Genomic DNA, 72,089 nt, shown 5'->3' with positions numbered 1-72,089 from the left:
TTGAGAGAGTCCACGTTAGGTTAGGTAATCTAATTAACCTAATAATATATTAACCTGAAATTTCTTAATTTTAGGTCGCGACATGATGCGGGCGAAACACCCTTCTGAATTTTATGTTTTCCCACACGTGAAACGGCGACCAACAATAGCGGATACGCCCGTAGCATCTTCGGCCGACGGGGACGGAGGACATGTGATGGCGATGCTGCCAAACCTAAACCCTAGGTTGCTTTTTCTATTGAAGGACGCAATTGAATAAAAGCAAACGCGACCAGTCCACCGAACTTCAAGAGAGTTAGGTGCCTCCACGACTGTAGACGTGGCATGTCCAAGAAAGAACTGGGGCAATAACAGTCTAGAGAAAGATATGGTTAGGGTTAGATGATAGGTCTTAAGTTGACGTTTGAGAAACTTGCATGAAGGCTTTTTCACAGAATGTCATCGACAAACTTGGAGAATAGTGACGGCCTCTTATTTTTCTAAGTGTTTAGGACAAATTTGAGCACGAAAGCACCGTTTACCATTCTAAGTGAAACTATAATATAACCCTAAAATACATATCGAACTGCGCTTATTTACAATTTTTTTTAGGACATTTTGTCTACCAAATTGGATCTAACTTCGCGTCGCCTCAAAACAGTCTACAGCAGTTGTATCACCCCGTACGTATGAATTTCATTTTCTTTTTATAGCATGCATAGCCAATGCTCGATCAGCGGACGATTTCGCATGGGTATCATGTAATGCACACGGTCCGAGTTGCCATTTTATATTTGCAGTGCACATAAGTTTGAACCGTCTATAAGGGTTATTGAAATGTAGAAGCAAGTCAACTTCAAGATCCAAAGTCTAATCCAAAAGATGGAATTCAATCCAATTTCCCCTTTTTTTTTTATAATAATTCATTGTTCGAGTATGGAGCTTCCTCTAGAAATTTAAGCTCTGCAGATGAACATTAACCGCATGAGTAACTGACTTACTTTAAGGTACAATTTATTTTACCAAAAATGAATGATTCGGGAAAATATCTTTCTACAAATTTTCACTCATATCATTATAAAAACGAATGAACAAAAAATATTCTCATCGTCCATGAAAATATTTACATATATATTGTTATCGATAGTAAAAATATTCTTCATTGCTAATTATGTTGAATGCCACAAGCAATCATTTTTGAGTAAATATTTTTTAAATTATTAATTTTTCGTGAAACGAATGTAACATAAACTAGACTGGGACATGATGTACCACCGCCAAGTTTTAACTATTGCTGTTACGGCGCCCGCAAAGTTACTAACTTCAATATTCAAGACTAGTAGAGAATATAATATACGAAAATCCTCAAAGTGGCCACATCATCCCATTACTATTCCCCGCCCAATCACTTTAATTTATATAGAATTTGCACTAGCAATGATCTCATTGGACCTTTTTAACTGTTCGGTCAAACGTGTTATATTTAAAACTAAATTCTGTCGATTATTCGTTTATTCGCGGAAAGAGGAGAGAGACTCATCGGCCATGAGGGTTTCACCGGTGAGGGCACCAAACGGCAACGGCGAGGGGTTAGTAGGTGGGGCCTTAAGGAATGAAGAAGATGGGTCAATGTAGATAGGTCATTTTTTGGGAATGCTTCATACGGTCAAGTTCGTGCCTGTTCTATGATGCATGGATCTATCATATAAGATGTCATATAGAACATTTAACGCCTAAATTAAACAGGATTGTAATGAAGGGTAATATTGAAACAATGGTACGACTTGGTCCATTTTTGTGGATCAAACAATAAATTGGAGTAAAGGTAGCTAATGGTATGGTTCCCGTCTAGAATCTTCTATAATATCAACAATGTAAAACAACAACAACAACAACAAAAATAACAACAAAAATTCACTTTCAGGACGAAATCTACTATAGTATTAACCACAATAAAAACACGCTTCTTTCCTACTCTAGTCGCCATGGCTAAGTGTCTAATTCATTTTGATTTCTAGTGTATTAAATAGATTTATTTTAGTATATTTTTAGATAGTGCGATTACGTTTTCCAAAACCCGTCTCTTCTCTTCTCATTTATGGTCACTACATAACGAGCCATAATTTAACTTATCGTGGCCTTGAAACTTGTCACCACCTTTTGACTTTTGAGGCTCATTAAAAGGCCTACTGACCCCATTCTAGGCTCGTTCTTCATATCTCAAAGTCCGTTTTCACGATTAGGTGTTATGGGCCTCGCCTTCTTTTGCGCATAATCTATGCTCACGTCAATAAATTTTTTTTTTTTTTAGGCAATGCTTATGCCTGTTGACCAACGTCAAGATTAGCCACTAAAATTCACCAATGTAATAACTTGTTCCCGACTTCAATCACATTGCAATGAACTTTTTATCGTACGTAGATCAATTAACCCGCCATTTCTTGTCTTGGTCCGGCACTTCCTAAGTAGCAGTGAGTATGGGTCCCAAATAAAATCGAGAATCGGACCAAACTAGCCGTGGAATCAGTTCGGTTCCAAGTTCCAACGAGAATTATTTTGATTTCCAATTCCAAATTTGCTAAACATGTAATATGCGGTTCGGTTCCCTATTCTTGGGTAAGAACCGAACCGGAATGGGAATCCGAGAACTGGATTAAGAACCGGAGTTATAGTATGTGTTTTGAATTTTTTATTGCTTGTTTTATTTTACATGTCCATCTTCTATGGATTGCTGTTAATGGTGGATGGGGAATTTTGTTGTTAATCTAACTTTCATTTTGGAAAAAGTATCGAAAAAGTTCTAAACTTATTGTATTGGTACCAATTCGGTCATAAACCTTCAATTGAATTAATTTAGGCTTAAACATTTTGCATTTATGTTAATTCACTCCATCCGGCCAGTTATAACCGAAAATCTCAAACGTGGATGCCGCTATTTTCCGTGGCATGGCCAATTGACATGGATAATTTTTTTTTTTTATAAAAAAAATTGAATTTATTATTATTATTTCTTTCTTTCTTTTTCTTTTCCTTTTCATTTTGACTAGCGAGGATCACAACCCTTGCCCATGGCCGGCAAGGCTGCATAAGCCCTTGCTCGCAATGAAGGCATCGCCCGGGGCCATCGTGGCTGCGAAGGCCCTTACCCAAGGCCTTCGCACGCTCACTCGAGGTACTCACAGCCTTGCTTGCTCTGGCTGAGATGGCCCTTGCTGAAATATACCGAGAGCCACGACCCTTGCCAACCAAAATGAAGGGAAAAAAATGAAAGAGAAAAAAAAAATATAAAAATAAAAAAGTTATTAAAAAATGTCCACATCCATGTTGACTATTCTTCATAGAATGGTTGGTGTCCATGTCAAAGATTTTCGATCAAAATTTACCGGATGGACTTAATTGGCATAAATGCAAAATATTCATGACTAAATCAATCCAATTAAAAGGTTTATGGCTAAATTGGCACTAGTACAATATGTTTATGATTCTTTTGGCACTTTAACCCTTGCATTTTAGTTGACTAAGAATGAAACAAAAAGAAAGTAATCATTTCTGAAATCACCTCTTCGGCCGTACAATTCTTAGCCAAGCAGCGGAGCGAGGCCCCAGAGTAGATCTACACTAAAAAAAAAAAAACAACGAACACCAAACATGATGAGACCGGTATAGATGAAATCAGAACCTCCTCTGGAATCGCTAACCCTATGTCTAAGTTCTAAGTGAGTGTCAAATTCCCTTTTATGAATGGGGTGATTACACTTTCCACTTTCAATGATGTTGGAGTCTCTCATTCAACGGCTTCAACTTCCATATTGTCCAAGTGGATCCTGAGTTTGACAAAAGTTCTTCAATTAAGCCTCAAAAGTGTTTTGCCAATTGCCAAGCAGCCTAACTTTGTCACGAGAACATGGGTTACGTCTGCTCAATTACTTTTCCTCGAGATGGATGTCTTCCAGTTCCCTTCTCAGTCCACGCATTTAACTCGAACTCGTTCTCGAGAATATTGTCACTGGGCAAAATTAAAAGGGAAAAAAATCGGCTATTTGAGGGGACATCAGTGAGTTACTCGGTCACTGGATGGAGAGAAAGATGAAAGCCACAGTCACATTAGCTGTCGAGGTTTTGGGAACATCCAGAGCATAAGTTAAAACTTTAGGGAAAAAGTCGACAAGAGGGAAAATAGAGGAAGAGTTCGAGTTTCTACACTTCTTGTTAAAGGTGATCAATAGGACTCATTTAGTTGCTGTGTGAAATGTTGGGATTCGGCCAGGTCGTCACTGGCATAACCCCGAATACTCTGTTGGGATTTGTAACTCCATCGTAGATTGCCTCCAACTTGCTCAATAAATTCAGAAAAAAAGCCTAGATGCGCCTTAAGGTCGAGTCACACCACTCAATGTGGAATCGACATTGCTCAATAATTTCGCGGGTCCCACTGTTGTTTGCTTGCCCTCCAAGTGCAAATGACTGTGACTTGTCTAGAGGTGGCCATTTGAAACCGTGAGCCCGGAACCGGCTCGGAACAGGTCCATTGACCGGGCCCATGGTTCCATAATTTTAGGAACCGGTTCCGGGCAGGTTTCAACCCGTTATTTATAATAATTAAAAAAAAAAGATATGGTGGGGGGCTCTTTGCCCCCCCCAAACAGGCCACAACGGCTCTTTGGACCGTTTGGCCCAAAGAGCCGTTGCTTACAAAAAAATGAATTATTTTTAATTCTTGCCTATAAATACCTATCCTTTTCCTTTCATTTTTCTCACAAATCCTCTCAACAATTCTCTCAAATCCTCTCAATTGCTCAAATTCTCTCAATTCGCTTAATTCTCTCAATCCCGCCTCAATTTTCTCAATCGGATTTCCGATCAATTCTCTCAAAAATGGCAAGTGGAAGCAGAAATGCTGACAAAGGCAAAATAACTATGAGAGGTTTCGAGTATCTCATTCCTGAATATGATCCTCGTGAGTATGCATGTTGGGAAGACAACGACGATAATATTAACATTGTCCCGATTCCGAACGTCGAGCACATCCCAACACAAGAAAGCCTTCATCCTCCTACTGGTATCGAAGAAACGTCAACGGCAAATGATCCAGAACGGAAGGGCCGAGAAAGTACATTCGATTTGTGGCTACACTTCGACAAGGTACGTGATGAAGGCGAAGGTAAGTATGACATAAAATGTAAATATTGTTCGAAAACATATAAATTTACGAAATGAGACGGCTACGGAACATTTCGTCGGCATCTGATGAAAAAACATCCAACGCAAGCGGGGATCGACAATACGCAACAACAAATTTTCAAGAACGCCAATTCTAGTCCTCATCCTTTATTCCGTTTCGATGATGCACTGTATAAACAAACATTAGCTGAATATGTTGCCCTTGATCATGCTCCGTTTACTATTAGTGAAAATTTTAATTTGAAATATTTGATAAATACTGCGTTGGTTCCGCAAGCATAAACTATTCCAAATAATACTCTTAAACGCGAAGTTTTCCATCTTTATAAAAAAGGAAAAAAATCTTTAGCAAATTTTTTTGCGGAATTCAATGGACGTGTGCATATTGGTAGCGATATTTAGAGTGATCCTTGGCAAATTCATTCTTATATGGGTGTCACGTGTCATTAGATAGGTGACGATTGGACCATTCAAAAAAAACTTATTGTATTTCGAGTTTTTGATGAAAGACATTCCGCTCATAATATTTATAGAATAATTAGGCAATTTTTAGAAGAATATAATTTGATAAATAAAGTATTTTCAATTGGTTTTGATAATGCCGCTGCAAATATCACTTCTATTCCCGAATTAGAAAATATTTGCAAACCCTCTTTTGACGGACAATTTTTTCACATTAGATATGCTTGTCATGTTTTAAATTTATGTATACAAGATGGTTTATGAACTCTTGACACTTCTCTCGCCCCAATAAAGGGTGCAATTAAATTTTTATGGAATCGTCCCCATTTTATGAAATCATGGAAAAAATTTTGTAAACAACATGAGAAAAGGGCAAGAAGATTTCCAAAAGATATTCCGACTCATTGGAATTCTACCTACGAGTTGTTTTGGCAAAATTTTGATTACAAAGATTTATTATATATGTTTATTTCACAAAATATTCCCGAAATTGCTTTACTTCCGCGACATTGGGACGTTTACAAAATTTTTTTAGATTTTTTGAAAATTTTTAATGATGCTACTAAAACTTTATCAAGTATTTATTATCCTACTACGCAATTATTTTTAATAGAGTGTGTTAATATTGGTAGTGTTTTTAGTGAATATGAAAATGATACTGAATTAGCTCGAACTATTTTAGTAATGCGAGAAAAATGGTTGCATTATTATTTCCAAATTCCTCTTGTCTATTTAGTTGGTATTTTTTTTTATCCACGTATTAAATTAAATGGTTTACTAGATTATTTGAATGTGTATTATCATGATTGTTTACATTTGGAAGATTCAATAGATATTTCAAATATACAAGGAGATGTTAAAGAATCTATAGTAGTATTATATGGAGAATTTTGTAGTAGATATGGTTTAAGTGATTCCGGATCTTTACAATCCACCGTCTCACGTAGCGAAGATGGTAGTTCACTTAGCAGAGGGTATAATATGCTTAAGAGTAGGCAAAAAAGAAAAAAAAATAACAATGGGCAACAGGTAGTATTTCTAAATTAGAAAAATATTTAATCACTCAATTTGAGTTTCATGATACAAAACATAGTACAGATTTCGAAATCCTAAAGTGGTGGAAGAGTCACCAAATCGATTACCCGGTTCTCGCCCTCATCGCTCGTCAGATATTAGTAACCCCTTCTTCAACGGTTGCGATTGAACAAGCATTTAGCGCTAGAGGATTAGTTTTGGACTCTCGCCGTTCAAGATTAAACTCGGAGTCCGTGGAAGCTCAAGCTCGTGTCGACGATTGGACGAGGGCGAAATTTCGACACCAAGAGCTGGATCGAGAACAAGAATTTTTTAGCAAGGATTGCGGAGTTACCACCGCCACGGGTACCACAACAGGTAGCGACGATTGACGATGATGTAAGTTGGGGTTATCAAAGGTAAAAGAATTACATGGGCTTTGATTCGTCTATCCCCAAGAAGATATGTAGGCGTTTAATGATAATTCATTAAATTCAAGCCCATTCCTCCTTTCTCTTTTTTTTCCCCACATTTTATTACAACGTACAATTTGATTATATTTTATAATTTATAATTTATTATGTTTATTTTATTATTTATTATTTTAAAATTAAAATTAAAAACAGAACCGAAAGGAATCGGCTCGGGAACCGGCCCGGAACCGCCGGTTCCGGTTCACGACCAGCCCGGGTTCCACCTTTTCGTGGAACCGGAACCGGCCATCTCGAAACTTGTCCATGTTTTGACATTGTACAAGGACATAAAATTTCCATTCACGGGACATCTACGGATAGCAATCAACAAGTGAAGCTTGAGTCATACCTTGCACTAGTTAGTAGCTTTTCCAAGAAAGAAAAAGGCATCTAGTAGAGCAACGAACAAGCAGACACCAAGCAATGAGTACGAATTATTCCACCAAAGAGCCGTACCTAATATAATGCTCGGCTTCAAACTATCAAGTATTGGCAACTCACTTCCCCGTGAAAATAACAAAATTATCGTAACCCATCTCTAACCCACACGGTCAAGATAAGAGTGATCAACTTCGGGATGAAATAAGTTTTTGTATTTGGAACTCAAAACCCACCTTGTTATAATCGGTTCCTAATTTTTGAAATCTGAAACTTACTATGTTTGTCCTGAAATCTATTTTGATACCTACCCTATTTTTATGGTCTAATTATTGGGTTTACCCGAGAACCTATTTTCTTTTTGTTCCTTTTTTTGGATTTTTTTTTTTTTTTTTGAGAAGTAATGAAACGATTCAAACTTCTCTTCGGCACAAAATGAACGTAGAGCATGTTTTATGAAAAAAGGCAGTGTTCGTGTGTGCATTGGTGCCGAGACAAAAGAAAGAAGATTCTCAGATAATTTGAGACAAGCAAATGTCATGTGAGATCGAAAGGGGCATCTTTGGCGAACATACGGTTGTAATCTGTGTGCAAGATTACACTTTTCCGAGTGGCGTGGATATACAAGCATTACCTTTTTACCATCCTCCTGTTCAGATCCAGATCCAAGATGGTCGGTTTCGATAAAGGCCCAGGCGAGGCTGACGGGTGAGGCCGACGAGCAAGGCCGGCGAGGTCCATCGAGACCAAGCCTCGCCGAACTGGCCTCCTCGGATCTACGAGCTTCGAGCCTCGCTGGATCCGGAAATTGGGGAAAAGGTCTTCCAGAACAACAAGGATAAATGAAAGTTTAAAGCTCAAGCATGTATATATAAATACTGGTCACTAAAAATTACAAGCGCTAATCCATAACACAATGCATGAGATTAAACCAGGGGCATGAGCTACATTCGCTTGTAAAAACACATTGAAGATCATAGTCTATAAAGTACGTGAAAAAGAGCACTTCATCTAAGTCCTCATGGACACGTTCGTAAAACCCATCAAGAGAGACAAGGCAGCTTCTTCAGTTCTCAGTGGGAGGCTCGTGGGGGTGGGGTGGCTTCTTGGGGAAAGGATGGCCAGGATGGGGCTCCGGTCTCCTCATCGCGTCGGGCAGGGATGGTGGCCTGCGCACCTTCGGCGGCTTGGGCTTGGGGACAAACGGACGGAAGGGGAGGTGGGGGATAGACCATAAGAGGAGGCGGCCGCTGCCGTGGTGGTGCCTGTGGGGCGGCTTGTGCCCCTTCGGGTGCCTTTCCTCCTTGAACGGGTGGTGGCGGTGGTCAAGCTCCTCCGCAATGGCCGTGGTGAGGAGCACCAGGCCTAGGAATAACGCTAGCAAGGACTTGGGAGACATGGTTTTCTTTTTCTTCGCCTAGTTTTTGGGCAGTGAACAGTGAAGTGAAGTCAAGTGAAGTCAAGTGGCGTTGTTTATGTAGTGGTGAGAACTGAAGAAATGCGCGCATATATAGGCAAGTGATTTAATTGTTACACGCAACTGCAAAAGGGTGAGGTTCCCAACTTTCCAAATGCACCTTCCAACTAGTCAACTGCCTGCTTCCGCCAAACTCCAACCCGGTGGCGGGTCAGGAAAGGCGACGTGAATCGACTGGAGAGACAGCACGAGTTCAATTCACAAAGCCCGTCGAGCGCAGCCCACCCAACATCCGGACTGCCGACTCAAGCGATAGCCCCACGTCTTATCCTAGTTCATGGGATTAGTCCCATTGCGTGGTCTCGATCGGCTTCTTTGCAGGATAAGATCCGTGCGCTGGCGGCGTGGATCGATGTACATTTTTCCGAAAGGAACAGAAGTTGCACATGGAACGCTATGTTCTTGCGTTATGGCAGTATACCGAGGATGCTGCAATTGTTAAGATTAAAAGAATCTAGATCAATTTAATAAAAGGGGAGAGAGCTAACAGAAGAGGACAACGTTGAAAGGGACCAAAAAGCCTTCAAATCAAAGCAGGGAGGTCGGCTTTTTGTGAAGAAACTTTACAATAATTGACAAATATTTTAAGACAGAGGACACCGCATTTGACATTCTCCCTCTCGCTTGGTATGACCACTTGAAGGTGAAGGTATAGGATAAGGTTTTTTGCAAATCTCGAAATAAACGTCGTACCAGCAGCTCTCCTTTGACTCCTATATTGGGTTTCGAGGGAGGACCGAATTTACGCGTCGAAAGCTCGTGGATTTGCCAAATCTAGGAGTGGGGTGCCTTCTCAGGAACTTGCTTGGAGACTGCAACGAAATGCTAGCTCAATTACAAGAGGCTCAAATACTCTTATGCTACTCGTGATACAAATCGATGCACGGACTGGATTGCAAAGGCCCATGGGCTCGCGTCACTTTTCCCTGATTGGCTTTCTAAGCCCTCCCAACGCCTTTGGGATCTTTTATGTTTTGTTGCTAGTTCCGCATCCTTTTCAAGAACCTTTGACTAATGAAAGTTTCAATTATTTTGACAGAAAGAAAAAAAAAACCCTTATCCTTGAGCAACAGGTATGTATGGAAAGATGTGTATGCTTAAAGATAACTATATGGCTGCGTTTGGTCGTCGGGATTTCTGGTCATGATAGGATTGGATAGGATATGATAAGAAATTTAGGGATTTGGCCATATCCTATCCATCATTTGGTGAACTACGGATTTAAAGTCGGATATTCTCATATCCTATCCTATCCTACATTTGGTAGAAACTGTATATCAATATAAAGGATTTGTATGCCCTACGTGATGCTCATGAAATATTCCGATCTTATTTCTATAAAAATAATGTTCTCATACACAAAAAAAAAAAAAACTTGAAAATATACACATTTTATTAGATTTTCAAACCTCTTTGCAAAAAAAAATAAATAAAATGAAAATAGAAACAAATGAGACAAGAAAGTTAGCTTTTATATGATGGATAAGAGAAATTCTATCCAACCTTATCCTACCCTCTCCCCTAGGATTTTTTTATTCGGGTTATATCCCTCCTATATCCGACATTATACTATTCGGGACACCTACCAAACACGGGATAGGATAAAATATATCCTATCCCGAGTTTTATACGGACGATCAAACACAGCCTATGTGTTAGAATATCCGTGTATTATCAATCAAAAGTGTGGTTTTGGTAAATTCCCCATTTTGATGATAGATGTAATTGCAAATTTGTGTCTAGTACGCTCACAATAAGAAAGAAACAGTTTTTTTTATGATTGATTGATGTTGATTGTTTACCACAAAATGGATTCACGCATCATATTAAAGGTTTGTATCAACTTCAAGTCAACCAACGAAACGGATGATTTATTATTATTATTATTATTATTATTATTATTATTATTATTATTATCCATCCCTGTATGGATAGAAGATGTGTATGCTTAAAGCGAACTAACTCGTGTGAATCGATTTTCACATATCATCAATCTTTACATGTCATCGATCTAAAGTGTTGTTTCGATAAGTTTTTCCACTTTGATGATAGACCTAATAAGAGTTCGTGTCAAGCTCACCGATACCATGTGATTGATAGTGTTAGCGTAATAGAAATTCTTCACCGATGATAAAATTTCTAAAATTTTTATACTAGAATCTCGGAAATTCTTAAGACTTGCGCACTTAATCCAGATCGACGGATCGACGTTCTCATGTTATGAGCGAACTTTATTAATTCATCATATGGATTGCATCTACTAAGAGTATAATGAACAACTTTAGCTTGCCTTATCCGACAAAGTGCAACTTCAGCTTATCTCTTTAATTTGCCAAAGGCCGACGATGGTTGACCTCACCTTCATCGGGCGAGGCTTAACCTGGTCGGCCCTCACCTATGGCTGGTCACCATGGTTTGCCGACTAGCCATGGAAGAAGGGAAAAAAAAAATAAAAAAGGAAAATGTTTATAAAAATTCTAAAAATATTAAAGAAAAATCCACGCCGGTAGTGCCGGTTGTGCCATGTAGGAAGGATGGTGTCCAAATCAATGATCATCGGCTGAAATTCATCGGAAGGACTACAATGGGGAATCGATAAAAAAGGTTGAATAATCAATTAGTAAAATTGAAAGATTTCGAATTAAATTGGCATATGCACAATATATTTAGGATTTTTTTTTGGTAATTACGAGAAAATCCCACTTCTTGTGAAAGACTAGCCGTTTGTCAAGAGGCGCGAGACACCCATGACCTAATTTTTCACATTCTTTTTTCATGTACTAATAGATTGTGCCATCATATCATGACAAGTGCATCTTAACGGTCCAAATTATTAAAGTAGAAAGTCACTCACAACTCATAAGCTTTACGACTTCTTAAGCACATAATTGAATAAACAAGAAACCGCGGACTCGATCTAGGTTTTACTTATTGATTAGGGCCAGCACATGCACACCGGAGAGGAGAAATTCGCAATGCTATTCCCCCTTTTGCTCTTCGATTTGGGCCATGACCTTTTTCATGTGTGGAAAGTTACAAGGCGTCTTGAGGATCTATCCTTGACTACCCTATGAATGAATTTCCACTATCTTCGATCTACATTGGGATCTTGGAAAAATTTTCCACTTCAGTGATAGATCTAATAAAATTTGTGTTGAGTAAATTGACATAACGAGATCGATAGTGTTTATGTAGTAGAAATTCTTTACCGGTAATAGTATTAGCCAATGTCACAGAGTTGACTTACACTTAACAAATTGTAATTGAGATTGATAGTGTTTGCATAACTGAATCTCGGCAATTTTAAACCTATGACTTACACACTTGATTGACATCATTGTTCTTAATGTTAGGAGCGAAAATGACATGACATAGAGAGAACAAACCACTTCAATAAATCATCGTACGCATTGCAACTCCTTGGAGTATGATAAACACCTTCAGCTTGTCTTATCCGAAGTCGGCAAGGTGCAACTTTATTCATTTCCGTTAATGAAAAAAGCATATGAAAACTAACGTTCACATTGGCAAGATTCCAAGGGGAGTGTTCTCGCTATAGCACTTTCTAGGGCCTCAATTTTAGGGATTGTGTCTTGACTATAAAGCACATTCACTAATGTGAATTGCTATATTATGGTGTCACTGCCGAAATCATTGTGGATCGAGAGCTCAAATTCGGCGAGGTACCCGACAAAGAAGGCGTTAACAGATAATGCACAAGATCGCGGGTAACTGGGCGAATTGGAATTGGGTTGGTGAGTCTAAGGATATTAAAGACTTCTTTTGAATTCACGGTATCGTTCCATGTGGCGAATGGGACTCACATCAAGCATCTACCAATATTGCATGTATTAGATTCGCATGAGCTTGATGTACTATAATCCTTATATTATATAGATCTCGTATGTGAACCGGTACATCCATTAGAACACATGTTGCGCTTATATGCTACCACGTGATTTAACATAACTGGGTTCACGAAATCACTCAAGAAATTACACAAAGTATATAACTTGACTAGACTATACGTACAAGTTGATTGTAGCCACTACAGATCCATGCATGTGCGGCAATTGGGGCTAGATTGAGCTACTGGTAGTGCCAATTACCTTGGTGGGTCACATAGGTTTTTGTATAAATAGGATGGAAGACCATACTGCCGACGATATAGCATCAATCTTAATCTACGCGGATGAACGTATTGGTTTCATTAAATATGTGGAGTTTATTTACTTTATGAGAGACGATACAATAGATCAATCATGATCATCCATAAAATTAAAAAAAAAAACAATCGGTATAGGAAGCGGCAGAGTTTCGGGGCTTGAAGATTTATCAAGTTGGGGTAGGGGGTTGAAGGCGAAGGATGGTGATGTGTGTTGAAGGAGAGACGGGATTTGTTGGCGATGGAGGCTTTGGGTTTTTGTGAAGGAAGGTAGTTTCGTCTTTTCATTCCAAGGGTTCTTGTAAAGACATGAAAATGGCTTTTGAGAGAAAAAAAAAACCACAATTAATAATATTTTTTTTTGGCAATATAATAAATGCTATTCCAAATGTGAAAGATAGACCATCTTTGTTAGAACTTCCGAAATAAATTATAGCACATTTTAACTCTATAGGTGCATAGGAAAAGCTCGACCCAATTTAGATTATGTTATATGAATCCATGTTTTGGCTAGGATTAATGCTAAACGAAGGAATCAGTCGACCATTTGCAATTTGGTCAATCTTTCCAAAAGCAATTAGGCCAAATTGTCAAACTTCAACTGAAGCAAATCTATAAAAAGTAAAATCGGATCAATCCATTGGGACATACACGTAATGTAGCTTTTAGGAATATTGTTGAAAAAATCCAAATTTATTGCATTTTTGCCAATTCAGTTCATCCAGTCAATTTTGATTGGAAATCGCTAACGTAGACTTCGATCATCCTACGTGACACGGCTGATGCTGTAACATCCCGAACCTCTGATCCTCCTGCTCCGATACTGACAAAGCAGAGCTGCCATATCTACTATCTGGAAAAGAAAAGGGGGTAACAACGCAAGGGTGACCTAAAAAGCTCAGCAAGGTACATTCAACTGTCTCTAAAGCTCGGTGATCTTCTATCATTATTGGCTGGACCTAACGCATGCTATAGCAAACGAAGCTAATCAGCTTTCTAGTAGGTAGTCGAGCATACTGTAAATGACCTGGAAAAGAGTAACCAGGAGCACATGTAACCTATATGTACTCACGAGTCATAGCAATGCAATAGAAACTCATGGACAGCGAAATGTCTCATTCTCGGTTACCATTCCTGTCCTCTTTTTATTTGTGAATGCGTTCAACCACTCGTCGTTTCGACACTGAGGCATCGCGGTCATAGATCACAGTTTCCCTGCACAAAGCTCAGGGTTTTTCATTGCATCAATCAAACAAGTGAGCAATGATTTAAAGCATTCATAATATCAGGCCATATAATACGAAGTGCTAATGATGCATTGCTAATGAACAATATGAGTAGTTCACACACGAATCAGGATCTCATTGCCATGCTTATGTATTTATCTAGCAATCACCCACTACTCAATTGCAACAATTTCAAAATCTGAGTAGCAAGTAATTCCACCACTAATATTACAAATGCTCAAGCACACTCTACTTGTAATTTGCGCTAAAGTGGATATTATAGTTAATAGGTTCTGTTCTGTTCCTCCACCTTGTCGACCATATAGCACATTCGATCCACATCACAGACTCCCACCGTTTATCCTTATGGCATTTCATTTGCTTCCTTTTCTTTTCCTTCCATTTTCACCTAAACAAATCTTCCCTCGGCACCTTTCCTGGACAGGACAGTCTCCCTCGGCACATTCACCAAACAGACAGCCCCCCTCCCCCCATCAATAGCTCATTACCCCTACACGACTAAAGATTCCACTCTCAACTCAGTCATCCAATTCCATTAGACTCCCATTTCCCTCTAACCAGCGAATTACTAGGCCATGAAGCTGAAAATAGGCCTTTCATTTCCAAGCCTATCATGAATCTATGTTACAACTCTTAACGAAATCTCTTCAAATTAGGGCACTTGAGTTAATGTAGAATTTCAAATGTTTATAATTATTTCTCAAAGAAGTGTGAGCAAGATCATTCTATCTCATTTTGCAGGGTTCTTGACTTGTAAGCATGATGCAGCTGATGAAGATCTCCTTTCATTTCTAAGCCTAATGACTTACACGAGTCCCATTTGATCAACCCTTGACCAAACTTGAATTATAGTCCTTTCAAATGACCTCATTGATTGGTCTGGTCATGCTGATTGCGATAATACCCGAACCATTGTAGAGCGTAAAGATAACAGTTTCAAGTGTTTACCGTACCCGCATCAATGGTCGGATTTCAAAAGCCTTTTCATGAGAGTGAGTGAAAGTCCTTTCTGACTGAAGTTATTCATTCAATTTGTTCAGATTTATCAAAAGGATCAGACAGGTTTCTTTATTGATAAAATTCCCAGTGGGGCTTTATAATGCAAGCCAAAAGTTCAAAAATTTGTGGACATATCATGTTGCATTTACATTGATTTTGTTCACAAGTACGCCTCAAATGATTAAACAGTTACGATGCAGGCAATTTGTCTCGTTCCTTAACTATTCAAATGAGTTTCCTAAACTCTTTCAAAATTGGCAGCTTTACTCACTCTAGTTGTCATTTTGACCTCTCGTGTTTGCTATGATTCGATTCAGGCAACACGTCCTTTTTGTACTTATCAATTCGGTTTGGTGGTACATCCCTTATAATTGTGCTATACAAACTTTGATGGTATTGATTCATGATGACATATGCACCCACGATCTTTACCTTCGCCAAATCGCAATGACATATGCACTTGCAATTTTGATCCCTTGTCAAATCATAACAATGTAGCTTTTGTGATTTTGACCCCTTTATCAAATCGTGATGACATAAGCACTCATGATTTTAATCCCCAACCGGATCACAATAACGTAGCTCTTATATTGTTGGGTCTCTTTTTGTCAGATCATAACGACGTAGCTTTTATGGTTTTGATCATTTTATCTAATCACAATGATGTAGCTCTCGTGGTCTTGATATACCTTTTTTGAATCACAATGACTTAGCTCTTGTGATCTCGAAGCAACATTTCAACATTACACATATCATGCACTCTCTCACATCAGAATGAAATTTCTAGTAACGGATAAAGGCATCCCGATACCTTAAGGTTCTCGCATCCACAAGAAGCATGGAGATTAAGGGAATCATCAGCTTATGAAATATTAGGCAAAGTAGGTATTCTCATATGCGATCCATGCGCAACTTTCTCTAAAATGGAAAAAAGAGAAGTTTTGGCGCATGTTATTTACAGTCTTGCATATCATATATCACTCCTTCTTGCATTAGAAAATGAGATTAAAACTCTCACCAAAAATCACATTTCATCACCTGCATTAGTAAAATTTAGGTTTCACTTTTGTCTTTTGAGCAAAATCTTTGCGAGCCTCCACTCAAAGAGGGGCAGCTGTTGACACATAAATTTTGATTTTCCTTTTTAGTTATTTCTGCATAAAAAATTAGAGCCAATTTTAGTTCTAAACAAAAAAAAAATCAATTTTTTTTATGCATTGCATTTGTACTCATTTGCACCGATGGCAGGAAAATTAAGCTTGAAATGACAGGTGGACTAGAACATATCACAAAGAATTCGGCCGGGAGGAGGGTTCCGAAATTGCATGGCGTTGGGGCTTCTTTTAAGTTCAAATCAGCCCACTAGGTTTCTTACTAATCAGCTACTTAAAAGGGAGGCCCATTAGGATTAAAAAAAGATAAGCCCATCTGGCAGCCGAATTTCTATTATTTTTGGACTAAATTTGTGCAAAATTGGACCCTCAGGAATGTTATCACGAGGCATATTTTATTCTGAGGCTTTTATTTGGTGATAATTTAAAACTTTGAGGCCCGACTTGCAAAGCTCCAATCTATAAATACATGGCATTGTCTAGGGTTGAGGGAGAGGAATCATCCACAATTGCTCAAAAATTTTCTGCGGACATACTCTTGAGAGAATACGTGAGAAGCAAGAGAAAAGGGAGAGGGACCGAGAGGCTCTCGGTCATTGTCGGCCGTGACTTTGCTCTGCATCTCGGCGACGTCCTTCCTACCCACCTGCGCCAGCAACTCAGCTGGCCTTTTCTCTTTGCTCCGTCAAGCCCCATCGACGGCATAGCTATTCAATGCTCGTAACGACCCCGTCCGTACCATCGAAACTTCTGCTGTTCAGTGCGGATTTAGCTACTGTTCGGGGGTCTACTTCGGCCACTGTTTCGTACACCGATGTTGCTGGTCGGGGCTCGTTCTTTGTTCGGTTTTACTACTGGAATACTCCTTCCAGCGCGTGAGTCTATAGTCGAACCAATCCACGAAGGTTACCGTATCAAACAGATCAATGTTCAAGGCTTGAATATTCGAGTTTCGTGCCAAGTTCGATTAGCAAAGACGATATTTGGTTCAAGGTAAAGCTTTCTATCATTGAAAGTTCACTAGCCTAGTTGGTTGATTCGTATATTTCAATGAATGTTTTTGCATGTCTGAATGGCATCGGGTATTTGTTATCATGGACCGTTTATCTTTGTGTGCCTGATTGTTTATAAGGGGCCACCCATTAAACTTGAGATTCTCGCATGGATATTTCGGGGCGTCCCTTCATTGTCCTTCATTGTTGTTGCGATATTCGGGATCTGAATGTGTATTGGTTGGAATGCTGATCTTGAATCGAGACGCTAGTCATCATGGATGTTCGTCTTGGTCAACTTTTGTTTTGGCTCGCACAATCTAAAAATCGATTGGATAATCATGAGCCCGAACGAACGAGGAAAAAGAAACATATCTCTTGATTAGCGAATATCTTAAAATTGTCAAAACTGGTGAGGGAATGTCTAATCTGAGTTATCGGAACCTGAAGTTAGTTTTGTGGGAAATTATCGGTTTTGAGTGGAATTGTCATAACATTGGACATTTTTGTGATTCAAGCAATTTGGAATATTAAATCATATCCTGGAAATTCTAAGCTCACTGCTAAATTCTGGATTATATCTTTGGGGGAATATTGAGTATATCTCCAGCTCGTGGATGTGCTTTGGGGGATATTTGATATGTCTCGTAATCCCAGTTTAATCTTATCCTGGAGATATTGTGTGTATCATTTGAAATATTCAAAATATATCGTGCTCAAGTCTGGAATTTTTCAGAAAAAATATGAGCATATCGGGTAAGTGTCTATTTCGGATAGATATCTTGAACATAACTCTAACAATTTGGAAATTATCTTAATATCTCTAAATATCCTAAAAGATAATTTTTCCAATTTTAAAAGATATGGATATCCTTTGTGGATAGGAGCATATCTCCTTTAAAATTCTGGTAATCCCTTAGGGATTTTTCGAAGTTCATGTGACCTTGATCGATTGATTTTCGCTTTTATGTTTAGCATGTTTATTTATTGCATATTGTTTACCATTTACTCTATGTTATCATTGTTATAAAATTTGAATATTAGCAAACAATATTGCCAACAACACATGCTCCCCAATTGCACCTTGATTATCGGAAAACATACATTAAAAGTAACATATGACTTCGATCTCGAAGTACGATTGTGCCAAGACGTGCGAATTAGACATCAAATCCTCAATCTCGAGGAGCGAGTTGCTAATTCCTAAATAGAATTTCAAGGTTTGCCTTATGTATATAGGGACGACAATAATTCTATAGTATATTCACTTGCTATCCCTAATCTTGGAGAATGTTGTGAATTAAAATTGGAATTTCAGATTTAAAAGTGTTTTATAGGCAATATTGTTTACTTTTGTTCAAATTTCATCATTTTTATGGCTTAAATATATTCCCAAAAAAATGCAAAAAAAAAAAGATGTCACAATTTCTTAAGTTAAAGAATGTTTTCTCATACTTTTGCATGTAAAATAAACCCTAGTAAAGTTTAGGACTTTGAGAAATCAATTTCTTGAATAAAATTAGGTGTTATTTCATTTTAGGATAGCCTTTTACCTCAATTTTTCATAAATCCGAAAATGCACAAAAAAATACAAAAAAAAATGCCATTTGGATTACATATTATATAGTTTGGTTTGCATTATCACATTTTTCATGTCATGCATACTTGCCATGTCATTTTCCATGTCATGCATATTCACCACATCATTATACCATGTCATGCATTTTGCCACGTCATCTTGTCACATTATCCATAAATATTTCATATTATGTTGTAATTGCCATGTCATTTTTTTATGTCATTGCATTTCACATGTCATCTAGTTAATTTGCATTAGCATTGCATTTACTAAGAGAAAACCCTAAAAAATTCAATTCAAATCATCAAGTTAAGGATTTTTCATGAAAATTGAATACCGAAAGGGCATTAATTGAAAATTTAATATAACAAAATCCCTGAATCCATTTAATCTCTAGTTCACACGAAATAAAGTATTTTCTCCCGAATACTTTATTAAGGTTTCTAAGCTACCTATCACAAAAAGATTAGTGGCAACTCCAATATGTTAATAATTAAACCTAAGTTGCGATTCGGTAGGGTTTGAGAGAGTCCACGTTAGGTTAGTAATCTAATTAACCTAATAATCTATTAATCTGAAATGTTTTAATTTTAGGTCGCAACACCAGACCAAGGTGGCGAACTACCCTTCTGAATTTCTTGTTTTCCCACACGTGAAAAGGCAACCAACGGTAGCGGATACGCCCGTAGCATCTTCGGCCGATGGGGACGGAGGAGATGTGATGGCGATGCTGCAAAACCTAAACCCTATGTTGCTTTTTCTATTGAAGGACGCAATCGAATAAAAGCAAACTCGACTAGTCCACTGAACTTCAAGAGAGTTGAGAGCCTCCACGACCGTAGACGTGGCATGTCCAAGAAAGAACTGGGGCAATAACAGTCTAGAGAAAGATATGGTTAGGGTTAGATAATAGGATGAGAAAATATTGCGTGCGTGAGATACTCCACGTGGATTAATAGAAAATCATTCATAAATTGACATGTGGCACATCGGGGGCCCACCGCTCAGCATTTTCAAAAGACACGGAAGGGGATCTCTCCGTTATCTCTCCATCCAATTTCCCTGTTATCTCTCCGTCCATCATCTCTCTCACTCCAAATTTCACGACTCTGTTTCTCCCTCCAAGTTCTCGACTCCCTCTCTCTCTCCAAGTTGGCTCCCTCGGCCGGATCTTCGCTTGACGACCTCGCTCGGTCCCTCGACCAAAACCACGAGGGCTTCCTCTGCCGTCCCTTGGAGCTCCCCTCTACCACCACCTCGCATCTCTCCGAGTTCCGTTTCCCTTCCTCGATTGTGCCCGCGATTCCGAAGCGAAAGCTTCGCTTATGCCTCCGCCTTCCGTTAGGGGTTTTCATCCTCTGCGTCGGATGAGTTTAGGCTAGGGAACGTCGTTGCCTCGTGTTAGGTTTTTCGTCCTCCGACCCGACCACCTTCAAGTTAGGGTTTTACCCCTCTTTCACCGAGCTGAGATTGTTTGGTGGAAGTTAGTTTTTTTTTTTCCAATTTGTTTTCTTGTCTAAGCTTCGGGTTTTGAATGTGTTCTTTGCTGATCGTCTTTTTTTTTTTTTTTCCAAGAGTGTTTCTTTGTGCCTTCCCCTGGCCAACCCGATCATCTCTGTATTTTCTCTCATCATCCGCAACCTTTGGATGTTCTCGGCCTCCGATTACTCTTTGCCATTGCTTCGTTTCGATTGTTTTCGGGACGAAATGTAGATAATCAGTGAGCTAATGTACTCTGTTTTCTCAATATGCTCTCGTTTCCGGTTGTCATTGTCTGCTCGAGTTTCGATTTCGTCTATAATGTTGAATCGTTGATTGTTTTGTTCCGGTTGTCATTATCTGCTCGTGCTAGTTCTTTCATCCTTTGGTGTGACCACCTTCAGGTTAGGATTTTTCCTTTTCCCTCTTTCACTAAGCTGAGATTGTTGAACTGTGTTTGTTTAATCCAACTTCAAGCACAACTCTAGCCCCCACCCAAAAAAAAAAAAAAAAAACTGGTGATCCAGGACAGAATTAAATTTGACCCATTGTTCTCTAGTTTATCCTTGAGATAGGTGACAATTTTGGTAATTGTTATGGTCTATAATAAACTAGCAAAATGATTGTGAAGTATTCTCATAAATTGGTTAAATATCATTTTTCTTGAGAATTCTTGTTTAATTAGGTATTAGTGTTTGTGTTCCTTGGTTTTCTTTTAGGTTCTTGACGAGTAGCTATTTTCTTATCTTAGTACATGTTGGTGAGCATTACTTTTTTTTAACCGAGCTGCCTCTTTCACTAATTTCTCACGTTGGAAAGAAACTTTCCAGCAACGATAGAGATTTTTTTTTTTGTCTTTTTGTCCTGTACATTCTACTTGTGATTTCTCATGATTGTGTTCTAAAAGTGTTTGTCTTGTGTTTGATTTGGAGGGAACTACAGAATTATCTCTTTCAAAGTCATCTTTGCACGTGTAAAGTTATTAGATGGCTGAATCGGAGGTAATTTTCACTCATTCTATTGGAAACATAATTTGGTTTCTTAGATAATGGATGAAATATTCTTTTTCTTGTAAAAACGCCGTGTTAATTACTTTTTGTCCATTTGGTTGTAGGATGAAACTTCTCATCTTGCACATGTAATGCGTGATTTTGAAAAAGGTTTTGAGTTTGCACTAGGGATGCTTTTTTCAAATGAACTTGACGCATATCATAAGTATGTAGCATATGCAATTGACAAAGGGTTTGAAGTGAGGAAAGGTAACACGGTTAAAAATAGAAAAAGGAGAAATAACCCGACGGACTTTTGTGTGTAATTGTGAGGGGCATTCAGTCGGCTCATCCGATCAAGAAAAGAAGTATGAGAGGTGTGAAGTCAGATCTGGGTGTCGTGCTCATATCAAATTTAAGGTTGATAGTGGTGTTTTTGAGGTGATAGAATATGTTTTCGAACATAATCATGCATTTGTACCGGAAGATCAAAAGCATTTAATTAGATGCGGAAGAATAATATCTGATCCTTGCAAGGGTGTGATAGTTGATATGATTAAAGCGGGCATTGGAGGAACTAAGACATATAAGTACTTATCAAACAACGCAGGAGGAAGCAAAAACTTGGGGTTCATCCTTCGTGATTCTCAGAATTATGCGTAGAGAAATAAAGTCAATGATATAAGTGGGGGAGATTGTCAAAGTCTTTTGAATCATTTTCATTGCATGCAAATGCAAAACCCAATGTTCTTTTATGCTATACGGGTAGATCAAGAAGGTAGACTGACAAGCTTATTTTGGAGAGATAGTTTGTCCAAATTTGATTATGACTGTTTCGGTGATGTGTTGGTGTTTGATACTACATATCGTACCAACAAATATAACTTGATATGTGCACCTTTTGTTGGAGTTAATCACCATTGGAAGAATACTCTGTTTGGCTGTGCTTTTTTGTTGGATGAGACTGCTGAATCATTTATTTGGTTATTTGAGGTGTTTTTGAAGTCTATGGAAAATAAGGCTCCGAAAACCATATTCACAGATCAAGATCAAGCCATGGCAAAAGCCATTAGAACGGTATTCCCGAATACACGACATCGTTTATGCACATGGCACATTGGGAAAAATGCCAATCAAAACATTCCACAACTTTACCATCAGCCTGATTTTAAGGATAAGTATTTCTTATCACTTATGTATAGATGTAGATCGGAGGATGAATTTGAATTTACTTGGAGGGAAATGGAAAAAGAGTATGATACTGGGAATAACAGTTGGCTTCGGAGATTATATGAGCTTAGACATAAGTGGAGTTCAGCTTTTGGTCGTGATATTTTTACATGCGGTATTCGCTCAAGTCAAAGGAGTGAGAGCACCAATAATGTCTTCCAACGTATGTCGACGAAGACATTGACTCTTGTAGAATTTGTCCGCCACTATGAAGAACAGCTGAAACATATGAGAGAAATTGAAAGTCAAGATGATTATAGTTCTCATGGAAAGCCCAAATTGCAGGTTAATCATGGGATCTTGACACATGTTGCTTCATTGTATACCCGTACCATTTTTAAAAGGTTCAATGAAGAATTTTTGCAATGTCTGTCAGTACAGATTTTAAGTACTACATTCGATGGATTGGTTTATGTATATACTCTCAAGTGCGTGGGGAATCAACGTGAAAATGTTGTCGGATTTAATGCTGCAGATTCTTCAGTTTCTTGTGAATGCAGATTATTTGAGTCAAAAGGGTGGTTGTGTCGCCATGCCTTGCACATATTGATTGCGAACTCATCTGGCGTGGGTATTCCGTCTTCCTATATTTTGAAAAGGTGGACTAAGGGTGTTAAACAAGGGAATGTGAATGATGAATCTCATCAAATGTCACCGGGTCCATCTAAATTCAATCGTTTTTCCACGTTAATGCATGAAGCTTTTGAAGTAATGAGTTTGGGCTCTGAAGATGTAAATACCATGGGAATAACAAGGAAGAACTGGCAAAGAATGAAGGCTGAAATTTTATCTTACAAGTCAAGTGTGATTCTGAATGATGATGCTACCGATGATTGCGATAATGCGACCTCTTTGTGTGAGATTTCAGTATTGGACCCTCTTCGAAGGAAAGGAAAGGGAACAAGTTATGGAAGGCTTAAAAGCTCAAGTGAGAAAAGAAAAAAGAAAACTAAGAAAGGAACACCTCCAACGCCAATAGAAAGTCGAGGTGAGTGACATATTTTTCTGGTTAATATGATTAGTTAATCATTTTGCTTATACTACATGATGCCATTTAACATATTTATTATTTTGTAATGAAGAGTTGGTCGTCTATGCAACACATGATGAGACTCATTTTCAAGATTATTCGAGTAATTCAGATCGGATACGAAACGCCTTTTGTCCTAGCAACATCGGTGGTCCTACAGTAAATCTAAATTTTCATAATCAAGTGCATCTGTCTTAGTCCTCCATTTTTATTAACATTTTACTGATTTGGTTAAATTTTTATGTAGGTGCAACCACCATGCGTTATACCGTCGGGAATTATGAATGGGTTTTGCCCATTCCCTAGTATGGTATTATTTGTTTGGTGTATTAACTTATGTCTTATTTACATTGCTTCTATTAAACTAAGGAGATCTTAATTTAGTTACATTCTGCTAATGGGGTCCTTGTTTTGTGTAGATGCAATCACCTTACATCATGCCGCCGAGGATTATGAATGGATTTTTCCCATTCACTAATCATGTGCTTATTATGAAAATCATTTTACATCCGAGTGTTGTTTCATCTTCTTGTTATTATTGTAATATATATTGTTGATGGTTTCTCTTGCATAGATGTTGGAGTATCACAATAGATCTCATGGAACCATCTTGAGTCAGGTAGGTGCCTTTTGTTGATGAGGGACAATAGATCTCATGAAACCATCTCATGGAACCATCTTTGTACAGGGGTCATCGAACTCTTTTGAACATCCTGGGATGAATGAACCGAACGATTCCGAAGGTACATTGATTTCGTGGCGGTTTTATTGCCATGGAAGGGTCCCGCATATGATTCTTTAGCGGTTGTTTATAATTTTTACAATCCCATGGGCTTACACTACGTGCATTGCATTGATCACGGGTTTTCAATCAAATCAGCTCCCGGGAGATGGAGAAGAATGAGTTGGTTTTGGATGATTCACTATGATTAGAAGAAAGCTCCTAATCAGTTTAGAATACCATTTTATTACTGATGACATTTGCCTTTAATGTAGGCGAGGAGATCAGTTTAGATCTTCTAATGGTTGCTTTATTTTATTCATGTAGTTGACCACTTTTGTAGCAGGAAATCAATAAGCTGCTAGCTCACCATATTTTGGTTTGGCGGAATTGGTCGAAGTAGTAATTCAGGATAATTTCGGGTTTTTTATTTTACATGTTCTCTTGTTATTTCAATTGACGACCGTGAGCCGTGTCCGATGCCCCATGATCCATTGGCAGATTCTTGTTTTTTAATTTACCTCTTTTGCTGTTTCTTTTTCGGGAAAAATACTGAGGAAATAGCGAAATTTTATATGGCGAATTTCATCATACTTCAAGAAATGTCATCTGCTCAATATATTCTGCAATAGTACACAGCTGTATTGGGCGCTCTAAAGCTCCAGAACTCCGATCATTACTTGCAATGTGACAACCCGGATGTTTCTATGTTATGTTTCTATTTTACTTTTTTATTTTACGTATAAAAAGCCTCACATTCTTTATGAAAAGTGACGTAGAATTAGAAACGCCTTTTTTTTTTATATAAAAAAAACGAAAGAGAGATAACAAAAGGAATGGCAAAAAAAAATTTCGAAAAAACCTAACATTTGATGTTTCTATTTAACTTTTTTATTTTATGAATGAAAAGCCTCACATTCTTTATGAAAAGTGACATAGAATTAGAAACGCGTTTTTTTATATATAAAAAAATGAAAGAGAGATAACAAAAGGAACGGCAAAAAAAAAATTCGGAAAAACCCAACATTTGATGTTTCATTTGATGTTTCTATTTAACTTTTTTATTTTATGAATGAAGAGCCTCACATTCTTTATGAAGAATTAGAAACGCATTTTTTTTTGTATATAAAAAAAACGAAATAGAGATAACAAAAGGAACGGCAAAAAAAAAATTTCGGAAAAACCCAACATTTGATGTGTCTATTTTACTTTTTTATTTTATGAATGAAGAGCCTCACATTCTTTATGAAAAGTGACGTAGAATTAGAAACATGTGTTTTTTTTTTTTTTTTTGTATATAGAAAAACGAAAGGGCCATAACAAAAGAAACGGCCAAAAAAAAAAAAATTCGGAAAACACAACATTTGATGTTTCTATTTTACTTTTTTATTTTATGTATAAAAAGCCTCACATTCTTTATGAAAAGTGACGTAGAATTAGAAACGCCTTTTTTTATATAAAAAAAACGAAAGAGAGATAACAAAAGGAATGGCAAAAAAAAATTTCGAAAAAACCTAACATTTGATGTTTCATTTGATGTTTCTATTTAACTTTTTTATTTTATGAATGAAGAGCCTCACATTCTTTATGAAAAGTGACGTAGAATTAGAAACGCGTGTTTTTTTTTTTTTTGTATATAGAAAAACGAAAGGGCCATAACAAAAGAAACGGCAAAAAAAAATTTCGGAAAACCCAACATTTGATGTTTCTATTTTACTTTTTTATTTTATGTATAAAAAGCCTCACATTCTTTATGAAAAGTGACGTAGAATTAGAAACGCCTTTTTTTATATAAAAAAAACGAAAGAGAGATAACAAAAGGAATGGCAAAAAAAAATTTCGAAAAAACCTAACATTTGATGTTTCATTTGATATTTCTATTTAACTTTTTTATTTTATGAATGAAGAGCCTCACATTCTTTATGAAAAGTGACGTAGAATTAGAAACGTGTGTTTTTTTTTTTTTTTGCATATAGAAAAACGAAAGGGCCATAACAAAAGAAACGGCAAAAAAAAAATTCGGAAAACCCAACATTTGATGTTTCTATTTTACCTTTTTATTTTATGTATAAAAAGCCTCACATTCTTTATGAAAAGTGACGTAGAATTAGAAACGCCTTTTGTTTATATAAAAAAAACGAAAGAGAGATAACAAAAGGAATGGCAAAAAAAAAAATTTCGAAAAAACCTAACATTTGATGTTTCATTTGATGTTTCTATTTAACTTTTTTATTTTATGAATAAATAGCCTCACATTCTTTATGAAAAGTGATGTAGAATTAGAAATGCTTTTTTTTTTTTTTGTATATAAAAAAAACGAAAGAGAGATAACAAAAGGAACGGCAAAAAAAAATTTCGAAAAAACCCAACATTTGATGTTTGTATTTAAATTTTTTATTTTATGAATGAAGAGCCTCGCATTCTTTATGAAAAGTGACCCAGAATTAGAGACGCGTTTTTTTTTGTATATAAAAAAACGAAAGAGAGATAACAAAAGGAACGGCAAAAAAAAAAATTCAAAAAAACTCAACATTTGATGTTTCTATTTAACTTTTTTATTTTATGAAAAGTAACGTAGAATTAGAAATCTATTTTTTTTTTTTTTTTTATATAGAAAAACGAAACGGCCATAACAAAAGAAACGGCAAAAAAAAATTTCGCAAAAGGTGGACAATCATTTCCTTTGTGTTTCGACTTAATTTTTTTAGTATTTATTTTGTAAACGAAGGGTTACCAATGTCCATTCCGATCTAATTCGTTATGTATCTGACTATGTCTCGTAGAACCCAACAACCCAACAAATTTGCCTTCCATATCTCTCATCTAGACTAGCAAAGGTTGCAGGATATATCACCGAAGTAGCTATCCGAGCAATCATAATAGGAGGAATAGCTGCATCCCAATATCAACCAAAAAGATCTTGTCCATCGCACACCAAATTTTGAATTTTCATCACTCAAACTACCAAAATTACAAGTTCCAATTATCTACTTTTTCAATACTAGTTCTACTAAAATCAATAAAACACAAACTAACAATATGCACATATCATGCCTAAATCTCTGCACCTTCTCATCAATCTTCTCAAGTTTGTCTTTCATATGCTGAAGCAAATACTCAATGTTTCTCAAGTCGTCTTCGATAGGTGGAGCCTTCGTGATAGGATAACGCACATCGCTTGTAGGCAAACACCAAGAAAAGAAGTCACACCTTCTATCCACACAATTATAGTAGAGCTTGTCTTTGTTCTTTATTGATTCCAATATTTTCATAGCAGCACGCTTACCACACTTACACTTTTTATTTTGGAAAGTCAATTCACTCGAAGTTGTCTCATTCACACTGGATGAAGACATCATACCTACAAGACAACACGCTTTTTTTCATTTTCGAGAATCAGTTTGACAATATGATAGTACAAGTACAACTAGTGCAAATAAGATGACATGGAGTAAGCAAAGATAATCATATCCCCGAAGTTCGAAGAATCGGTTGTGGAGCATTTTTATTTGATACATTAAAATTTGCTCTTTGCCATTACTAAAACTTTGTAGTATTGGTAGTTTTCCATCTGACTGCAATATATCCCAAGTTTCTACTTTCATGTTGTATCTTTAATATATCCATATGCATGTTTTCAAAGCAACCAAAGACAAACTTCAAAACTATTGGGAACCATAAAATCGACGCAACCTCTCCGGCATCATCAACGATAAACGGGACACGATTAAAAGAAGCACATACGCATGAAATTGACACCATCATTAAAAATCCACCGCCTCAGGTGCAAAATCTTATCCAAACAGAGAAACCTAGATAGAGAGAGACCAATACGGACTCGGTGAGGCGGCTTTTGGGTACAGCCTATGGTTTTTGGGGGCGTTCCTAATTTGGGTTTTTTTCCCTAATCTTTCTCCTTGTCCGTCTAATTTTAACAGAGGAAATTTGACAGAACTCCAAAACCTACTTAGAAACCTACAAGCAACTACACGTAAGAACCAGCATGGGATCAAAAAGAAGCAGAACCCGGAGATACCGGCACCGTAACGCTCCTAAAAGGGAATTATCACTAACGACCACAAAGAGGAACAAACAAACAGTCGGGAACATGACCATCGGAGCTACAAAACCTCGAGGACAGCTACGGCCACAAACCAGCTCCCACGAGTCGGCTCCGATGTCGACATGGGAAGAACAACAAATCCCGCGGACGCAAAGATAGCTCGAAATTGGCACCATAGGTTGCGGATGATGAGAGAAAATACAGAGATGATCGGGTTGGCCGGGGGAAGGCACAAAGAAACACTCTTGGAAAAAAAAAAAAAAGACGATCAGCGGGGAACACATTCAAAACCCGAAGCTCAGACAAGAAAACAAATTGGAAAAAAAAAAACTAACTTCCACCAAACAATCTCAGCTCAGAGAAAGAGGGGAAAAAACCCTAACCCGAAGGTGGTCGGGTCGGAGGACGAAAAACCTAACACGAGGTAGCGGCGTTCCCTAGCCCGAACTCATCCAATGCAGAGGATGAAAACCCCTAACGGAAGGCGGAGGCATAAGCGAAGCTTTCGCCTCGGAATCACGGGCACAATCGAGGAAGGGAAACAGAACTCGGAGAGATGCGAGGTGGTGGTAGAGGGGAGCTCCGGGGGACGGCGAAGGAAGCCCTCGTGGTTTTGGTCGAGGGACCGAGCGAGGTCGCCGAGCGAAGATCCGGCCGAGGGAGCCAACTTGGAGAGAGAGAGAGAGGGAGTCGAGAACTTGGAGGGAGAAATAGAGTCGAGAAATTTGGAGTGAGAGAGATGACGGACGGAGAGATAACAGGGAAATTGGATGGAGAGATAACGGAGAGATCCCCTTCCGTGTCTTTTGAAAATGCTGAGCGGTGGGCCCCGATGTGCCACATGTCGGTTTATGAATGGTTTTCTATTAATCCACGTGGAGTATCTCACGCACGCAATATTTTCTCGGGATTCGGTTGACGTTTGAGAAACTTGCATGAAGGGTTTTTTACGTAATGTCATCGACAAACTTGGAGAATAGTGACGGCCTCTTATTTTTCTAAGTGTTTAGGACAAATTTGAGCACGAAAGCACCGTTTACCATTCTAAGTGAAACTGTAATATAACCCTAAAATGCATACCGAGCTACGCTTGTTTACATTTTGTTTTAGGATATTTTGTCTACCAAATTGGATCTAACTTCGCATCACCTCAAAACAGTCTAAAGTAGTTGTACCACCCGGTACGTATGAATTTCATTTTCTTTTTATAGCATGCATAGCCAATGCTCGATCAGCGGACGATTTCGCATGGGTATCATGTAATGCACACGGTCCGTGTTGCCATTTTATGTTTGCAGTGCACATAAGTTTGAACCGTCTATAAGGGTTATTGAAATGTAGAAGCAAGTCAACTTCAAGATCCAAAGTCTAATCCAAAAGATGGAATTCAATCCAATTTCCTTTTTTTTTTTTTATAATAATTCATTGTTCGAGTATGGAGCTTCCTCTAGAAATTTAAGCTCTGCAGATGAACATTAACTGCATGAGTAACTGACTTACTTTAAGGTACAATTTATTTTACCAAAAATGAATGATTCGGGAAAATATCTTTCTACAAATTTTCACTCATATCATTATAAAAATGAATGAACAAAAAATATTCTCATCGTCCATGAAAATATTTACATATATATTGTCATCGATAGTAAAAATATTCTTCATTGCTAATTATGTCGAATGCCACAAGCAATCATTTTTGAGTAAATATTTTTTAAATTATTAATTTTTCATGAAACGAACGCAACATAAACTAGACTGGGACATGATGTACCACCGCCAAGCTTTAACTATTGCTGTTACGGCGCCCGTAAAGTTACTAACTTCAATATTCAAGACTAGTAAAGAATATAATATACGAAAATCCTCAAAGTGGCCACATCATCCCATTACTATTCCCCGCCCAATCACTTTAATTTATATAGAATTTCCACTAGCAATGTTCTCATTGGACCTTTTTAACTGTTCGGTCAAACGTGTTATATTTAAAACTAAATTCTGTCAATTATTTGCTTATTCGCGGAAAGAGGAGAGAGACTCATCGGCCACGAGGGTTTCACCGGTGAGGGCACCAAACGGCAACGGCACCAAACGGCAACGGCGAGGGGTTAGTAGGTGGGGCCTTAAGGAATGAAGAAGATGGGTCAATGTAGATAGGTCATTTTTTGGGAATGCTTCATACGGTCAAGTTCGTGCCTGTTCTATGATGCATGGAACTATCATATAAGATGTCATATAGAACATTTAACGCCTAAATTAAATAGGATTGTAATGAAGGGTAATATTGAAACAATGGTACCACTTGGTCCATTTTTGTGGATCAAACAATAAATTGGAGTAAAGGTAGCTAATGGTATGGTTCCCGTCTAGAATCTTCTATAATATCAACAATGTAAAACAACAACAACAACAATAATAACAACAAAAATTCACTTTCAGGACGAAATCTACTATAGTATTAACCACAATAAAAACACGCTTCTTTCCTACTCTAGTCGCCATGGCTAAGTGTCTAATTCATTTTGATTTCTAGTGTATTAAATAGATTTATTTTAGTATATTTTTAGATAGTGCGATTACGTTTTCCAAAACCCGTCTCTTCTCTTCCCTTCTCATTTATGGTCACTACATAACGAGCCATAATTTAACTTATCGTGGCCTTGAAACTTGTCACCACCTTTTGACTTCTGAGGCTCATTAAAAGGCCTACTGACCCCATTCTAGGCTCGTTCTTCATATCTCAAAGTCCGTTTTCACGATTAGGTGTTATGGGCCTCGCCTTCTTTTGCACATAATCTATGCTCACGTCAATAATTTTTTTTTTTTTTTTGGAGGCAATGCTTATGCCTGTTGACCAACGTAAAGATTAGCCACTAAAATTCACCAATGTAATAACTTGTTCCCGACTTCAATCACATTGCAATAAACTTTTTATCGTACGTAGATCAATTAACCCGCCATTTCTTGTCTTGGTCTGGCATTTCCTAAGTAGCAGTGAGTATGGGTCCCAAATAAAATCGAGAATCGGACCAAACTAGCCATGGAATCGGTTCGGTTCCAAGTTCCAACGAGAATTATTTTGATTTCCAATTCCAAATTTGCTAAACATGTAATATGCGGTTCGGTTCCCTATTCTTGGGTAAGAACCGAACTGGAATGGGAATCTGAGAACTAGATCAAGAACCGGAGTTATAGTATGTGTTTTGAATTTTTATTGCTTGTTTTATTTTACATGTCCATCTTCTATGGATTGCTGTTAATGGTGGATGGGGAATTTTGTTGTTAATCTAACTTTCATTTTGGAAAAAGTATCGAAAAAGTTCTAAACTTATTGTATTGGTACCAATTCGGTCATAAACCTTCAATTGAATTAATTTAGGTTTAAACATTTTGCATTTATGTTAATTCACTCCATCCGGCCAATTATAACCGAAAATCTCAAACGTGGATGCCGCTATTTTCCGTGGCATGGCCAATTGACATGGATAATTTTTTTTTTTATAAAAAAAATTGAATTTATTATTATTATTTCTTTCTTTCTTTTTCTTTTCCCTTTCATTTTGACTAGCGAGGATCACAACCCTTGCCCATGGCCGGCAAGGCTGCATAAGCCCTTGCTCGCAATGAAGGCATCACCCGGGGCCATCGTGGCTGCGAAGGCCCTTGCCCAAGGCCTTCGTACGTTCACTCGAGGTACTCACAGCCTTGCTTGCTCGGGCTGAGATGGCCCTTGCCAAAATATACCAAGAGCCACGACCCTCGCCAACCAAAATGAAGGGAAAAAAATGAAAGAGAAAAAAAATATATAAAAATAAAAAAGTTATTAAAAAATGTCCACATCCATGTTGACTATTCTTCATAGAATGGTTGGTGTCCATGTCAATGATTTTCGATCAAAAATTACCGGATGGACTTAATTGGCATAAATGCAAAATATTCATGACTAAATCAATCCAATCAAAAGGTTTATGGCTAAATTGGCACTAGTACAATAGGTTTATGATTTTTTTGGCACTTTAACCCTTGCATTTTAGTTGACTAAAAATGAAACAAAAAGAAAGTAATCATTTCTGAAATCACCTCTTCGGCCGTACAATTCTTAGCCAAGCAGCAGAGCGAGGCCCCAGAGTAGATCTACACTAAAAAAAAAAAAGACAACGAACACCAGACATGATGAGACCAGTCTAGATGAAATCGGAACCTCCTCTGGAATCGCTAACCCTATGTCTAAGTTCTAAGTGAGTGTCAAATTCGCTTTTATTAATGGGGTGATTACACTTTCCACTTTCAATGATGTTGGAGTCTCTCATTCAACGGCTTCAACTTCCATATTGTCCAAGTGGATCCCGAGTTTGACAAAAGTTCTTCAATTAAGCCTCAAAAGTGTTTTGCCAATTGCCAAGCAGCCTAACTTTGTCACGAGAACATGGGTTACGTCTGCTCAATTACTTTTCCTCGAGATGGATGTCTTCCAGTTCCCTTCTCAGTCCACGAATTTAACTCGAACTCGTTCTCGAGAATATTGTCACGGGCAAAATTAAAAGGTAAAAAAATCGGCTATTTGAGGGGACAGCAGTGAGTTACTCGGTCACTGGATGGAGAGAAAGATGAAAGCCATAGTCACATTAGCTGTCGAGGTTTTGGGAACATCCAGAGCATAAGTTAAAACTTTAGGGAAAAAGTCGACAAGAGGGAAAATAGAGGAAGAGTTCGAGTTTCTACACTTCTTGTTAAAGGTTATCAATAGGGCTCATTTAGTTGCTGTGTGAAATGTTGGGATTCGGCCAGGTCGTCACTGGCATAACCCCGAATACTCTGTTGGGATTTGTAACTCCATCGTAGATTGCCTCCAACTTGCTCAATAAATTCAGAAAAAAGCCTAGATGCGACTTAAGGTCGAGTCACACCACTCAATGTGGAATCGACATTGCTCAATAATTTCGCGGGTCCCACCGTTGCTTGCTTGCCCCCCAAGTGCAAATGACTGCGACTTGTCCATGTTTTGCCATTGTACGAGGACATAAAATTTCCATTCACGGGACATCTACGGATAGCAATCAATAAGTGAAGCTTCAGTCATACCTCGTACTAGTTAGTAGCTTTTCGAAGAAAGAAAAAGGCATCTAGTAGAGCGACGAACAAGCAGGCACCAAGCAATTAGTACGAATTATTCCACCAAAGAGCCGTACCTAATATAATGTTCGGATTTAAACTATCAAGTATTGGCAGCTCACTTCCCCGTGAAAAAGCAATATTGTAATATAAACAAAATTATCGTAACCCATCTCTAACCCACATGGTCAAGATAAGAGTGATCAGCTTGGGGATGAATAAGTTTTATATTTGAAACTCAGAACATATCTTGTTATAATCGGTTCCTAATTTTTGAAATCTGAAACTTACTATGTTTGCCCTGAAATCTATTTCGATACCTACCCTATTTTTATGGTTTAATTATCGGGTTTATCTAAGAACCTATTTTCCTTTTGTTTCTTTTTTTGGAATTTTTTTTTTTTGAGAAGTAATGAAACGATTCAAACTTCTCTTCGGCACAAAATGAACGTAGAGCACGTTTTATGAAAAGGAGGCAGTGTTCGTGTGTGCATTGGTGCCGAGACAAAAGAAAGAAGATTCTCAGATAATTTGAGACAAGCAAATGTCTTGTGAGATCGGAAGGGGCATGTTTGGCGAACATACGGTTGTAATCTGCGTGCAAGATTACACTTTTCCGAGTGGCGTGGATATACAAGTATTACCTTTTTACCATCCTCCTGTTCGGATCCGGATCCAAGATGGTCGGTTTCAATAAAGGCCCGGGCGAGGCCGACGAGCAAGGCTGGCGAGGTCAATCGAGACCAAGCCTCGCCGAACCGGCCTCCTCGGATCTGCGAGCTTCGAGCCTCGCTGGATCCGGAAATTGGGGAAAAGGTCTTCCAGAACAACATAATGGCAAGTATAAATGAAAGTTTAAAGCTCAAGTGTGTGTGTGTATATATATATATATATATATATATATATATATATATATATATATATACTGGTCACTAAAAATTACAAGCGCTAACCCATAACAAAATGCATGAGATTAAACCAGGGCAGGAGCTACATTCGCTTGTAAAAACACATTGAAGATCATAGTCTATATAAAGTACGTGGAAAAGAGCACTTTATTTAAGTCCTCATTGACACGTTCATAAAACCCATCAAGAGAGACAAGGCAGCTTCTTCAGTTCTCAGTGGGAGGCTCGTGGGGGTGGGGTGGCTTCTTGGGGAAAGGATGGCCAGGATGGGGCTCCGGTCTCCTCACCGGGTTGGGCAGGGACGGTGGTCTGGGCACCTTCGGCGGCTTGGGCAACGGCTTGGGGACAAACGGACGGAAGGGGAACTTGGGGATATACCATAAGAGGAGGCGGCCGCCGCCGGGGTGGTGCTTGCGGGGCGGCTTGTGCCCCTTCGGGTGCCTTTCCTCCTTGAACGGGTGGTGGCGGTGGTCGAGCTCCTCCGCAATGGCCGTGGTGAGGAGCACCAGGCCTAGGAATAACGCTAGCAAGCACTTGGGAGACATGGTTTTCTTTTTCTTCGCCTAGTTTTTGGGCAGTGAACAGTGAAGTGAAGTGGCGTTGTTTATGTAGTGGCGAGGGCTAGGGTTTCGAGGGAGGACCAAATTTACGTGTCGAAAGCGCGTGGACTTGCTCTCACCCCTAAAAGCTGACCAAATCTGGGAGTGGGGTGCCGTCTCAGGAACTTGCTTGGAGACTGCAATGAAATGCTAGCTCAATTACAAGAGGCTCAAATACTCTTATGCTCCTCGTGATACAAATTGATGCGCAGACAGGATCGCAAAGGCCCATGGGCTCGGGTCTCTTTTCCCTGATTGGCTTTCTAAGCCCCCCAACTCCTTTTGGATCTTTTATGTTTTTATCCTAGTTCCGCGTCCTTTTCAAGAACCTTTGACTAATGAAAGTTTCAATTATTTTGAAAAAAAGAAAAAAAAATCCTTATCCTTGAGCAACAGGTATGTATGGAAAGATGTGTATGCTTAAAGATAACTATATGTGTTAGAATCTCCATGTGTTATCAATCAAAAGTGTGGTTTTGGTAAATTTCCCCATTTTGATGATAGATGTAATTACAAATTTGTGTCTAGTACGCTCACAATAAGAAAGAAACAGCTTTTTTTTTTTTTGATTGATCGATGTTGATTGTTTACCACAAAACGTGTTAAAATATGTCTCGAATTTTGAGCCCGAAACAAAATTATAAATATTTCGAATCGAATATTTGTGGACAATATCCGTAGAAATTTTTTTGTGTATATGAAATCTGCGTGCAAGATTGTGAATATCTGCAGTGGAAATATATATTTTCTGTTTGGTATATCTCAAATCTTGATCAATAACAAAACTTATCTGTTGGAGTAAACAAAAGAGAATCTACGTTGGAGAGTTGGGCAATTTTGAAAAGTCCAACTTGGACTTGGTCAAAGAAAGAAAAGGTGATAAGAACAATCTTGGTCCGTTGATTCCTACACGTAGAAGTCAACTTTAAGGACTCTGTAGTGGAATTTATATTGATACATATATGCATAATATAAATCAAAGGACAAAGACTAGTACGTGGCCTTGAAGCACCGATTCGTGAGAGTGCTTGGTATGCCGAAGTTGATGCAGAGTTCTTGAAGCACCGTTTATCGAGTACTTTTTCATGGGGTTTATTCCGTGGAATTACATCAAGAATTCAAGTGTCGAAGCCGATTAAATCTTGATGTTAGATTTATGTTAATTCCTTTGCGAGATTGAGAGATTACTTCGTTAGGAATTGGGGGCTAAACATTGTGTGCATTTTTTTTATTGTAATTGGGGCTGGGAAATACTGAGAGTGTTTGAGTTATTCGAGTGTGGTTCTGTAATTTCCATGTATCGCTCGTTCTATAGTGGAATTCGTTACTACTCTTCCCGTGGACATAGGTCTCTATGACCGAACCACGTATATCCGGTGTCCGATTTATTTTTCTTGTTCTATCCATTTTATCGTTCGATCGCTTGTTCGGCGTAGCAATTGGTATTAGAGCCAGGTTTATCAAGTTGAAGCGAATCGATGGCGACAGAAGAAATGAAAGTGAAAATCGACAGATTTAAGAGGAAAGACTTTGGTTTTTGGAATATGCAGATTGAAGACTATCTATATCGGATGAAGCAGTATTTACCCCGGCCCGGGGAGAAACCACAGACGATGAAGCAAGCCGATTGGAAATTGTTAGATAGATGAGCACTGGGTGTTATTCGACCGACGTTGGTTAGTAACGTTGTGTTTAATATCATCAAAGAGAAGACCACTGTGGGTTTGATGAAAGCCTTGTCGGATATGTATGAGAAGCCCTCTGCGATCAACAAGGTCTATTTAATGTGACGTCTTTTTAATTTGAAGATGAGCGAAGGTGCGTCTGTTGCTAATCATATCAATGAATTCAATGTGATCGTTAGTCAATTGAGTTCAGTTGATAGTGACTTTGAAGATGAGGTATGTGCTTTGATTCTATTATCCTCATTGCCCGATAGCTGGAATACTACTATTACTGTTGTTAGTAATTCTTCCGGGTCAACAAGTTTGACGTTTGATGATATTCGAGATTTGATTTTAAGTGAGGACATCCGTAGAAGAGAATCTGGCGAATATGTATCTACCGCATTAGGAGGTGAAAATAGAGGAAGAGGCGATACTCGTGGTAGAAGAAGTAGTATGAGCTCGAATAGTCGCAATCAAGATAGGACTAGTGGTGCTATCTGTTGGAATTGTGGTAAGAGAGGGCATCTTAGAAGGAATTGCTTAAAGCTGAAAAACAAGAAAGGTAAGGAAATTAGAGTTGAATCTGTGGATGATATTGCAGCTGTAATAGAAAATTCTGATGGTGTCGATAGTATCATGTCTCACACTGAAAATTCATCATTTGATGGATGGATTATGGATTATGGTTGTTCTTTTCATGTTACACCAAATAGGAACTGGTTTGCTATTTATCGGTGCACGAATAGTAGTAAAGTGCGGTTGGGAAACAACGCTGAATGCGATGTTGTGGGTGTTGGTGATGTTAAAATTAGGATGCATGATGGTATTGTGAGGACATTGATTGGAGTAAGACACGTTCCAAAATTGAAAAAGAACTTAATTTCCTTAGGTGCCTTAAATTCAGCTGGATGCGGGTATTCTTCACAAGGTGGAGTTCTGAAGGTTGTTCGAGGTGCCTTGGTGATAATGAAAGGAATCAAGCATGGTGGCCTGTATGAACTTCAAGGTGAGACATTAACGGGTTTTGCCCTGGAGACATCGGTATCCGTTCGAGGGTCTAACAACCGCTCGAGGAAGACTTGGGTGACTGTGCCGAAGCACAAGTTTGATGCTACTTGTCGGAATACGTGATCGAGTGCTTTGATTGAGACGGAGACTCGTAAATCGATTAAGCACGTGCGAACCGACAGTAGCATGGAGTTATGCTCGAAGTTGGTAAATAAATTCTGCATGATAAAGGGCATAGTGAAACACCGCACTAGTGCCAGTAGACCACAATAGTTTGCAGAATTGATGAGCAGAATATTACTAGGGACGGCCCATAAAATGATCTCTAGTGCTGGTATGGCTAGAAGAATTCTAGCGGATGCGCTTAGTATGGTGAGCTACTTGGTGAATAGATCTCCATCGATCGCGATCGGATATCGGACTCCCAAAGGAGTGTGGTCAAGTAACGTTACTGATTATTCTACTTTTAGAATGTTTGATTGCCCGTGTTATTAACGAGTAAGTGATGGTAAGCTTGATGTGAGGGCAAGGTGTATATTCCATAGCTATGCATGAGGTGAGTGTGGTTATCGGTTGTGGTGCTCAAATATAAATTCACCTGTTCGCGACAGAAAAGTTACCTTTGACAAGTCTCCAATACTTCGGGGTAGGATTGTTTGTGGCAGTATAAATATGGATGTGGACGGTGTTCAGCTTGAGGTGGAGTTGCAACTAGAAACTCCTAAGGTAGCGGCTACTAGTGTAGTAATCGACACAGATAGTGCTTGTAGCGAGGTGGAGCTTGTAGAACTAACGGTTGCTGTAATCGCTGATATTGACAAGGTTCGTATTCGATCTCCTAACAGATATGGATGCAACCGTGATTTTACTTTATCTGTGGTTAATGAGTTTGTGTCAGAAAGTCCTTGTGGAGCAGTTAAAGGTGCATATGGAGTTGGTATTCTGATGAGGTCCACGGTTATGGCGAAATTTAAGCGCAACTTGGACTTGGATGATGTCCGTGGCGGTTGAGCTCATTGGGGCCGTTGGAAGAGTAGTAGCGATGGAGTTCGGATACTAGCGAAGCGATTGTGACTTGGCTCAAACATCGAGCCAAGGTGGAGATTGTTAAAATATGTCTCGAGTTTTGAGCCCAAAGCGAAATTGTAAATATTCTGAATCGAATATTTGTGGACAATATTCGTGGAAATTTTTTTGTGGATATGAAATCTGTGTGCAAGATTGTGAATATCTGCAGTGGAAATATATATTTTCTGTTTGGTATATCTTAAATCTTGATCAATAACAGAACTTATCTGTTGGAGTAAACAAAAGAGAATCTACGTTGGAGAGTTGGGCAATTTTGAAAAGTCCAACTTGGACTTGGTCAAAGAAAGAAAAGGTGATAAGACCAATCTTGGTCCGTTGATTCCTCCACGTAGAAGTCAACTTTAAGGAGGACTCTATAGTGGAATTTATATTGATACATATATGCATAATATAAGTCAGAGGACGAAGGCTAGTACATGGCCTTGAAGCACCGATTTTGTGTGAGTGCTTGGTATGCCGAAGTTGATGAAGAGTTCTTGAAGTACCATTTATCGAGTGCTTGTTCATGGGGTTTATTCCACGGAATTACATCAAGAATTCAAGTGTCGAAGCCGATTAAATTTTGAGGTTAGATTTGTGTTAATTCCTTTGCAAGATTGAAAGATTATTTAATTAGGAATTGAGGGCTAAACATTGTGTGCATTTTTTTATTGTAATTGGGGCTGGGAAACACCGAGAGTGTTTGAGTGGCTCGAGTGTGATTCTGTAATCTCCGTGTATCGCTCGTTTTATAGTGAAATTCATTGCTGCTCTTCTCATGAACGTAGGTCTCTACGACCGAACCACGTACATCCGGTGTTCGATTTATTTTTCTTGTTCTATCCATTTTATCATTCGATCGCTTGTTCCGCACAACAAAATGGATTCACGCATCATATTAAAGGTTTGTATCAACTTCATGTCGACAATATTAAAGTAATTAAATATTAAACAACATTTTCATCTATTAGATTAAGTTTTTAGAGCAGTTGGGTGTGGTCCCATAAAATCTATCATGGTATCGTAGTATGAGGTCCCGAGTTCAAACCTTTCCAGGCCCCTATTTGCCTCTCCAATAAAATATTTTTATGCTTAGTACTAGGCAAAAAGAACCGGACTAAGTGTGAGGAGGAGTGTTAAAGTAATTAAATATTAAACCACACTTTCATCTATTAGCTTAAGCTTTTAGAACAGTTGGCTATGGTCCCATAAAATCTATCACCGAACGAAACGGATGATTTTTTTAATTATTTATAATCCATCATTGTATGGATAGAAGACGTGTATGGTTGAAGCGAACTAACTCGTGTGAATCAATTTTCACATATCATCGAACTAAAGTGTTGTTTCGATAAGTTTTTCCACTTTGATGATAGACCTAATAAGAGTTCGTGTCGGGCTCACCGATACCATGTGATTGATAGTGTTAGCGTAATAGAAATTCTTCACTAACAATAAAATTTCTAAAATCATTATACTAGAATCTCGGAAATTCTTAAGACTTGCGCACCTAATTGAGATCGACGTTCTCATGTTACAAGCGAACTTTATTAATTCATCATACGGATTGCACATACTAAGAGTATAATGAACAACTTTAGCTTGCCTTATCCGACGTAGTGCAACTTCAGCTTATCTCTTTAATTCGCCAAAGGCCGACGATGGTTGACCTCACCATCATCGGGCGAGGCTCAACCCCGGCCGGCCCTCACCTATGGCTGGTCACCATGGTTTACCGACTAGCCATGAAAGAAGGGAAAAAAAAAGAAAAACGTTTATAAAAATTCTAAAAATATTAAAGAAAAATCTAGTGCTGGTTGTGCCATGTAGGAATGATGGTGTCCAAATCAATGATCATCGGCTGAAATTCATTGGAAGGACTACATTGGCAAATCGATAAAAAAAAGTTGAATATTTAATTAGTAAAATTGAAAGATTTAAAATTAAATTGGCATATCCACAATATGTTAAGGATTTTTTTTTTTTTTTGGTAATTATGAGAAAATCCCACTTCTTGTGAAAGACTAGCCGTTTGTCAAGAGGCGCGAGGCACCCATGACGTAATTTTTCACATTCTTTTTTCATGTACTTATAGATTGTGCCGTCATATCATGACAAGTGCATCTTAACGGTCCAAATTATTAAAGTAGAAAGTCTCTCATAACTCATTAGCTTTACGACTTCTTAAGCACGTAATTGGATAAACAAGAAACTGCGGACTCGATCTAGGTTTTACTTATTGATTAGGGCCCGCACATGCACACCGGAGAGGAGAAATTCGTAATGCTATTACCCCTTTTGCTTTTCGATTTGGGCCATGACCTTTTTCATGTGTGGAAAGTTACAAGGAGTCATGAGGATCTATCCTTGACTACCCTATGAATGAATTTCCACTATCTTCGATCTACATTGCGGTCTTGAAAAAATTTTCCACTTCGGTGATAGATCTAATAAAATTTTGTGTCGAGTAAACCGACATAATGAGATCGATAGTGTTTATGTAGTAGAAATTCTTCACTGGTCATAGGATTAGCCAATGTCACGGAGTTAACTTACACTTAACAGAATGTAATTGAGTTCAATAGTGTTTGTGTAACTGAATTTCGGCAATTTTAAACCTAAGACTTACACACTTGATTGACATCATTGTTCTTAATGTTAGGAGCGAAAATGACATGGCATAGAGAGAGTAAACCACTTCAATAAATCATCGTACGCATTGCAACTCCTTGGAGTATGATAAACACCTTCAGCTTGTCTTATCCGAAGTCGGCAAGGTACGACTTTATTCATTTCCGTTGATGAAAAAAGCACATGAAAACTAACGCTCCCATTGGCAAGATTCCAAGGGGAGTGTTCTCGCTATAGCACTTTCTAGGGCCCCAGTTTTAGGGATTGTGTCTTGAATACAAATCATATTCACTAATGTGAATTGCTTTATTATGACGTCACTGCCGAAATCATTGTGGACTGTGACCTCAAATTCGGCGAGGTACCCGACAAAGAAGGCGTTAAAAGATAATGCACAAGATCGAGTGTAACCGGGCGAATTGGAATTGGGGTGGTTAGTCTAAGGATATTAAAGGCTTCTTTTGACTTCACAGTACCGTTCCATGTGGTGAATGGGACTCACATCAAGTGTCTACCAATATTGCATGTATTAGATTCACATGAGCTTGATGTAATACAATCCTTATATTATATGGATCTCACATGTGAACCGCTATATCCATTAGAACACATATTGTGCTTATATGTTACCACGTGATTTAACATAACTGGGTTTACGGAATCACTCAAGAAATTACACAAAGTATACAACTTGACTAGGCTATACATACAAGTTGATTGTAGCCGCTACATATCCATGCATGTGCGGCAATTGGGGCCAGATTGAGCTACTGGTAGTGCCAATTACCTTAGTGGGTCACATAGGTTTTTGTATAAATAGGATGGAAGACCAGACTGCCGATGATATAGCGTCAATCTTACTCTACGCAGATGAACGTACTGGTTTCATTAAATATGTGGAGTTTATTTACTTTATGTGAGACGATACGATAGATCAAACATGATCATCCATTAAAAAAAAAAAACAATCAGTATAGGAAGCGGTAGAGTTTCGGGGCTTGAAGATTTATAAAGTTGGGGTAGGGGGTTGAAGGCGAAGGATGGTGATGTGTGTTGAAGGAGAGATGGGATTTGTTGGCGATGGAGGCTTTGGGTTTTTGTGAAGGAAGGTAGTTTTGTCTTTTCATTCCAAGGGTTCTTGTAAAGACATGAAAATGGCTTTTGAGAGAAAAAAAAAAACCGCAATGAATATATTTTTTTTGGTCATATAATAAATACTATTCCAAATGTGAAAGATAGACCATCTTTGTTAGAACTTCCGGAATAAATTATAGCACATTTTAACTCTGTAGGTGCATAGGAAAAGCCCAACCCAGTCTAGATTATGTCATATGAATCCATGTTTTGGCTAGGATTAATGCTAAACGAAGGAATCAGTCGACCATTTGCAATTTGGTCAATCTTTCCAAAAGTAGTTAGGCCAAATTGTCAAACTTCAACTGAAGCAAATCTATAAAAAGTAAAATCGGATCAATCCATTGGGACATACACGTAGTGTAGCTTTTAGGAATATTGTTCAAAAAATCCAAATCTATTGCATTTTTGCCAATTCAGTTCATTCAATCAATTTTGATTGGAAATTGCTAATGTAGACTTCGATCATCTTATGTGGCACGATTGATGCTGTAACATCCCGAACCACCGATCCCCCTACTCTGATATTGACAAAGCAGAGCTGCCATATGTACTATCTGAAAAAAAAAAAAAAAAAAAAGGTAACAACGCAAGGGTGACCTAAAAAGCTCAGCAATCATTCAACTTTGTCTCTAAAGCTCGGTGATCTTCTATCATTATTGGCTGGACCTAACGCATGCTATAGCAAACGAAGCTAATCAGCTTTCTAGGTAGTTGAGCATACTGTAAATGACCTGGAAAAGAGTAACCAGGAGCACATGTGATCTATATGTACCCACGACTCATAGCAATGCAATAGAAACTCATGGACAGCGAAATGTCTCATTCTCGGTTACCATTCCTGGCCTCTTGTTATTTGTGAATGCGTTTAACCACTCGTCGTTTCGACACTGAGGCATCGCGGTCATAGACCACAGTTTCCCCGCACAAAGCTCAGGGTATTTCATTGCATCAATCAAACAAGTGAGCAATGATTTAAAGCATTCATAATATCAGGCCATATAATACGAAGTGCTAATGATGCATTGCTAATGAACAATATGAGTAGTTCACACACGAATCAGGATCTCATTGCCCTGCTTATGTCTTTATCTAGCAATCACCCACTACTCAATTGTAACAATTTCAAAATCTGAGTAGCAAGTAATTCCACCACTAATATTACAAATGCTCAAGCACACTCTACTTGTAATTTGCGCTGAAGTGGATATTATAGTTAATAGGTTCTGTTCTGTTCCTCCACCTTGTCGACCATATAGCACATTCGATCCACATCACAGATTCCCACCATTTATCCTTATGGCATTTCATTTGCTTCCTTTTCTTTTCCTTCCATTTTCACCTAAACAAATCTTCCCTCGGCACCTTTCCTGGACAGAACAATCTCCCTCGGCACCTTCACCAAACAGACAGACCCCCCTCCTTCAATTTCTCATTACCCCTACACGACTAAAGATTCCACTCTCAACTCAGTCATCCAATTCCATTAGACTCCCATCTCCCTCCAACCAGCGAATTACTAGGCCATGAAGCTGAAAATAGACCTTTCATTTCCAAGCCTCCCTTGAATCTACGTTACAACCCCTACAGAAATCTCCTCATATTAGGGCACTTGAGTTAACATAGAATTTCAAATGTATATAATTGTTGCTCAAAGAAGTGTGAGCAAGATCATTCTATCTCATTTTGCAGGGTTCTTAACATGTAAGCCTAATGCAGCTGATGAAGATCTCTTTTCATTTCTAAGCCTAATGACTTACACGAGTCCCCTTTGATCAACCCTTGACCAAACCTGAATTATAGTCCTTACAAAAGACCTCATGGATTGGTATGGTCATACTGATTGCGAGAATACTCGAACCCTTGTCAAGTGTAAAGATAACAGTTCCAAGTGTTTACCGTATCCGCATCAATGGTCGGGTTTCAAAAGCCTTTTCATGAGAGTGAGTGAAAGTCCTTTCTGATTGAAGTTATTTATTCAATTTGTTCAGATTTATTGAAAGGATCAAACAGGTTTCCTTATTGATAAAATTCCCAGTGGGGCTTTATAATGCAAGCCAAAAGTTCAAAGATTTGTGGACATATCATGTTGCATTTACATTGATTTTGTTCATAAGTACACCTCAAGTAATTAAACGATTACGATGCAGGCAATTTGTCTCATTCCTTAACTATTCAAGTGTGTTTCTTGAACTCTTTCAAAATTGGCAGCTTTACTCACTCTAGTTGTCATTTTGACCTCTCATGTTTGCTATGATTCGATTCAGGCAACACGTCCCTTTTGTATTTATCGATTCGATTTGGTGGTACATCCCTTATAATTGTGCTATACAAACTTTGATGGTATTGATTCATGATGACATATGTACCCACGATCTTTACCTTCGTCAAATGGCAATGACATATGCACTTGCGATCTTGATCCTCGTCAAATCATAATAACATAGCTCTTAGGATTTTGACCCCTTTATCAAATCGTGATGACATAAGCACTCATGATTTTTTATTTTTTTTTGGTAAGGTAAGTATGTATAGACTTTTCAAACGACTTAGTTACAAGAAAGGGCCGAAACACAAAAACCTTGACCCGACTAGGACACAAGAGATTGTCCTAGAAGGGTCAAAGGTGATGCGGCGCAAAAGATCAAGAGGGATCAAGAGAAAGTCCCCAAAAGGCCAAACAAGCGGCCGAAAGAGAACTAGACCCTGCCAAAACAACAGCCGAGGAACCAAAAAGAAACACGGCCAAAACAGCGGCCAAAATCTAAGGAATACACGGCTAAAGCAACGGCAATAGCGGAGAAGAAGCTGCAAAAAGTCCTAAGGATGAACCTCAAAGATGGATGTAGAGAGACCCCAGCTACTTTGTAAGCGACGGTTCCGAGGAGTGTCGTTGATGCTACCAAGGGAAAGGGCTTTATCCTTGACTACCTTGATGAGGTGTTTGACCATACCCGGTACGAAAAGAGCCTTGTCTCGAAAAAGGATGTTGTTCCTCTCGGTCCATATGAGGTGACAGAGCGCCGCAAGTGAGAATCTGGAGATCCGGTGAGAGAAGGACCGTCCACCGATGTGTTTAATGGCCCACCGAATGTGAACTTGCCACGGCCTGTTCCTCCAAAGCAGGTGGCACTTAGCCGCCCAAAAGTTGGCCAAGCTGCTAGTAACCGAGCACCCGAAGAAGAGGTGGTCTACCGAATCCGGTCTCCGCCGACAGAAGGCGCATGATCCTTCGGTAATCCCGTGGTTTTGAAGTAAGATAACCTGGGTGGGTAAGCGGTTGAGAGTGACTAACCGGAGAAGGAAGGCATGCCGGGGAATAATAGCTCGATCCCACACAAAGGAGTGCCATGGAGCCGCACGGCCCTTAGCCCGAATGAGCTCCCAAGCGGACGTCACCGAGAAATCACTCGACGGGTGAGCTTGCCGGGTAAGTGTGTCCGTTTTATCTTCAACGAACGAGGGGGTAGGGTCCGGCCAACCCCGAATGGTGTCCAGTGCAACAGACGGAGGCCAATCCGAGTCATAGAATGATCGGACGGACGCATCATGGGGAATCCTGGAGCGGTAGATGTCCCCGGTAGAAAAGAGCTTGTACAGGGGGCCTCTATCATGCCACCAATCATACCGTAAGGCCGTCGTACTTCCATTCCCGAGTTTCCATCGGAACCGGGAGGAGAAATCAAGGCGGAGGTCCAGAATCTTCTTCCATGCCCATGAGCAAAAACTGGGTCTAGTGGCCACCCAAAAGTTGGTGTTCTTCAAGAAAGTCGAATGGATCCACTTGCACCATAAAGACTCTTTATCGCAAAATAGGTTCCATATGTGTTTGAGTGTCATGGCCTTGTTGCAATCAACGAGCCCGCGAATCCCCAATCCCCCCTCATCTTTGGGAACACAAATGTCCACCCAGGATACCTTAGCACCCCCAACCCCGAGGTTAGGGCCTTTCCAAAGGAACCGCCCGAGGATAAGCTCAATATCGTGTAAGACGGACTTAGGAAGAGTGAATATGCTAGCCCAATAAACATGGATCGAATGTAATACGGACTTGATCAGTTGAAGGCGACCGGCATAAGATAAGAATCTTTGTGCCCAAGACCAAACTCTAGCCGTGATGGAGTTGACTAGTGCCTTACAATCATTCTTCCTCAGCCTAGATGCAATAACAGGTACCCCAAGATAGCGAAACGGAAGGGTACCATGTTGGAAGCCGAAGCAGTCCCGAATCCGATCATGGAGGGCCGAAGTGCCACCCGAGAAGAATATGTCGCTTTTGTGCCGGTTCGGTTTGAGTCCGGACCATCCAGAGAAGGTTTGCAGCCCCTCCTTCAGCGGTTGTGCCGATCCAATGTGTGCCTCGGTGAATAGAAGGACATCATCCGCAAAGAATAAATGCGAGAGACGAGAGGATTTACACCTCCAAAAATATTTGAAACCCGGGAGAATTGTCTTAGCGCGGAGGATACCGGAGAAGACTTCCATAATCAAGGTGAATAAGTATGGGGATAAGGGGTCACCTTGTCTAATCCCTCTATTGCTAGAGAAGAAGCCATGAAGCTCACCGTTAATGGCAATGGAGAACCGCGGCGAGGAGACACATTCCATGATCAATCTAACAAGAAAAGCCGGGAAGCGAAATGCTAGAAGCACCATTTCAAGGAAAGACCAATCCACCGTATCATAGGCCTTTTGGAAGTCGACCTTGATTGCACATTTAGGAAGATAAGGCTCATGGTGAAAGTTCGCAAACAACTCTTGAGCAAGCAAAATGTTATCACTAATCCTTCTCCCCTTGACAAAAGCCGTTTGTGATGGATCAATGATGGAAGGCAAGACCCGAGCAATTCGGTTAGCAATGATCTTGGTAATGCATTTGTAGATCGTGTTGCAACATGCAATGGGCCGAAAATCACCCATGGCGGAAGCGTTTGGTGTCTTGGGTACTAGAGAGAGGATGGTTGAGTTTATCTCTTTGAGGAGACAACCAGTAGAAAAAAAGTCCTTTATGGCCAAGCTTATCGACGGACCAACAATTTCCCAAGAAGATATAAAGAATTCAGCATTGAAACCATCCGGGCCAGGAGCTTTACCTCTAGCAAGAGAGAAGAAGGTGCGTCGGATCTCCTCATCCGTGACAAGCCGAGAGAGGGTGCTGACTTGGTCTTCATCCAAGGTGCGTGCAATGAAGGTGCGGATATCCGAAATGCCAGGGCAATTGGATGACGAATCCCCATTAAGCAATTGCTGAAAGTGTTGTACGATATGTTCCCGAACCCGACTTGGTTCGGTTAGTGTCTCACTAGCCGGGTCTATCACAGAGAGGATGCGGTTGCAATGGTGCATTTTGTTCATAAAGTGATGGAAGTATCTCGTATTCTGGTCCCCTTCTTTAAGCCACCGGATTCCGGACTTCTGTTTGTAGAACAATTCCTCCCGAAGTCTAAGTTCTGAGAATGCCCGTAGGTGTTCCAACTCCCGATCAACTAAGGTGCTATTTGTGGGATCAAGTTCAAGAGCATCCCGAACTAAAGATAGGGCTGACCTTGCTTGTTCAACTCGAGTAGATATATCGGAGAACGAACTTGCATTTAGTTGTTTGAGTCGAGCTTTGAGGAGCTTGAGCTTGCAACACACCGAATGCATAGGGGTGCCTCGGCTGGAAGTGCTCCAAACCTGTGAGACAATATCCTTGTAGGAAGGGTGAGTGATCCAAGAATTAAAAAGCTTGAATGGTCTCTTGGAAACCGGAGGAGGAGCGATCTTGACCACCATGGGTGTATGATCAGAGATGCCGGGTGCTAGGAACGTTGCCTCGGAGAAAGAAAATACCCGGCTCCAGTGTTCGTTGATTAGAACCCGATCAATCTTGCGTTGCTTGCGAGACTCCCCCGACGAGGTAGCCCACGTGAATCCGTGTCCCACGTACTTGAGATCATCAAGTCCCGCTTGAGCTAAGCATTCTCCGAATTCATCGAAGGCCGGGATCCAAACATTTGAACTACCCATCCTATCCGTGTGATCCCGAATGGCATTGAAATTGCCTGCCACCATCCACGGGTCCTCTCCTCCACCGAGCCGAATAAGGTCATCCCAAAGGGATCTTCGCGCCACGAAAGTGTGCTCACCATAAGCGACCGAAACATAACAGGACTTAGCCATGGTAAGAAACCTAAGGTGGACATGAATCAATTGGGCGGATGTGAAGCAAATAAGAGCATCAACATCATGAGGATTCCATCCAAACCATATTCTGCCCCTAGCCGAAAAGTCATAGTTGGAAGTCCAACACCAACCCGGTAGTAAGACACCGGATATAGAACCAAAAAGAGAAGGCTTCACCTTAGTCTCCAGGATTCCGATACAAGAAAGCCGGTTGATCCTAACTAGGGACCGGATTTCAGCTTGTCTAAGGGGGCCAACAAGGCCCCTAATGTTCCAAAAAGCAAGAAACATATGTACAAGGAGGGTGGGACGGGTTATCAGTACTTCTTCTTGGCCTTCTTCTTCTTAGACTTTGGGCATGTCTTGGAAGAGGAAGGGCTGTCCTCCTTCTAAGGAATGGCCGGCTCCGGAGGGGCTGCATTGGAGATGGTCCGATTATGGTCCTCATCAAGAGCACAGACCATGGCATGAGCTCTAGTAATGGGAGGGGAGGGGGAGGAAATATCCTCGTCGGCGTCATCGCTAATGATGCTTCCTGTCTCACCGCCATTGTCCGACGCGGAAGAGTGGACAGCAGAGTCCCGGTGGGAGTTACCCAAGGGAGGGGCCTGCTGGTTCAGATCGGGTGCGAGGTGAACCGGGGACACATAAGGCGGTGCGGGGTCCGCCACAAGAGAGTGCAACATGTCAATGTTGGGGCCGGAGGAGCGAGGACCGGTTCTTCGAGGCTCTGCATCGGGGGATTGTCCCCGTTGCTGAGCAGCCTGGGGGGACAAGCAGAGATTCTCCTGAGCAGCTATGGCTACACGTTCTATGTACTCTACATCAAGCGGTGCTGGGTCCCTTTGTAGAGGCTCCAATGCTGCAGGTACCCCCGTATCACCAGCAGGGGTTGAATCTACCCGAGGCACTGCAGGTTGCACGACAGATGCAGCAAATTGGGGCTGTTTTGGCCCCCCATTGCGACGACCTTTCCTCCCTTGCACTTGTTGCCACATATCTTCGGGTTGGGTGCGAGAGGGAGGAGCCGGCTCATTGTCCTTGGGTGGTCTATGTTCACTTGCACAAGGATGACCATTAGCCCCCAATTTATGGCCAAAAATGCCACAAGCTTCACATGAAACGGGCTTCCATTCAAACTCAACTCCAATGATGATCAATTCTCCGTCCCAACGAATTTTGACAGAGTCATGACGAGGTTGGGAGGCCTTGATCTCCACACAAACCCGAGCGAAAGAAAGTCTCTTCATTTGTTCTGTTTGGGCGTCCACATGGAGGGGGTTTCCAATCGCACTAGCAATACGCCCAATACCTTGGGATGACCATAGGGAAAGTGGCACGTCCCTCAATCTAACCCATACCGGAAGGGTGTCATTTGCACCTTTCTTGAGCTTCAATTTCGGATGCCAAGGTTGTAGTACCATAGTGCTATTAAGGATGGTAATAGGTCCCATGTCTAAGACCTTTCTCCTAAACGTTTCATCCGGGACGTGGATGAAATAGAACCCATTTTCATGCATTCGTATACTCATGACATGAGGCCCCCAAGCCTTTTTAATGGCTTCCTCGGTAATCTTGAAGAAAATCTTCTTTCCCAAGAAGTGTCCGACAATGCATTCCCTCAATACCGGGTTCTCATTGGCTACAATGTCGGGGGTGATGTCGACAATCAACTCCCCATCCACCACCAAGGGTTCTACATATGAGAGATTATATCCTTTGGCCAATACTTTAGCAACATTGGCCCAAGTTTGCGGCTGCGGTCCCCTGTCTGGCCGGGAAGGGCCAGCTGCAAACCGACCTTGTTCCCCCCATTTTGGGCCAATGGAGGCTTGGACTTCCTCCTAAGTGATCTCCCTCGACTACGGCTTCGCCTAGGGTCATGTTCAACCCCCCGTGTCGTCCCTCCAATAGCCTTTCCGACACCAGCAACAGGCACACCAGCAGTAGTAACAACAACATTTTTCCCTTTTACATTCGGGCCATCATGTCCACCACCCGATACACCAACATTAGCTAAGGGCTGGGACACATTTTCAAGTATAGAGGAAGGAATTACCTCATCCGAAGAAGCCATATAGGTCGGTGGGTGACGCAAGGACAGCGTTGTATTCCTAGTTGCATCCACAGCCGACATTCAGCCCCAAGAAGCGAGAAGGCAACCACCAAGTAGAGGCTCCACCCACCAGTCAAAGCCGCAGGTCCAAAGAGCTTAAAAGGGTGGCCAAAGATCCGAAGGGCACCACAAAACCGAGCCACACAGATGAAACAACAGAAAGTCCTTCAACCGAGCAGATTTTACAGCAATTATGTAAATCTACTCCACCGATGTAATCCCTCAATGACCAGACGAATCGTTCATAGGGGATGTAGGGGAAAGATATACGACCTTCAAGGTGAAAGATGAGCAGAAGGCGCCCGCTAGAAAAGCCAGAAACCACCTGAGGCACCGAAGCAAACTGTAGCAGGCACAGCAGAAAAAATCGAAGCTTGCAGAGGCAATACAGGCGACAATACTCCACGTCTGGTCACCAAATTTTGGGGGTGTGTAGAGGAGAGGAAGAGGAACTCTGTCTCCAAAAATCAGCCCCAATGGCCACCGGAGTGGCCGGAAATCGCACACGACCAGCAAGCTATCTGGAAAGGACCAGCACCAGAAACCGCCACAAGTTACAGGGGCTCTACAGACCTGATTACTCCACGAAAGTTCACCAAATTTGGAGGGATGATAGAGGAGATGAAGATCGGCTCGCCCTCCAAAAATCAGCCCCAACGGCCACCGGAGCTGGTCGGAATCAAAAGAAATCCGACGGGTGAACAGTACCCGCGAGGAAACCCGCCTGGAGCATTTTAAATCTGGCGCGTGAACAGTACGCGCGTGGGCCAAGCTCAGTTTGAATAGTTAAGCACTCATGATTTTGATCCCCAATTAGATCACAAAGACATAGCTCTTGTGTTTTTGGGTCTCCTTTTGCCGGATCATAACGACGTAGCTCTTATGGTTTTAATCATTTTATCCAATCACAATGACGTAACTCTCGTGGTCTTGATATACCTTTTTTTCGAATCACAATGACATAGCTCTTGTGATCTTGAAGCAGCGTTTCAACATTACACATATCATGCGCTCTCTCGCATCAAAATGAAATTTCCAAGAACAGATAAAGGCAGCCCGATACCTTAAGGTTCTCGCATCCACAAGAAGCATGGAGATTAAGGAAATCATCGCCTTATGAGATATCGAGCAAAGCGGGTATTCTCGTATGCAATCCATGTGCAACTTTCTCTAGAATGGAAAAAAGAGAAGGTTTGGCACATGCTATTTACAGTCTTGCATATCATGCATCACTCCTTCTTGCATTAGAAAATGGGATTAAAACTCCCACCAAAAATCATATTTCATCACTTGCATTAGTAAAATTTAAGTTTCACTTTTGTCTTTGAGAGAAATCTCTGCGAGCCTCCACTCAAAAAGAGACAAATGTTGACACATAAGTTTTGACTTTCCTTTTTAGTTATTTTTGCATAAAAAATTAGAGCTAATTTTAGTTCTAAACAAAAAAAAATTATTTTTTTATGCATTGCATTTGTACTCATTTGCACCGATGGCAGGAAAATTAAGCTTAAAATGACAGGTGGACTAGAACATGTCACAAAGAATTCGGCCGGGAGGAGGGTTCCGAAATTGCAAGGCGTCGGGGCTTCTTTTTAAGTTTGAATCAGCCCACTAGGTTTCTTACTATTCAGCTACGTAAAAGGGAGGCCGATTAGGATTAAAAAAAGATTGCATATTTCAATGAATGTTTTTACATGTCTGATTATATCATCCGGTATTTGTTATCATGGACCGTTTATCTTTGCGTGCTTAATTGTTTATAAGGGACCCATTAAACTTGAGATTCTTGCGTGGATATTTCTGGGCGTCCCTTCATTGTCCTTCAATGTTGTTGCAATATTCGGGATCTGAATGTGTATTGGTTGGAATGCTGATCTTGAATCGAGACTCTACTCATCATGGATGTTTGTCTTGGTCAACTTTTGTTTGTTTTTTTTTTTTTTTTGGTAAGGTTGGTCAACGTTTGTTTTGACTTGCATAATCTAAAAATCGATTGGATAATCATGAGCCTGAGCAAACGAGGAAAAAGGAACATATCTCTTGATTAGCGAATATCTTAAAAATTGTCAAAACCGATAAGGAAATGTCTAATCCGAGTTCTCGGAACCCGAAGTTAGTTTTGTGGTTTTGTGGGAAATTATCGATTTTGAGTGGAATTGTCAGAACATTGGACATCTTTTTTGATTCAAGCAATTTGGAATATTAAATCATATCCTGAAAATTCTAAGCTCACGTTAAATTCTGGATTATATCTTGGGGGAAATATTGAGTATGTCTCCAGCCGGGGAGGGCACCAAACGGCGATGGCGAGGGATTGGTATGTGGGGCCTTAAGGGATGAAGAAGATGGGTCAATGTAGATAGGTCATTTTCTAGGAAAACTTCATACGGTCAAGTCCATGCCTGTTCTATGATGCATGGATCTATCGTACAAGATGTCACATAGAACATTTAACACCTAATTAAACAGGATTGTAACGAAGGGTAATATTGAAACCATGGTACCACTTGGTCCATTTTTGTGGATCAAATAATAAAATGGAGTAAATGTAGCTAATGGTATGGTTCCCGTCTAGAATCTTCTATAATATTAACAATGTAAAATAACAACAACAACAATAATAACAATAAAAATTCACCTTCACGATAAAATCTACTATAGTATTAACCACAATAAAAACACGCTTCGTTCCTCCTAACACATCTTTTTCGTCCATTTTGCCCGAGTTGTAACATCTTCATAATCAAACAGCCGCGCCTAATTGGTATGTTTCCCATCCATCTTTAAATAACCACAGATTCAATTTTGAAACCCCCAAGTGAGGACAACCCCACACAATTTTTTTTTTTTGTTTTTTTTTGGGAGGCAATGCTTATGCGTGTTGACCAACGTAAAGATTAGCCACTAAAATTCACCAATGTAATAACTTGTTCCCGACTTCAATCACATTGCAATGAACTTTTTATCATACGTAGATCAATTAACCCGCCATTTCTTGTTTTGGTCCGGCACTTCCTAAGCAGGAGTGAGTATGGGTCCCAAATAAAATTGAGAATGGGGCCAAACTAACCGTGGAATCAGTTCGGTTCCACGTTCCAATGAGAATTATTTCGATTTCCAATTCCAAATTTGCTAAACATGTAATATGAGGTTCGGTTCCCTATTCTTGGGTAAGAACCGAACCGGAATGGGAATCTAAGGACTGGATTAAAAACCGGAGTTATAGTACGTGTTTTGAATTTTTATTGTTTGTTTTATTTTACATGTCCATCTTTTATGGATTGCTATTAATCGTGGATGGGGAATTTTGTTGTTAATTTAACTTTCATTTTGAAAAAAGTACCGAAAAAGTCCTAAACTTATTATATTTGTGTCAATTCAGTCATAAACCTTTCAATTGAATTAATTTAGTCTTAAACATTTTGTATTTGTATTAATTCAGTCCATCCGACCAATTATAATCTAAAATCTCCGATGTGGACGCTGCTATTTTTCGTGACATGGCTAGTTGACAAAGATTTTTTTTTTTTTTGTAAAAAAGATTGAATTTATTATTATAATTTGTTTCTTTCTTTTTATTTTCCCTTTCATTTTGACCAACGGGGATCATAACCCTCGCCTATAGCTGGCAGGGCTACATAAGCCTTGCTCGCAACGAAGGCATCGCCTAGGGCCATTGTAGCCATGAAGGCCCTTGCCTAAGGCCTTCGCATGCTCACTCAGGGTGCTCACAACCTTGCTTGCTCTGGCTGAAATGGCCCTTGCCCAAACATGTTGAGAGCCACGACCTTCACCAACTAAAATGGAGGGGAAAAAATGAAAGAGAAAAAAAAAATCAAAAAATCAAAAAGTTATTAAAAAAATGTCCACATCCATGTTGACTATTCTTCATAGAATGGTTGGTGTCCATGTCAATGATTTTCGATCAAAATTTACCGGATGGACTTAATTGGCATAAATGCAAAACGTTCATGACTAAATTAAGCTAATCAAAAGGTTTATAGCTAAATTGGCACTAGTACAATAGGTTTGTGATTTCTTTGGCACTTTAACCCTTGCAATTTAGTTGACTAAAAATGAAACTAAAAGAAAGTAATTAGAAAATGAAACAGCAAAAAAAGGAATTGGCTGGTTCTCGGGTAGATCACACGATTCCTAGAAATATATGATAGGTACTAGGATCACGTCCGGATGCCACCTCTTCGGCCATACAATTCTTAGGGAAGCAGCAGAACGAGGCCCCAGAGTAGATCTACACTTAAGAAAAAAAACACGACAAAGAACACCAAACATGATGAGACCAGTCTAGATAAAATCGGAAACTACTCTGAAATCGCTCATCCTATGTCTAACACTACAAAAAAACAAGGATTTAGTTACGAATTTTTCCACGAAAAATTTGGAAAAATTCATCGCTAATTGATTTTTGCGACGAATTTTGCTACGAAAAAAAATTCGTGGCTAATCCAGCGTCGCAAAATTTAGCGACGAAATTTTAAAATTTCGTCGCAAAATTTAGTGACAAAATTTCATTTTTGTCACTAAGTTTTGTGACGAAAAGTATGTTTCGTCACTAAAATTTAGCGACGATATTAGTGATGAAAATGAAATTTCGTCGCTAAATTTTGTGACGCCGGATTAGCCACAAATTTTTTTTCATGGCAAAATTCGTCGTAAAAGTCAATTAGCGACAAATTTTGCCGAATTTTTTGTGGCAAAATTAGCGACAAAATCAACTTTTCGTCGCTAAATTTGATTCGACGATTTTTTTTTTTTCCACAAATATTATCCAGGGATAAATTTGGCAACAAAATTTGTTTAGCCATGAATTTTGCGACGACCGGGCATGGGACGAATTTTGCAACGAATGTTTATAATTTGTGATCGTATAATAAAATAATTTCTTTTATTTTTCAATTTTAAATCTAATTAAAAACAAAATTAATTTCTAGAATTTGTATTTAACATTGATAAAAGCAAGATCTAAATATTATAATAATATGCAAACAAAATACATTCATCTACCATTCACTGGAAGAGAGTTTTCTGAAAAAACAAAATACCATTCATCTACCATTCACTTAACATAGATTCTTAAGTACTGCAACAACGCCATCTCTAGCAGACAAGTGCAGCGAGTTCGGGTAGCCTCTTGAGGTGTGGTATTGTTACTGCAACCCCCATTTGAAGACACTTCAATTGAGGATGTGCATTTTCCGGTTGGAGAAGAAATCCCCTGTGGCGGCGTTTTCGGAACAGATGATCCTTCAGAGACATACTTTGTATATCACCTCCTACTTGAAAAGCACCATTGGTACGGGTAGAAATACCATTCAAGACATGAGAATAGCACACGAGAAAAGAACAAAGATGCCTTTAACGATACCTTGGAAGCTCCTTGAGAGATCATATAGACATTGACTCCATTGGTTCGTAGAACATTAAAAGCCTGGCACAAAATCCAGCAAGAATAAGGAGAATGACAATGAGACTGAGTTAAGAGATGATTGGCTAATTCGCAGCAGATTGTATGGTTGCAAAAATGCACGGACGACGCAATAATGGACGACATTCAACAGCAAACGAGACAACTACTTTGTAGCTGACAAAAGCTAAACATGATAAGCAATGCGGGCACATGCAATGCTACAAATAAGAACAAAAAAAAAAAAAAAAAGTGGTTTTCAAGTTTCAACAATCAAAAACCAATGGTTGTGGTTCTATATCCACGGGACACCCTTATTAGCACAAAAGTATACTCTCCAAGGATACATAGACATACAAATTCATACTATATATATTTTATGGATTCAAAAGGAAAGTCCCTAAGCTTACTTGCCCCTGTCCTTGTTTAGCCATGTGACAAACTATTGCTGCTGAAGTAACGGTTTTGCCCGTGCTAGGAGGTCCCTGAATTAAACTTACGGGCTTATGGAGAACGCTCTTCACAGCAAAAACCTGATACGCAACAACTTTTCGTACATAAGTTCTAAGTGAGTGTCAAATTCGCTTTTATGAATGGGGTGATTACACTTTTCACTTTCAATGACGTTGGAGTCTCTCATTCAACGGCTTCAACTTCCATCTTGTCCAAGTGGATCCTGAGTTTGACAAAAGTTCTTCAATTAAGCCTCAAAAGTGTTTTGCCAATTGCCAAGCAGCCAAACTTTGTCGCGAGAACATAGGCTACGTCTGCTCAATTATTTTTCCTCGAGATGGATGTCTTCCAGTTCCCTTCTCAGTCCACGAATTTAACTCGAACTCGTTCTCGAGAATATTGTCACGGGCAAAATTAAAAGGGAAAAAAATCGGCTATTTGAGGGGACAGCAGTGAGTTACTCGGTCACTGGATGGAGAGAAAGATGAAAGCTATAGTCACATTAGCTGTCAAGGTTTTGGGAACATCCAGAGCATAAGTTAAAACTTTAGGGAAAAAGTCGACAAGAGGGAAAATAGAGGAAGAGTTCGAGTTTCTACACTTCTTGTTAAAGGTGATCAATAGGACTCATTTAGTTGCCGTGTGAAATGTTGGGATTCGGCCAGGTCGTCACTGGCATAACCCCGAATACTCTGTTGGGATTTGTAACTCCATCGTAGATTGCCTCCAACTTGCTCAATAAATTCAGAAAAAAGCCTAGATGCGACTTAAGGTCGAGTCACACCACTCAATGTGGAATCGACATTGCTCAATAATTTCGCGGGTCCCACCGTTGCTTGCTTGCCCCCCAAGTGCAAATGACTGTGACTTGTCCATGTTTTGTCATTGTACAAGGACATAAAATTTCCATTTACGGGACATCTACGGATAGCAATCAACAAGTGAAGCTTCAGTCATACCTTGCACTAGTTAGTAGCTTTTCCAAGAAAGAAAAAGGCATCTAGTAGAGCAACGAACAAGCAGACACCAAGCAATGAGTACGAATTATTCCACCAAAGAGCCGTACCTAATATAATGCTCGACTTCAAACTATCAAGTATTGGCAACTCACTTCCCCGTGAAAAAGCAATATTGTAATATCAACAAAATTATCGTTACCCATCTCTAACCCACACGGTCAAGATAAGAGTGATCGGCTTCGGTATAAAATAAGTTTTTATATTTGGAACTCAAAACCCACCTTGTTATAATCGGTTCTTAATTTTTGAAATCTGAAACTTACTATGTTTGTCCTGAAATCTATTTTGATACCTACCCTATTTTTATGGTCTAATTATTGGGTTTACCCGAGAACCTATTTTCCTTTTGTTCCTTTTTTTGGATTTTTTTTTTTTTAGAAGTAATGAAACGATTCAAACTTCTCTTCGGCACAAAATGAACGTAGAGCATGTTTTATGAAAAGGAGGCAGTGTTCGTGTGTGCATTGGTGAGGAGACAAAAGAAGGAAGATTCTCAGATAATTTGAGACAAGCAAATGTCTTGTGAGATCGAAAGGGGCATCTTTGGCGAACATATGGCTGTAATCTGTGTGCAAGATTGCACTTTTCCGAGTGGCGTGGGTATACAAGCATTACCTTTTTACCTTCCTCCTGTTCAGATGCAGATCCAAGATGATCGGTTCCGATAAAGGCCCAGGCGAGGCCAACGAGCAAGGCCAGCGAGGTCGATCGAGACCAAGCCTCGCCGTGCTGGCCTCCTCGGATCTGCGAGCTTCTAGCCTCGCTGGATCCGGAAATTGGGGAAAAGGTCTTCCAGAACAACATAATGGCAAGGATAAATGAAAGTTTAAAGCTCAAGCATATATATATAAATACTGGTCACTAAAAATTACAAGCGCTAATCCATAACAAAATGCATGAGATTAAACCAGGGGCATGAGCTACATTCGCTTGTAAAAACACATTGAAGATCATAGTCTATAAAGTACGTGAAAAAGAGCACGTCATTTAAGTCCTCATGGACACGTTCATAAAACCCATCAAGAGAGACAAGGCAGCTTCTTCAGTTCTCAGTGGGAGGCTCGTGGGGGTGGGGTGGCTTCTTGGGGAAAGGATGGCCAGGATGGGGCTCCGGTCTCCTCACCGCGTCGGGCAGGGACGGTGGCCTGCGCACCTTCGGCGGCTTGGGGACAAACGGACGGATCGGGAGCGACCATAAGAGGAGGCGGCCGCCACCTGGGTGGTGCTTGTAGGGCGGCTTGTGCCCCTTCGGGTGCCTTTCCTCCTTGAACGGGTGGTGGCGGTGGTCAAGCTCCTCCGCAATGGCGGTGGTGAGGAGCACCAGGCCTAGTAATAACGCTAGCAAGGACTTGGGAGACATGGTTTTCTTTTTCTTCGCCTAGTTTTTGGGCAGTTAACAGTGAAGTGAAGTGAAGTGAAGTGGCGTTGTTTATGTAGTGGTGAGAACTGAAGAAATGCGCGCATATATAGGCAAGTGATTTAAGTGTTACACGCAACTGCAAAAGGGTGATGTTCCCAACTTTCCAAATGCACCTTCCAACTAGTCAACCGCCTGCTTCCGCCAAACTCCAACCCGGTGGCGGGTCAGGAAAGGCGACGTGAATCGACTGGAGAGACAGCACGTGTTCAATTCACAATGCTTGTCCAGCGCAGCCCACCCAACATCCGGACTGCCGACTCAAGCGATAGCCCCACGTCTTATCCTAGTTCATGGGATTAGCCCCATTGCGTGGTCTCGATCGGCTTCTTTGCAGGATAAGATCCGTGCGCTGGCGGCGTGGATCGATGTACATTCTTCCGAAAGGAACGGAAGTTGCACATGGAACGCTATGTTCTTGCGTTATGGCAGTATGCCGAGGATGCTGCAAATGTTAAGATTAAAAGAATCTAGATCAATTTAATAAAAGGGGAGACAGCTGACAGAAGAGGACAGCGTTCAAAGGGACCAAAAAGCCTTCAAATCAAAGCAGGGAGGTTGGCTTTATGTGAAGAAGCTTTACAATAATTGACAAATATTTTAAGGCAGAGGACGCCACATTTGACATTCTCCCTCTCGCTTGGTATGACCACTTGACGGTGAATAGGATAATGTATTTTGCAAATCTCGAAATAAACGTTGTACCAGCAGCTCTCCTTTGACTCCTATATTGGGTTTCGAGGAAGGACCGAATTTACGCATCGAAAGCTCGTGGATTTGCCAAATCCGGGAGTGGGGTGCCTTCTCAGGAACTTGCCTGGAGACTGCAACGAAATGCTAGCTCAATTACAAGAGGCTCAAATACTCTTATGCTCCTCGTGATACAAATCGATGCGCGGACTGGATCACAAAGGCCCATGGGCTCGTGTCACTTTTCCCTGATTGGCTTTCTAAGCCCCCCCAACTCCTTTGGGATCTTTTATGTTTTGTTGCTAGTTCCGCGTCCTTTTCAAGAACCTTTGACTAATGAAAGTTTCAATTATTTTGACAAAAAGAAAAAAAAAAATCCTTATCCTTGAGCAACAGGTATGTATGGAAAGATGTGTATGCTTAAAGATAACTATATGTGTTAGAATCTCCATGTGTTATCAATCAAAAGTGTGGTTTTGGTAAATTTCCCCATTTTGATGATAGATGTAATTGCAAATTTGTGTCTAGTACGCTCACCATAAGAAAGAAACAGTGTTTTTTTATGATTGATCGATGTTGATTGTTTACCACAAAACGAATTCACGCATCATATTAAAATCTTTACACTAGAATCTCGGAAATTCTTAAGACTTGTGCACCTAATCGAGATCGACGTTCTCATGTGACGAGCGAACTTCATTAATTCATCATACGGATTGCACCTACTAAGAGTATAATGAACAACTTTAGCTTGCCTTATCCGACACAGTGCAACTTCAACTTATCTCTTTAATTCGCCAAAGGCCGACGATGGTTGACCTCACCATCATCGGGCGAGGCTCAACCCGGCCGGCCCTTACCTATGGCTGGTCACCATGGTTTGCCGACTAGGCTGCGAAAGAAGGGAAAAAAAAGAAAAAAGAAAAAATTTATAAAAATTCTAAAAATATTAAAGAAAAATCCACGCCAGTAGTGCCGGTTGTGCCATGTAGGAAGGATGGTGTCCAAATCAATGATCATCGGCTGAAATTCATCGGAAGGACTACATTGGCGAATCGATAAAAAAAGTTGAATAATCAATTAGTAAATTTGAAAGATTTAGAATTAAATTGGCATATGCACAATATGTTTAGGATTTTTTTCTTTTTTTGGTAATTACGAGAAAATCCCACTTCTTGTGAAAGACTAGCCGTTTGTCAAGAGGCGCGAGACACCCATGACCTAATTTTTCACATTCTTTTTTCATGTACTAATAGATTGTGCCATCATATCATGACAAGTGCATCTTAACGGTCCAAATTACTAAAGTAGAAAGTCACTCATAACTCATAAGCTTTACGACTTCTTAAGCGCGTAATTGGATAAACAAGAAACCGCGGACTCGATCTAGGTTTTACTTATTGATTAGGGCCCGCACATGCACACCGGAGAGGAGAAATCCGTAATGCTATTCCCCCTTTTGCTTTTCGATTTGGGCCATGACCTTTTTCTTGTGTGGAAAGTTACAAGGAGTCCCGAGGATCTATCCTTGACTACCCTATGAATGAATTTCCACTATCTTCGATCTACATCGCGGTCTTGGAAAAATTTTCCACTTCAGTGGTAGATCTACTAAAAATTTGTGTCGAGTAAACCGACATAACTAGATCGATAGTGTTTATGTAGTAGAAATTCTTCACCGGCGATAGTATTAGCCAATGTCATAGAGTTGACTTATACTTAACAGATTGTAATTGAGATCGATAGTGTTTGTGTAACTAAATCTCGGCAATTTTAAACCTAAGACTTACACGCTTGATTGACATCATTGTTCTTAATGTTAGGAGCGAAAATGACATGACATAGAGAGAATAAACCACTTCAATAAATTAGCGTACGCATTGCAACTCCTTGGAGTATGATAAACACCTTCAGCTTGTCTTATCCGAAGTCGGCAAGGTGCGACTTTATTCATTTCCGTTAATGAAAAAAGCATATGAAAACTAACGCTCACATTGGCAAGATTCCAAGGGGAGTGTTCTCGCTATAGCACTTTCTAGGGCCTCGGTTTTAGGGATTGTGTCTTGACTATAAAGCACATTCACTAATGTGAATTGCTATATTATGGCGTCCCCGCCGAAATCATTGTGGACTGTGACCTCAAATTCGGCGAGGTACCCGACAAAGAAGGCGTTAAAAGATAATGCACAAGATCGAGCGTAACCGGACGAATTGGAATTGGGCTGGTTACTCTAGGATATTAAAGACTTCTTTTGACTTCCCGGTATCGTTCCATATAGCGAATGGGACTCACATCAAGTATCTACCAATATTGCATGTATTAGATTCGCATGAGCTTTGTTAGATAATGTCTCGAGTTTAAACCATTTACGGATGTTTATCGATTTGTTAAAGAAAAAGATAAGAAAAATCTTTTGCGGAGTTTGACCAAATAAAGGAAAACCCAACTGAGATTGACTTTCCTTGCCAAAGTACTGAACGTTGGACTCTTCTTATCAAAAGGTTGAACAAAGAGAAGTTATAAGGGCACATATATATTGAGGCAATTCGTGGGTCCCAGTCAACTAGTCAAAGTTGTTGTTTTCTTTGACTCCTTAAAGGGCACGAACAGGGAACAAAAAGAAAAAAAGACTCCTCTAGCAGAAAGCTACCGCACGAACAGTGGACGCGAGAGAACCGTGGGTTCTTGAACCGCACAAGAAGAACGACGACTTCGTTGGTTGTTTGGTTCAGATCCTTTGGTCGCAACTTGTAGGGCGAACAGTGAAGGTCTCTCTAGGACGAAGGTGACGTTCTTGATTTAGCCGTACATAGAGCAAACAAGATAATTATCGAATTTTTCTCTGTGAGCTTTTTGAGTGATTTCTCCGTGAGAGACCGTAAGATTATACTTGTGGGTTTATTTTGGGCTTAATTTAGGTGCGGGCAACACTTGAGTGCATGAGCATTTGTAAATCCGACTCTCCGATTATAGTGAATTATATTGCTGACTCTCCCCGTAGATGTAGGTACCGATCTCGGACCGAACCATGTAAATACTGGTGTCCTTTATTATTCCTCGTAATTTCTCTGGTGATTTCGTATTAACTTATTTGCAAGATCCGTTAGTGTTTCCGTGTTAATATCTCAACAATTGGTATCAAAGCCAGGTTAGAATTTCTACAGTTGATTTGACGCTTTTGCTTGTCCGATCATTGTCAAGAAATTCTGTTATTACAATTATGTTTGGAGTGAAATTTGAGATTGAGAAATTTAACGGGAGGAATAACTTTGGGTTATGGAGTCTCAAGATGGAGGCATTATTAACGACTCAAGGTTTGACTAAGGCATTAGAGAGCAAGGATAAGTTGCCCGAAACTATGAAAGATGTCGACAAGGACATGTTAATGAAGAAGGCAAGAAGTATAATCATGTTGCACCTATCAGATGAGGTGTTGATAGAGATAGGCGATGAGAAGGATGCCGCATCATTGTGGGCTAAACTTCGGGCACTCTATGTTATGAAGGGTTTGAACAATCGCTTGTATATGCTGAAGAGGATGTTTCAGTTTCCAATGGCTGAAGGCACATCTATCAGAGGCCACTTAGATGAGTTTAACAAACTCATGATGGAGTTGAAGAACGTCAACGAGGCCTTGTTCGATGAGAAACAATGTATGATGTTGTTAGCATTTCTACCAGATTCTTTTGAGCATTTTATGGATTCATTACTGCAAGGACATACTATGATTACCTTGGAAAAGGTAAAGACTGCTCTATTATCTAAGGAGTGGCAAAAGAAGTTACGAGAAGATAACTTGACGCAAGGTAGTGCGCAAGGTTTGTTCATTCGTGGTAGAGATGAACAGAGAGAGTCTAGAAGTAACAGATAGAAGAGCCGTTCTAAATCGAGGTCCAATGTTCGGAACCACCGATGTTATCACCGTAATGAGATATGGCACTATAAGAGAGCTTGTCCGAAGTATAAGGGTAAAGGAGTTAAGGTGGAGTCTGCTGGTGATGGTAATATTGTTACCACAACTAATAGTAGTTCTAGTAATGCTGATGTTGTGTTAACGGTTGCCACGAGTTCATCGGGGGATGAATGGGTGCTTGATTCTAGATGTTCTTATCATGTGACTTCTCATAGACACTGGTTTACTACCTATCAATGCACGGAGGGTGGTAAGGTGCTTATGGGAAACAGTGCTACTTGTAAAGTAGTGGGGATCGGAATGGTTCAGATTAAAATGCACAATGGAGTGGTGCGAGCGTTGATAGATGTGAGGCATGTACCGGAACCGAGAAAGAATCTTATCTCGTTGAGTGCTCTTGATAGGTTCAGATATCGGATTTCTGCTAAAGGTGGAGTTATAAAGGTCTCTCGAGGTGTTCTTACTATGATGCAAGGAAAGATAGACTGCGGGTTATATCTACTCCAAGGAAAGACAATGATTGGCTCGTCTACTAGATTCTCCGATACTTCGGGTGAGGATATAACACGATTATGGCATATGAAACTTGGAAACATGAGTGAGAAAGAGATGATTGTTTTGAGTCGAGAGGGCCTACTAGGAGGTCATCAAATTGAGAAGCTGGGTTTACGTGATCACCGTGACATCGGTAGTCGGCGGAGAGTGAAGTTCAGTACGATGATTCATCGAACCTCGGAGATTGTAGGTTGCATACACTCAAACTTATGGGGACCCTCTCCGGTTTTGTCTAAGGGAGGTGCCAAATATATATTGTCCTTAGTTGATGACGTTTCAAGAAAAGTCTGGATTTGTCTTCTTAAGCACAAGAGTGAGGTGCTTGGTCGGTTCAAGTCATGGAAGGCGATGATCGAAAAGTAGATAGAAAGAAAGATCATGTGCCCGAGAACTAATAAAGGGTTAGAATTCTGTTTGGATGAGCTTAGTCGGTTTTGCATAGAGGAAGGCATGGTGAGACATCATACTATTGTCGAAACACCACAGCTATTTGGAGTTGTTGAACCGATGAACAAAAATTTATTGGAGAGAGCTCGCTCTTTACTCTCCAATGCTGGATTAGATGAAGATTTCTAGGCTGAAGCGATTAATACCGCTTGTTGGTTAGTCAACGCATCACCATCACCAGAAGTTGATTGGAAAATTCTTGAGGAAACGTGGTCGGGTAAGCTTGCTGATTACACCGAACCGAGAGTGTTTGGTTGTCCCGCTTATGCTCGTGTGAGTGATGGCGCGCTAGAGTCGGGGGCAAAGAAGTGCATATTCCTAGGCTATGCACATGGAGTGAAGGGATACATGCTGTAGTGCATTGAGAAAGATTCACCCGGTTTTATGTTCAATAGTGATGTTACTTTTGATGAATCTACTCTATTTCGGAAGAGGAGTAAGGGATCAATTGAGGAGACAGATCTGGATGGTGTTCAGAAATAGATAGAGTTTCGGGTAGAGCCTAGAGATGTTCAGAGTACCACAGATGTGACAGAGTCTGCAGAGTCGCTAGCTTCCATAGTAGTTAATAGTTGTTCCGAGGTTACAGTTGATGAAGCTTCAAGGTGGTCGGTGGAAGTGGATGAGGTAGAGCGACAGTTGTATGCAGATATTAAAATAGATAATTTGGGTGCAATAGAGACAACTTTTGGTACGGTGATGCAGAGAGAGACTGCTAGAAGAAATTTTGTAAGTACCCCGCTTGCTGCATATTATAAATTATCTAGTTTGTCACGGTGTACTGGGATAGAGGTGGAGTAGTTGTCCCATGCTTCACATGCTAGTACTGTTGGTTGTTTGAATTATACCATGAATAGTACTAGGCTTAATCTATTACATGCAATTAGAAAAATGTATATGGTTAATCCAGGTGTACATTATCATGATGTGAAGTGGATCCTCCTGATTTTGTTGGGGATGACAGACGTTGGGATATATTTTGGAGAATGTAGTTCAAGTAGTGTGGCAATAACTAGGTTTGTGAACTTGGGTCACATAAGGAACCCGAAAGATGGTCGACTTCTGAGCAGCTATGCCTTTACTTTTGTTAGTTGTACTATGAGTTGAAAGGCGTCATTGGGATATACTATGGTCTCGTTGACGACTAAGACTGGAAACATGGTAGCAACAGACAAAGTTAAAAAGGTGGTATGGTCTAATTACTTGGTTAGTGATGTTGACGTAGGACATTCAATTGATGTAATGTTCGATAGAAGTCGGAGATGTCACTTGACGATCAAGTTCATTGGTGACCGGAATCTTTGTCTTAGATATAACATGTCAAGAGAGGATGTGACCGAGAAGAAGTTTCTTGCAGTGGAGAATCCTGCAAACATGTGGACCGACTTCACTCCTCTATATAAGTTCAAGCTCTACTTGAGCTTAATACATGTCTACGGAGATTAAGTGCCCGCGGGGGGCGTTAGGAGAGCAGGATGGATAATGAGCACTATAACTTGGCATTAAACATCGAGCTAAGGTGGAGATTGTTAGATAATGTCTCGAGTTTAAACCGTTTACGGATGTTTATCGGTTTGTTAAAGAAAAAGATAAGAAAATCGTTTGCAAATCAAGACGTGGACTTGATATGTGCGGAGTTTGACCAAATAAAGGAAAACACAACTGAGATTGACTTTCCTTGTCAAAGTACTGCACGTTGGACTCGTCTTATCAAAAGGTTGAATAAAGAGAAGTTATAAGGGCATACATATATTGAGGCAATTCGTGGGTCCCAATCAACTAGTCAAAGTTGTTGTTTTCTTTGACTCCTTAAAGGGCACGAACAGGGAACAAAAAGAAAAAAAGACTCCCCTAGTAGAAAGCTGCCGCACGAACAATGGACGCGAGAGAACCGTGGGTTCTTGAACCGCACAAGAAGAATGATGACTTCGTTGGTTGTTTGGTTCAGATCCTTTGGTCGCAACTTGAAGGGCGAACAATGAAGGTCTCTCTAGGACGAAGGTGACGTTCTTGATTTAGCCGTACGTAGAGCAAACAAGATAATTATCGAATTTTTCTCTGTGAGCTTTTTGAGTTATTTCTCCGTGAGAGACTGTAAGATTATACTTGTGGGTTTATTTTGGGCTTAATTTAGGTGCGGGAAACACTTGAGTGCATGAGCAATTGTAGATCCGACTCTCCGATTATAGTGAATTATATTGCTGGCTTTCCCTGTGGATGTAGGTACCGATCTTAGACCGAACCACGTAAATACCTGGTGTCCTTTATTATTCCTCGTAATTTCTCTGGTGATTTCGTATTGACTTATTTGCAAGATCCGTTAATATTTCCGCGTTAATATCTCAACAAGCTTGATGTACTATAATCCTTATATTATATAGATCTCGCATGTGAACCACTATAGCCATAGAGCGCTTATATGCTACCACGTGATTCGATTCACGGAATCACTCAAGAAATTGCACAAAGTATATAACTTGACTAAGCTATACATACAAGTTGATTGCAGCCATTACAAATCTATGCACGTGCGGCTAGATTGAGCTATTGGTAGTACGCAAAAAAATTCATTATTCCTTCTTTCATTGTACTTCACGAGTGAGTCAAAAAGAAGTTGATCACAATCTTTAGATCCAGATAATCAAACCAAGCTTTTAGGATTCAAGTTTACTTCTTACACCTGTTTAGAAGATGATCTGCTGGGTCTTTTCTAAATAAGCAAGTCCTATCTAAGCACTCCGCTGAACACTTGCCGCATGGCTTTTTCAAATGAATAGTGCAAATCAACTTCGTATCTTACGTCGCTCATTAACTATTAATCATATTCTAGTCGCGCTTCTATGTTGCATGAGGGTTTATGTCTATGAACAAATCCTTCGTGACTGCGGGAAATGGCAAGGTTAGTGTTACAGATGATTAGGAAATTATCTAGATAAATCCTAGTTATCTCTAAAAGTTGGATTGCACAAGATGACATTCAAGAAGAGTTTTATCAAAGGAAAGCTCTCAGCTAGCAAGTACTCAGCATATATTCAACGGAAGCAAAGTCGAAGGAAATACCCAAGCGAAGTACAGACATCCTATTTTACATGGAATACAAATCGCCAACCAGCTAACACGGAACCTCAGAAACTCTAAGGAACAGCTCTTATTTGAACGCGCGACAGGCACGTGACGTGTACATTCATGGAAGAACGACCACTCAGTTCTCGGTAGGAGGCTCGTGCGGTGGCTTGTGGTGCGGCGGCTTCTCTCCCTTGCCCTTCCTGGGCGCCTCGCCTTTCTTGGGCGGCTTGTGCTCAGGGAACGGCTTCTTCGAGTCCTCTTCCACCTCTTCTACGAGAATGTGTCCCTCGTGTGGCGGCTTGTGCTTTGGTGGTGGCTTCTCTCCCTTGCCCTTCTTCGGCTCCTCGCCTTTCTTGGGCGGCTTGTGCTCAGGGAACGGCTTCTTCGAGTCCTCTTCCACCTCCTCTACGAGAATGTGTCCCTCATGTGGCGACTTGTGCTCTGGAGGCGGCTTCTCTCCCTTTCCCTTCTTCGGCTCCTCACCCTTCTTAGGGGGCTTGTGCTCAGGGAACGGCTTCTTCAAGTCCTCTTCCACCTCCTCTACGAGGATGTGTCCCTCGTGGGGTGGCTTGTGCTTCGGTGGCGGCTTATCCCCTTTCTTCGGGGGTTTGTGCTCGGGGAAAGGCTTCTTTTTCTCATCGGCTTCCACTTTCTCCGCAAGCATGTGGCCGGGGTGGTGGGGCGGTTTCTTGCCGGGGAACAGCTTTTTGTGGAAGTCTTCTATGTCGACATCCTCGACGAGAATGTGCTCGTGAGGGTGGTGGTGGTGGTGGTGTGGGGGCTTGTGTTTGAGGTATGGCTTGTGCGAGTCCTCGGCTTCGACTGTCTCCATGAGACGGCGACCACCGTGGTGGTGCTTGTGGGGTGGTTTGTGCCCTTTCGGTGGCTTCTCTTTTTTGACAGGGTGGTGGCCGTCGGAGAGGACGGCGGCGGCGAAAAGCACCGCTCCCAGGAGCAAAACTAGCAAGTACTTGGAAGACATTGTATGATTTGTCTGGCAAGTGAGCTGATGGTGTGGGAATGGAGTGAAGGGAGTGTCTCAATTTATAGTGTTTTTGGTACTATTGTCGTCGTAAGCGAGCACGTCACTCGGTCTTTGGATTTTTCCTTGAGTAAATTTGATGGGGCCTCACATGCGCTTTCCCATCCACTGAGATTGAACAAATCCGACATGGAATGTGAGACAGCACATTGAACAAGAAAGGGAGGTGCTTTCTACCGGCCATATCACTCCCTTATCGAATGTTTAGTCCTATTTTGCATTGTGGGAATCCATCTTTCAGTAGATAAATGTTCATGAAGAACTTTGCTTGGTGGTTATACTCAACGATTTTTCGTGGCTGTGAAATTGTCACGGATAGTGCCAATCCAAAAGTGCTGGTGTAAATTTGAATCACATATAATCGCCGGTCTAAGAAAAATCCTTATTGTTTGGATTCAAGTCGAATGCTTCACAAGCTATAACCAACAGCATGTCAATTTTGATTGTTTTCCACAAGACAGGACCCTTGCATCATAGTAGGGGTTCATATCAACTTCATACCGATGCATGGATTGGACACGGTCACCCACAAATGTCGATGGTTCTTTGGTTAATTTTTGTCATGTCACGTCAATGTGGTGTTTGGGAAATGAATATTCTTCGCTAGTAATCGAACCAGCAAAATTTTGATGCGTTTGTTTCACTAAAAATTTCATGAGAGAGAAAATGTTTCCGTGAAAATCATTTCTTAAAAAAAAAAAAAAAAAACGGGTAGCTTTCATTTGTTTGGTATTTTTAGAGAAAGTGACTTTCTTCTTATCAAAAGCTTGTCGGAAGGGGAAGCCATTTCTTCCAACTTAAGCTTGTTGTTTTCGGTTATTAAAAAGATATTTTATGTGGATCGATTAGTTTTCTGTCATCCAATCCAAACATCGGAAAGTCAAAAGAAACGGTATTCCTTCATATTCTGAGTTTTACACCATTTGCATACTTGGGCATAGGGAATTATCAAACCTGTTTGTGAACACAAGACTATTACATGACTAATGATTCTCATTTTACAAGTAAGCGCATCACATGGCACGACAGAACTCTACATCACCTACACACGTTACCCCTCTAGTATTAGAAACTGACCGATTTCTAGATTTTCTATCCCGAAGTTGGAAAGACTCACACCGGTTCGAGAAACGTACAAGCGCAACCATTAATTATCTTGAGGGTTTAGATTTAAAAAATTATATTTAATAAATATATTATTGTGGTATTACTAGTTTATTCCCTAATATGACGTCACTGCCCATATCAGTTAGGCCGGTGACCTTCGATTTGTGGAGACAAGCTACATTGAGTGATAACCGGGCGAACGAGACTCGGGTTGGGTTCTTACTACTTAATTAGTGGAGACTTCTTGCGACTTCGTTGTGTAGTTCCATGTGCCACGTGGCGAATCGAGACAAGATGATGACCCTTTGAGTCCTTGACAATCCATGCACGTGTGGCAATTGGGGAAGAGAGAAATAGTGCCGACCACCTTTGTGGCTCCCATAGGTTGCCTGGAATCATCGTTCTAGGACCACATCGGCCTCCAAATTTGTACCTAATCTTAGGGGCGTCAACTGGTTGGCTCGAGTTGGGATTTTATGATATCCGACTTGATCCGAAAGACCGTAGAAATATGCTTGACCCGATAAGTTTGTGTTTCAATTATCATTGCGGCTTGAGTTTAGTAATGTCAGACGACTCGATACTTCTCGACCTCATTTTGGATGATGAGGAAACTATCAACTCGTTGAATGATGTAGAGGAGATCCGCGACGTACCATGCTCGAACTATTTCTATACATTTGTTTAGTGGAGCATTAGGTTTGTTTTGAGCAAATTAACTTGATCTTCTTCTATGAGTGCTTGAGTAATGAAGGTTCTGATATATAATGATATGCAGTATTTTTGTGGGTGCCGTGTACGAGTGTGATAATTCTATGGATTATTTTGCATGGTAACTTAGAGGACATGTCATCTTTTTATGCTACATGTGGACATTTAGACGGGGCGATCTGCACATATCTGTGAAGAGTATCCTGGGCTAAAAGTTTCAATGACTTGTTTTATTAATGAATAGAAAAATCTACATTGCGAAACTTTGAATCATCTTTACGATACTTTTTATTGGTTTTTTCTTCATTTTTTTTGTTTTTTAAATTTTGGGTAGGAGTCCTAGACTAAGTGATATTAAACAAAGATAACAAAAAAAGAATATAGTAAGCAACTCAATGGGCATTCCAAGCAACTCAATGGGCACACTTAATTGAAACGAAAACAAGGTCACCCGAACTTTAGGGATTGTGTCTTGAATATAAAGCACATTCACTAATGTGAATTGCTTTGTTATGACGTCACTGCCTAAATCATTGTGGACTGAGACCTCAATTTCGGCGAGGTACCCGACAAAGAAGGCGTTAAAAGATAATGCACAAGAACGAGTGTAACCGGGCGAATTGGAATTGGCCGGGTTAGTCTAAGGATATTAAAGACTTCTTTTGACTTAACGGTATCGTTCCATGTGGCGAATGGGGCTCACATCAAGTATCTACCAATATTGCATGTATTAGATTCGCATGAGCTTGATGTACTATAAGCCTTACATTATATGGATCTCACATGTGAACCGCTATATTCATTAGAACACATGTTGCGCTTATATGCTACCACGTGATTTAACATAACTGGGTTCACGGAATCACTCAAGAAATTACACAAAGTATATAACTTGACTAGGCTATACATACAAGTTGATTGTAGCCGCTACAAATCCATGCACGTGCGGCAATTGGGGCCAGATTGAGCTACTGGTAGTACCAATTACCTTGGTGGGTCACATAGGTTTTTGTATAAATAGGATGGAAGACCATACCGCCGACGATATAGCGTCAATCTTAATCTACGCGGATGAACGTATTGGTTTTATTAAATATGTGGAGTTTATTTATTTTATGTGAGACGATATGATAGATCAAACATGATCATCCGTAAAAAAAACAATCGGTATAGGAAGCGGGAGAGCTTCGATGCTTGAAGATTTATAAAGTTGGGGTAGGAGTTTGATGGCGAAGGATGGTGATGTGTGTTGAAGGAGAGATGGGATT

The 72,089-nt window shown here is 40.0% G+C and overlaps 2 protein-coding genes and 1 long non-coding RNA gene across 4 annotated transcripts; 2 read left to right on the top strand and 1 right to left on the bottom strand.

Moving 5' to 3' along the window:
* Nucleotides 1-22,768: 22,768 nt before the first annotated feature.
* Nucleotides 22,769-24,092, top strand: LOC115733312 (protein FAR-RED IMPAIRED RESPONSE 1-like). Its single transcript, XM_048277462.1, has 2 exons — nucleotides 22,769-23,744; nucleotides 24,034-24,092. Exons 1-2 carry the CDS (start codon nucleotides 22,769-22,771, stop codon nucleotides 24,090-24,092), a joined length of 1,035 nt encoding a protein of 344 aa, XP_048133419.1.
* Nucleotides 24,093-34,256: 10,164 nt separating this feature from the next.
* Nucleotides 34,257-46,514, top strand: LOC125313980. Its single transcript, XR_007197731.1, has 3 exons — nucleotides 34,257-34,268; nucleotides 35,207-35,213; nucleotides 46,432-46,514. It is a non-coding gene; the product is annotated as an uncharacterized LOC125313980 (long non-coding RNA).
* A 21,389-nt stretch (nucleotides 46,515-67,903) lies between these two features.
* LOC115727334 (early nodulin-75-like) lies at nucleotides 67,904-68,990 on the bottom strand. 2 transcript variants are annotated; one of them, XM_048275376.1, is made up of 2 exons: nucleotides 68,512-68,990; nucleotides 67,904-68,376 (listed from the first exon to the last, which is right to left on the bottom strand). In XM_048275376.1, exons 1-2 carry the CDS (start codon nucleotides 68,941-68,943, stop codon nucleotides 68,098-68,100), a joined length of 711 nt encoding a protein of 236 aa, XP_048131333.1. In that variant the 5' UTR covers nucleotides 68,944-68,990; the 3' UTR covers nucleotides 67,904-68,097. The 2 variants fall into 2 exon arrangements, with proteins under 2 accessions (XP_048131333.1, XP_048131329.1); XM_048275372.1 differs by having other exon boundaries at nucleotides 67,904-68,382; nucleotides 68,518-68,990.
* Between the last annotated feature and the right edge of the window lie 3,099 nt (nucleotides 68,991-72,089).

This window comes from Rhodamnia argentea, chromosome 1 (assembly GCF_020921035.1).
Source record: "Rhodamnia argentea isolate NSW1041297 chromosome 1, ASM2092103v1, whole genome shotgun sequence".
NCBI classification, from domain to species: domain Eukaryota; kingdom Viridiplantae; phylum Streptophyta; class Magnoliopsida; order Myrtales; family Myrtaceae; genus Rhodamnia; species Rhodamnia argentea.
Note: the sequence above shows the minus strand (reverse complement) of the source record. Positions and strands in the feature narration are given on the sequence as shown.

What these genes read in the sequence shown, in the direction of transcription:
- LOC115727334 (XM_048275376.1), bottom strand. Translation starts at nt 68,943, where the DNA reads ATGTCTTCCAAGTACTTGCTAGTTTTGCTCCTGGGAGCGGTGCTTTTC. An exon ending in AGCCACCCCACGAGGGACAC is followed by an intron (nt 68,377 to 68,511) that starts ATCCTCGTAGAG and finishes CATGAGGGACAC; the next exon opens with ATTCTCGTAGAGGAGGTGGA.
- LOC115733312 (XM_048277462.1), top strand. Translation starts at nt 22,769, where the DNA reads ATGGAAAAAGAGTATGATACTGGGAATAACAGTTGGCTTCGGAGATTA. An exon ending in AACGCCAATAGAAAGTCGAG is followed by an intron (nt 23,745 to 24,033) that starts GTGAGTGACATA and finishes ATTTTTATGTAG; the next exon opens with GTGCAACCACCATGCGTTAT.